Raw genomic sequence first — 71,827 nt, 5'->3', positions numbered from 1 at the left:
TGGAGGAGTGTTAATGGGCCACTTCACCTTGGTATGTGTGAATTACTTATATTGTATAAGTACTTGTATATAGTTACTTGTATTTAGCTGTGATGCTCTGAGTTAGGCCTTGTCTATATTACACAGTTTTGCCAACAAATCTCAGCTTTCGTCGTCAAAACAATGGAGGTGTACACACTGAAAAGCTCCTCCTGCCACTTTAACTCCACTGCTATGCTGACAAAACCACCTCGACGAGCAGCATGTTTCCCAGACCTAAAGAAGGAGCTCTGTGTGACTCGAAAGCTTGTCCCTCTCACCAACAGAAGTTGGTCCAATAAAAGATATAACCTCACCCACTTTTCTGCCTAATATCCTGGGACCGACTTGGCCACAGCACTGTATATGACAATGGAAAAAGTTAACCAAGGGAAAATTTGGTTCAGACTATGGACTTTTCATTGCCATGTATCATGTGCAGTCATTAACAATAGCACAAAATGGATCTAAAATGTTACCAAATCAAAATTGTAGCATTGTGCACCCACACAAAAACCTGGTGGAGTGAGGACAATCAATGGGACGCAATCATTCCGGGGTACAAAATATATCGGAAAGACAGAACAGGCCATGCGGGGAGGGCAGGGGAGTGGCACCAGGGCCGTCCCTAGCTATTTTGGTGCCCTACGCAGCTCCACCATGGGGGCGGGGGTTGTGGGGGCCCCAGGCCTCTGCAGGGGGGGGATGGCCCCAGGCCTCCACAGGGGGGCTGTGTGGGGCCCCACCCCAGCCCTCCGCGTGGGGGGAGCTGGCCCCAGGCCTCTGTGGGGGTTGTGAGGGAAGAGGGGCTGGCCACTTCCTGCGGGAAGTGGAGTGACTTGGTCCCAGCTTGCTCTCCTCCCCTGGCTCCCAGGCTTGAGGGGAGGGGGAACTGCCCCCAGCACTTGCCAGCGGTGCAGCTGGGAGCCAGGGGAGCGGAGCAGGCTGGGGCCTGGTCACTCTACTTACCAGTGACTGCAGGCTTGACTGTTTCTGGAGTCCTCAGGGGAGTGGGGGTGAGGCGGGGGCAGGAAGAGACAGGGCTGAGGCAGGGCAGAGAAGGAGTGGGGGCCCTGGGGAAGAGCTGGAGCAGCAGGGGCTGGAGCAGCACGCAGGTGTGCAGGGCACCAGGAAATTTGGTGCCCCAAATTTCCTGGTGCCCTACGCAGCTGCGTACTTTGCGTATGGGTAAGGACGGCCCAGAGTGTGAAAGAAAATGTAGAATCAAATGAAGTAAAAATCTTAAATGAATCCACATGTTCCATAGAATCTCTATGGATAGAAATTCCATGCTCTAATAAGAATATAACAGTAGGAATCTATTATCGACCACCTGACCAGGACAGTGATAGTGACTATGAAATGCTAAGGGAGATTAGAGAGGCTATCAAAATAAAGAACTCACTAATAGTGGGGGATTTCAATTATCCTCCTATTGGCTGGGTACATGTCACCTCAGGACAAAATGCAGAGACAAAATTTCTCGACACTTTAAATGACTGCTTCTTGGAGCAGCTGCTACAGGGACCCACAAGGGGAGAGGCAATTCTCGATTTAGTCCTGAGTGGAATGCAGGATCTGGTCCAAGCGGTAACTATAACAGGACTGCTTGGAAATAGTGACCATAACATAATAACATTTAACATTCCTGTGGGGGGGAAGAACACCTCAACAGCATTTAACGCTGTGGCATTTAATTTCAGGAAGGGCAACTATGCAAAAATGAGGAGGTCAGTTAAACAGAAATTAAAAAGGTACAGTGACTAGAGTGAAATCCCTGCAAGCTGCATGGACACTTTTCAAAGACACCATAATAGAGGCCCAACTTAAATGTAAACCCCAAATTAAAAAACACAGTAAAAGAACTAAAAAAGAGCCACTGTGGCTTAACATGTAAAAGAAGCAACCATGTAAAAGAAGCAGTGAGAGATAAAAAGGCATCTTTTAAAACGTGGAAGTCAAATCCTGGTGAGGTAAATAGAAAGGAGCATAAACTCTGCCAAATTAAGAGTAAAAATGTAATAAGAAAAGGCAAAAAGGAGTTTGAAGGACAGCTAGCCAAAAACTCAAAAGGTAATAAAATGTTTTTTAAGTACATCAGAAGCAGGAGGCCTGATAAACAACCAGTGGTGCCCCTGGACGATTGAGATAAAAAAGGAGCACTTAAAGATGACAAAGTCATTGCAGAGAAACTAAATGAATTCTTTGCTTCAGTCTTCACGGGTGAGGATGTTAGGAAGATTCCCAAACCTGAGGACAAATCTGTAGGTGACAAATCTGAGGAATTGTCACAGATTGAAGTGTCATTAGAGGAGGTTTTGGAATTAATTGATAAACTTAACAGTAACAAGTCACCGGGACCAGATGGCATTCACCCAAGAGTTCTGATGGAACTCAAATGTGAAACTGCGGAACTATTAACTATGGTTTGTAACCTGTCCTTTAAATCAGTTTCTGTACCCAATGACTGGAAGATAGCTAGTGGAACGCCAATATTTAAAAGGGGCTCTAGAGGTGATCCCAGCAATTACGGACCAGTAAGTCTAACATCAGTACTTAGATTTCCAGGAAGCCTTTGACAAGGTCCCTCACCAAAGGCTCTTACATAAATTAAGTTGTCATGGGATAAGAGGGAAGGTGCTATCATGGACTGGTAACTGGTTAAAAGACAGAGAACAAAGAGTAGGAATAAATGGTAAATTCTCAGAATGGAGAGGGGTAATTAGTGGTGTTCCCCAGGGGTCAGTCCTAGGACCAATCCTATTCAACTTATTCATAAATGATCTGGAGAAAGGGGTAAACAATGAGGTGGCAACGTTTGCAGACGATACTAAACTGCTCAAGATAGTTAAGACCAAAGCAGATTGTGAAGAACTTCATAAAGATCTCACAAAACTACGTGATTGGGCAACAAAATGGCACATGAAATTTAATGTGGATAAATGTAAAGTAATGCACATTGGAAAAAATAACCCTAACTATACATACAATATGACAGGGGCTAATTTAGCTACAACTAATCAGGAAAGAGATCTTGGAGTCATTGTGGATCGTTTTCTGAAGACATCCACGCAGTGTGCAGTGGCAGTCAAAAAAGCAAAGAGGATGTTAGGAATCATGAAAAAAGGGATATTGATGAAGATCAGACCCAGGACTGACTCCAGGACCCCACTAGATACACACTCCCAGTTTAACAACTTCCCTGGCTAACCTAAGATGTCTACATCAGTGCACCCAAACACTGGTATGTCTGAGGGTTGCTGTGAGCTTCTCTTGTTTGTGAAATACCATCATCCCTGCGTGCTTGCCCCCACATTTCCCTATTTGCTTTCCTTCCTAAACTGCCTTCATTCAACCAAATCCTGTCTCCGGATATGCCAGTACAAACCACTGAAGGCAAATGGAATCAATGTTCTCCACTATTGAACATTCACAATTTAAACAGCACAGTTGGAGTATAAAGTGGGAATAAATATGCCTTGGGTGGTCAGATTTTTAACTCAAAACTAGAGCCAATGGGGATAGATCGTGGTATCTGAGGTCTTTCATGTACTCTTACTATCCTGTACATTCTCCACCAGCCTGTGAGCTGGCACAACAAGCCACTCTTGCAGTCCTTGCACAAATAGTTACATGGATGCATTTGTTTCTATTACACTAAGAAACAAGCCACCTGAACACTCACCTGTCAGTTAATAAGTTGCACACTGCATTGGTCAGGCCTGCTGCTGACTGCAGAATCTCTGTTTGGATTCCCTCTCTGTCTGAATATAAATTGATTAATTTAAACCAGATTTACATCACTTTGCACTACAGAAAGGAGATGATCCTTCTCTCGTTTACACCACAAGAACTCTATTGAAGTTACTTTTTTTTTTACATTGGTGTGAAAAAAGTGAGATAAAGTGCTCATCAACTTAAGGATTGACACAACTTGCACTGAAATAACTAAATTGGTTCTAATTCACAATGGGCTATTTCAGCACACTTAAGACACTTATTTTGGAATAATAAAAAGGTTCTATTTCTACTTTGATTACAATGGTAAAGAACAACTTGACCTAAGCACCTTCCATTCACTAATGAATTCATCCTCGCAATATGGCAGGGAGATAGGGAAGTATTTATTACATTTGTTTCCTCTTCCTGTGATAAAGCGTTAGCTTACCCTAAATCACTTAATCTTAGATGGGTTATCTCTACCATGAAGTAAAAGAGCCGCACTACCGCGGCTCACTGTGTCAGCTGACTCTGCCTTGCACGGTTTGGGCTGCAGGGCTATAAAATTACAATGTAGATATTTGAGTTCAGGCTGGAGCATGAGACCCTGCAAGGGAGGGGGGTCAAAGAGCCTAGGCTCCAGCCCAACCCTGAACATCTACCCAGCCATTTTTAGCCCTGCAGCCCACCGAGCATGAGTCAGCTGACCTGAGTTCTGAGGCTCGATGCCATGGGCATTTTAGACATACCTGTAGGGGCAAGGGCAGACAAGAAATCCATGACAGAACCAAGAATAGAACCTAAGGCTGCTGAGTCCCAGTCTAAAAACTTAACCACAAAAATCACCCTTCCTCCTTTCAAAGATGGTACAGTACTTACATTATGAATACTTAAAAGAGAACCCTTATGGTACCTGTACCTGAGAATATCCTCAAATAAGCTCTGTGGGCCAGCACTATATTGCCTCTCCAATTGAGTCTCTCAGCAACAGCTAATGCTTTATCACAGGAGAGGAGAAGACAAATGTACAGACACTCAGGGCATTTTATATTCTCTAGGGGTGGGTTATATTTTCTATTGATCTGAAAATAACCTCCAATTGCAGTAGTTTATATAACAAAGGAGGCTGGATTGCAAGTGACAGAGATGCACAATATTATCCACTGAGAGGTATCCCATGTTGAAAAGTGTTTCTCCTTTCAGTGGCTGCTACTAGGGCGGGAACAAAACATCTTATGCAAGGGTGGTAGCTGTGGGGCCTAGAAAATCCTAAATTCCTTTCTCTTTCCCTCTATAAATCTATGCTTTCTTTTCCGTCTTTTCCCTCTCTTTTTTCCTTGATTTTCTTCTTTATTTCTCTTTTACCAATGTTCTTTCCACTTTTTCATCTCTATTTCTCAATTATCGCTATTTCCGTTGAGGTGGCCCCTAAGAACTACCATCAAGGATCAGAGTTTCATTGTGCTAGGCTCGGTACAGCCAAGAACTAAAGAAGACAGTCCATTCCCCTGAGATCTCACAATGGAGATATGAGGCAGGGTGCAGCTGGTGGAAAAGAGAGAAAAACAGGGGTTGGACGCTGAGATAGCAATAAAATGAACAGAGAGCAGCACAAAAGCAGTAGCCCTCAACTCTCCCTATTTGTTTATTCTCCTCTTTTCCTGTCTTTATTTCTTTTTCATTATTTCCCCTCTTTCCAGTTCCATTATTTTCATACAAACAACATTTTTTAAAATTTTATTCTCGCCCTCTTTTTCCTTTGTTTGTCTGCTCAGTTCTGAGCCCTTAACATGTCTCCTCCTCTGAGCACCTTGCAGCGGCTAGAGTCAGCCATCAGCTGTGAGGGAAGCAGACAGAATTTTAAAGATTTCTTTCAGATCTTAAGAGGAAAGGAGGCAGTGGATCAATACTGCTGTATAGGCACGCAGCACTGATTATTGAGATGTAAGCATATGTATATCTATTTGAGGGCATTCAGCCACATTCCCTTCCCACCCTGCTCTGCTATCATGAATAATGGAAGGAGGAAGACAATTCTTGTGAGCCTAGGTGAGTCCAAATACATGCAGAAAGTACATCTTCTGCATTACAGTCTTGTATTCACTGTATATACCTGGGGAAAAAATAAGGCTAAACCTAGAAGTTTCATAAAATTTTTTGAGGATTATGAGGTGGTCTGGGACTGCATAAATTGCTAGGTCATTTATTAGATTGCTAGATAAATCTCACATACCTCAAAGGAGCTGGGACTAGAACCTGAGTCACTCAGTTCCAAAACCACAGTTCCTTTAACTGTCAGTAAAAATAGCTGCTATAACCTTTCTCTGTGGATCAGCACTGCAGGGCATCTCTCTCTCTCTCTCTTTCACACACATACTGTCTATAATTGAATTTTGAGTTCTGATTTAGCACATATGAATTAAAACATGTTAACTAGCAGGACTGCAAATCCTAGCGCGAGTAGCTAAACACAATTAGGAACAACCTTTTGTGTGGTGGCTACACTAAAATTTGTAATTGTGTTAATTAGCAGGTATTAAAACATAACTAAAAATTCAAGTTTAGAGAGGATGAATTGCAAGTGACTGAGATGCGCAATATTGTCCATTGAGAGGTATCCCATGTTGAAAAGTGTTTCTCTTTTCAGTGGCTGCCACTAGAGGGAAACAAAACATCTTATGTAAGGGTGGTAGCTTACCTTACCGATCACCTCTAATACAATATCAAGCAAGCAAAAAACCCACTTTGCCAAAGCCTTTACTGGCCATTAGTCCAATTTTCCCATATGCATCTATGTGTTCTCTTCTGTGATGCCCACTGTGCATGAGAATAGTTCCATAAAAATGCCATGAAGCCAACACATTACGCTCATTCAAATCCCTCCTTAAAACGCACTTCTGTTGTGATGTCTCAAAACACCTGGCAATGTTTAGGTGGTTGGTATGATGTGACTGTGGGTAACATGACGTGATAATTTCTATCTTAGCTTGTCTGACCTACACCTACCCCTTTTCATTGTATCCATCTTTTGTTGCTCATCATATGCTCAGCTGTAAGCCCTTTTCGACAGAGACTAATTCTTTTTGTTATGTGTGTAGTGCACCTATCACAGTGAGTCCTCAGTCCCTGAAAAGTGTTATGTTACCACAATTTGCCTCATTGTTTCCTTGTGTTTTTCTGTATCCACCTTGTGTGTCTTCTCTGATATTTAGGCCAGGTCTACACTACAAACGTGTATCGGTATAATTACGTTGCTCAGAGGTGTGAAAAATCCACACCCCTGAGCAATGTAGTTATACTGACCTAACCTCCAGTGTTACCTCAATGGGATAGCTTCTCCCACCGACATGACTGCCACATCTCTAGGAGCTAGATTTGCTATGCTGATGGGAGAAACTCTCATGTTGGCATATTAGAGTCTTCACTAAAGTGCTACAGCAATGCAGCTGCGCCACTGTAGTGCTGTACATGAAGGCAAACCCTTAGATTGTAAGCTCTTTGGGGTAGGAAATATCTTTCTATTATGTATTTGTACAGCACCCAGCACAATGGGGTCCTGGTCCAGGACTGAGGCTCCTAGGTGCTACTGCAATAATAATAACTGACACTTGGGAGTTGATTATCTTTCCAACTCGATTGAATCCTGTTCCTGAAAGGGTTCTCCACTGCTGTGCAACTTCTACAGCCATTTACACAGCCACAGAGTGGCTGTAAGAAATTACCAGATCAGAATGGTAGCATCTGACATCCACTTTGCATTCACTTTGAACAAAGGAACCTAGGAACTGCCATACTGGATCAGACCCAAAGTTCAGTATACTTTCTCCAACAGTGGCTTCAGAGGAAGATATGAGAATGCTACAGAAGGTAACTATGGGATAATCTGCCTCTGTACATTAGGTATCATCCTACTCTTTAATAGTTAGAGACTGGTTTAAGTTCTGAAGCTTGTATCAGTGTAAACAACTACCTACAATGCAGGGCAATGGAGAATCAGGCACAATGTGTGACAATTGTCTAAATGAGCATCAAGGATTCTGATACAGAGCTTCTCCAGCTGTGTTCCTTGGCCCCAAGAGATGCATGGATGATTTCTGGATGATCCCTGAAGCACCTGGATTTTCCTGGATACTGGTGTAAATCTTTGTAAAAGGGTCCATTACTTTATTATTAATTTGTTGTGCATAAAAAGCATGTTCAGTGCCGTAGAAGACAAAAATAACTAACTCACTGCCTTGAAGAATTTAATACAGTCAAATCAGTGTGTCCAAGAAGAAAATCAACCTTACTAGCACCTGTTTTCCTTCTTTCTCAGAAAGTGTCCCCACTGTAATACAGTTCCATGCTATAAAGAGACTGCTATGGAGTTGAAAACAGACTCCTTTGCAACAATATAGGATTCTCTAGCATTGCACAAGAGCTCTAAAAGCAGTCTTGGGACTTCCGTTGGACTGCTATGAATATATCTGTAATATGATGAGGCTAGCAAAGAGTTTTAAGTGCTGTATCATCAGCCCCATTGGACTGCTGCCATTTAATCTAAAGTCACACTGAAAAGGAATCCCTCTAACTTCTAGTGGAATGAAATTGTTCTACTCATGCTTAATTTGTTTAGCACCAAGCTCTGATTAGCTTTCCTCTACTGTCTAGAGGCCTAGAACTATACATTGTTTTTGTATATTACTTGTGCTGTAGGAACTGTACAGTGTTACTTTATTGCTGCTAGACACTGGAGATCTTCCCTTAGCTCAGACAGGAAAGTAGTTGGTTTTACATCCATCGTAGAGCTCAATAGATTGCTAAAAGTCATATTCTGATTCCCCAACCCCTGTTGCAGAACACCTTAGGGTCCAATCCTGCAAACACATATGTACATGTTTAACTTTACTACTGTTAGTAGTCCCATGGAGAATAGGGGCATGTGGTACCCAATCCTACAACTCCCAACTCTACAACTCACTTCTTTGAGAACCTCTAGTTTTGTATCCCTCTTACGGCTTCATTAATATAATTACAGCCAAGAGCTATTTAGCATTTGAGTACCTGATTCTTGGCTCATGTACATCAGTCTTCTGCTAATGTAACTTCACTGACTTCAAAGGAGCTACTTTCATCACAGCAAATCAACAGTAAGACTAGAATCAGCCCAAGTTGTTCTCATAGGGGTTGGTTATATGTATTAGAGTCTGGGAGTCCTTCGTAGAATATTGGAGTAATTCCTTTCAGGCGGGTGATGGCACAATTTATATTTAATCTTACCACAATCTTCAACTATGTGTTGATTCAACTTCATCAGTGTTGGTGGAGGTAACTTAATATCAGTGACAATAGAAATCCATATGGCATATGATCTTTGTAGCATCAACAGGCATTCACCCCCACCACCTGTGCAAGAGGTTATATCCTGAATCTTTGTAAATTCAGTGAGGATATTTCTTTATTCTATGTGGTGTTGTTAATGCTGGATTTCATTGTGAGGCACAAGTTGTGCAATTAAAGAAATAGCTACATATCAGTCTATTCGCTCTGATAGCAAGTGAATGTCAGGTCATCAGGAATTTCAGTGGAAATGTTTTTTTGATGGAAAATGCAGTTTCCCATTGAAAATTTCAATTTTGCTGAAATGTTTCAGTTTTCCATTGGGAAAATCTAAATGAAATATTTTATTTCAGGTCAGGTCATCCCAAAACCAAAATATTTTGGTTTCTTAAACTGAAGGGGAACATTTCATTTTGACATTAATCTGTGACTGCCTGAGCTGCTGCAGTGACTAGTTAGTGATGTAGTTTGGTATTGTAATGTCCCCATTCTCTTCTAGGGACTGGTCTCCCCAACTAGACTACATCTTCCATGATGTATACAGTCTCTTCTCTGGTTAAACCACTCTGGTGTATTGTGGAAGTCCCAAGATCACAGTGCATCATGGATGATGTAGTCTGGCCAGGGAGCCTGGCCCATAAAGACCAAAGGGGGCATGAGGCATCCAAATTATAACTCCCATAATTCACCACCGCAACTCCAAAGGACACAGTTTAATGTCAACATGAGCCAAAACAACGTTTCAATTTAATTTGACACAGTAAAACATTTCCAAATTCAATTTTTTCAGAACTTTCTGTTCCTCAAGATATTTTGATATTTACACTTTTCATTTCTATTCAGGATTCAAATAAATGTTGAAATATTGGAATTTCCCTGAGACAAAATTAATTTTTGAACACCTCTCATGAACATTTAGCCATATCCAAGGTCAAGAGAAATATGTACAAAAGGCAAAATGAGGAAAGAATTTTTCTCCTGTAATATATTTAACTAACTTTGTGGGCCAGATTCTTCTCTCCATTACTCCAGAGCAGAGTAAATCTAGAGCAGGGGTCAGCAACCTTTCAAGGTCCCTTCCAGTTCTAGGAGATTGGTATATCTCCAATTATTTTTTTTATTATTATTTTTAGCAACCTTTCAGAATTGGTGTGCCGAGTCTTCATTTATTCACTCTAATTTAAGGTTTCACGTGCCAGTAATACATGTTAATGTTTTTAGAAGGTCTCTTTTTATAACTCTGTGATATATAACTAAACTATTGTTGTATGTAAAGGTTTATAACATGTTTAAGAAGCTTCATTTAAAATTAAATTAAAATGCAGAGCCCCTCGGACCAGTGGCCAGGACCTGGGCAGTGTGAGTGCCACTGAAAATCAGCTCACGTGCCTCCTTCGGCACACGTGCCATAGGTTGCTTACCCCGATCTAGAGTGACTCCATTTAAATTAGCGGAGTTACACTAAAGTACATTCTATCTTATATGGGCTCCGTGGTCACACTTTCTATCTTATGAATTTATACGGCCTCCATCTGAGTGCCTCACAATCTCTTAATGTATCTACCTTCATAACATCCCAGTAAGGCAGGGTATTATTATTATCCCCACCATACTGATGGGGCAGATACTAAGTGACTTTTCTAAGATCACAGAGAAATTCTGAGGCAGGACAGGGAATTGAACCAACCCCCAGATAGCCCTCTAACCGCTGTAATAGCCTTCCTTTCCCTTCCCTGAGCTATCCTCAGATGTGTGGTGTGCAACCTACACCATTCTTTTGAATGAGTTTCTCTACAGGCTGATATGGGGTTGGGTTGGAGGCAGAGCCATGCCTCTGTCCCTCCTATGCACATTAGGGCGCACTGAGGGAGCAGTCCCTGTATTCAGGGACTGGTGGGTCCTTACACCGGTCATCATGCCAGGCAGGAAGGCTCCCTGTGAGTGTCACTTCACCCCCATGCACCTGAATAAAAGCCAGCCACAATCTGGCCCTTCAAGATGAGAACTTGTGTCAACAAGAAAAGGGTGTTGAGCAAAATGCCAGAGTGATACCCTAATCATTTTGAAAAGTGCTATGAGACATTTACCTTCCTTTTGGATGGCTGGCAGCTATGGGGAGAGGAGACCTCAATTTAACAAGTCATCTGAATTTGAATTTATCTTTTTCCCCATTGACAACTTAGAGTTCTACCAAGAGAGCTATGCTGACAAATCCTAATGCAGTCAAAAACATTTCAGAATTTTTAAATAAATGAATCAGTTGAAAACATTTTTGAACTGCACTGTAGATTGGCAACACCAAGAGACTGATCCTGCAATTCTTTGAGGCCTAATCCAAGGCCAATTGACATGAAAGAGGATCAGGGCATGGGCAATTCAAGAATGCAGCATCAGGCCCTTGGTGATTCTGTGGATTTTGATATCATGAACTAGCATAAAAGTGAATTTTAATAGTTAAGATTAGGCTTGGAAGTTGAGATTCATTAAAATGAACTGAGAACTACATTGCTTCAGTCTAGTATCAGAGGGGTAGCCATGTTAGTCTGGATCTGTAAAAGCAGCAAAGAGTCCTGTGGCACCTTATAGACTAACAGACGTATTGGAGCATGAGCTTTCATGGGTGCATCCGACGAAGTGGGTATTTACCCATGAAAGCTCATGCTCCAATACGTCTGTTAGTCTATAAGGTGCCACAGGACTCTTTGCTGGTATTGCTTCAGTCTGGATATTGATAAAACATTATCTTCTATTTTATTACCAAATATTGTAATTCTGTTTACTTGTTGGGGATGATACATTATTTTCACTTTCCATCTCTACTCCTGCCATTTTAAATCTGCTGTCAGTTGAGGGGTTGGAGATCTTTACACCAAAGAAAGCTCCCAAAATTAAAATATAGAAGACCATTTCTGTGGCAAACTCACTTTGTAGAATCAGATGTCATGCTACAAATCATCAGATGTGATGATTTGAAAGATTAAGATCCCAGAAAAACTGAATTAGAACATTAATATACAGCATCCAAGAAAAGAAATGTATTCTTTCTAATAAATTTGCAAAATAAAAAGACTTTTAAAAATACATAAGCATGAACATAAGACATCTCTCTTCATATCCTTAGCAGGAAAAAGTAGATTAAATACATAAAATATATTTAATCATATCTATGTTTTCTAGAAACTTCTAAGTCCAGGTATAAGAGAGCGCATGCAATGAGTCTAGAGACTAAGGACAAGATTATCAAAACTGTGTGGTTAAATTAAGGCTTCTGTTTAGATATTTAAATAATTTTGCCTGATTTTCAAAAGTGCTGAGCACTCAGCAGTTCCCATTGACTTCAATGAGTGCTTGGCATTTTTGAAAATCAGGCTATAAACTTAAGCCTTACATCCTCAGTGGTATTTAAGCACCTAATTCCCATTGAAATCAATTGGAGATAGGCACCTAAATAGTTTTGACAGTCTGGATCGAGGTGCCTAAATATGGATACAGAAGGCTTAATTTAGGCACACTGTGTTTAAAATTTTGGCCCAAGTCCACAGATTATTAATTATTATTAAACATTTATATTGTGGTAGCATCTAAAGGTCACCAAAAGCTTGGGCCCCATTTGTGCTAGCCTCTGTACAAGCTTCAAACACTTTGCAACCCGAAAGACAAGACTAACACATGGCTGGCACAAACAGGCAGGCTGGGGTGGGAAAGGGGAGATGGGCTGACAATTGTAACAAAGAGTGCACATTCTTAGCTGGTCTCTGGCAGGGATCACAGAAGACAAATCTGCATGAATGAAGAGGGACTTCCATAATGTTTTAGCTTGTGACTCTGGACAGGAAGAAGAAAAGAAGCTCAACTTCCACTAAAAAAAAAAAAAAAGCAAGAGGATTCTGTGTATGTGGTCTGATGGTCAGAACAATTAATGTGCATATTACGCCTGGTCTTCACTGGGGTGGGGGGATCGATCTAAGATACACAACTTCAGCTACGAGAATAGCGTAGCTAAAGTCGACGTATCTTAGATCAACTTAGATTGACTTATTTCATGTCCTCGCGGCACGGGATTGACGGCCGCCACTCCCCCGTCGACTCCACTTCTGCCTCTCGCCCTGGTGGAGTTCCGGAATCGACGGGGAGCATGTTTGGGGATCGATGTATTACATCTAGACGAGACACGATACATCGATCCCCGATAGATCGATCACTACCCGCCGATCCAGCGGGTAGTGTAGCCATACCCTCAGTCTGGAATTTATATTCAGGTAGGGGAAATAATGTGTCATTGCTCCCTGTGCTAGGGTCGTCTGTGGCTGGGTGGCCTAGTGGCTAGATAGCTGGTCTTGCAGTCTGTAAGGCCAGAGGGAGTGATAGGGGGACCCGGGCCCTACCTCTGCATTGGGTCCCAGCCCAGGACCTTGTGTAGTTTAACTCCTAAACAGGGGAGATGAGTCTCCCTCCCGGAGATGGGGGGCAGGGATAGTAGTCAAGACCAGTTCCCCTGGGCTAATTCCTACACATTTCTTTAGTTTGGGCCATGGCCCTGCTAATCCAGTTGCCCCCGCAGCTGGGGCTTATTTGCAGGCTCCCTTTGGCAGGGGAAGCTTTACTTGCCTTAAGTGGTTGCGCTGGCTGGCAGGTCGATTCATCCCTACAGGCCGGCAGACAGAGAGCCCCTGCCTCCTCACCAGTCATCCCCGAACTGAGCCAGGCTCACTTCTTTTCTTCCCCCCACACTCCTCCAAGCCTGGCATTGGCTGAAGGTATAGTGGGGCGGGGATAGCTGTACTCAAACATTTTCTTTAACCCCCCATTGTGCTGGACAGCAGTTTCTTCTCCCTCACACTCTCCCTAAAAAAAGTGAGAGAGAAGAATGGTATTTATATTCAAGGTATACAACCAGATTATACAGATTACCGTACATTTTAAGAGCAGGAAAGTCTTCACTTCTGTTCATTCTGAGTGTCAGATAGCCATCTATAATGACATATAGGCAGAGAGAAATTGGCTGTATACTGGCAGCAATAACTGAATGACATAACTGAATGGTAAATAAGAAGATAGCACATAAATATCATGCATTGCACACAAACATCCCTGGCCAGTAGGCAGTCTTTATATTTTGTCTACACATAACTCTTCTATGTAATCACAACACTCTACATTTCTTCTCATTTGGTTCCAAACTGTACAAAACACTGTCCCACCCAGCAGAGTTCTCTGCTGCAAACTAAATTTGAGGCCAAATTAATCCCTGGTGTAATTCCATCAGGTTCAATTTGTTGTAGGGACAGAACATCTACAGATTGATACAACAGCCTCATGAGGGAGCTGTCTCCACCATTCAGCAGCCAGCACCAGTGGATAAAGAAGACAAAGGGCATATGTCCTAAAACTGTTGAAGTTACCAAGCAGTGATAGCAGCAAAGAATCCTGTGGCACCTTATAGACTAACAGACGTTTTGCAGCATGAGCTTTCGTGGGTGAATACCCACTTCTTCGGATGCAAGTAGTGGAAATTTCCAGGGGCAGGTATATATAAGCAAGCAAGAAGCAAGCTAGAGATAACGAGGTTAGATCAGTCAGGGAGGATGAAGCCCTGTTCTAGAAGTTGAGGTGTGAAAACCAAGGGAGGAGAAACTGGTTCTGTAGTTGGCAAGCCATTCACAGTCTTTGTTTAATCCTGAGCTGATGGTGTCAAATTTGCAGATGAACTGGAGCTCAGCAGTTTCTCTTTGAAGTCTGGTCCTAAAGTTTTGCTGCAGGATGGCCACCTTAAGATCTGCTATTGTGTGGCCAGGGAGGTTGAAGTGTTCTCCTACAGGTTTTTGTATATTGCCATTCCTAATGTCTGATTTGTGTCCATTTATCCTTTTCCTTAGAGACTGTCCAGTTTGGCCGATGTACATAGCAGAGGGGCATTGCTGGCATATGATGGCATATATTACATTGGTGGACGTGCAGGTGGATGAACCGGTGATGGTGTGGCTGATCTGGTTAGGTCCTGTGATGGACCCAAGCAGGGATAGAAAGTTATGAGAACATTTTCCTACCTTGTGAGGCCCACATAAGGGCTGACCAGAATTGCAGTCCCTCCTCAGTGGACTGCAGATTCCTCCACTAGTCATACCAGGGTGCTATGGGTTCCCACAACTCAAAGGGAGCCAGGAAGAGTAAAAAGGAGGTGGAGTCATGGCTTTGTGCCCCTTATATGCTGGCTATATGTGGGGAGTAGGCTGCACTTCATGAGGTGGTATAACCTTAAGTGTGTGTAACCTGTTTGTTACAGGTACCCCTGCTGTGCCTGAGCCACAGAAAATATAAGTCTTTTACAGCTCCACCTAGGGAACTTCAACAAACGCTTTCAGTTCTGGAGGTTCCCAGTTCAATCCCTGATGGGTCAGCCAAGATAGCAGCCATCCCACATGCTCCCCCTGTGCACTGAGGAGCCCCAGGAGCCATTCTGCATCTCTGAGACAGAGTCCCCCCTGGGGAATGTGGGCTCCACCCTACCCCCAAAGCAGGGTTGTGCCTGAATGCCACTATCAAGCCCTAAATGATTTAGTAAGTCATTAGTATCCCCCAAGGACTCATATCTGGCTATGGAGGCAGTGCAGACCAGAAGGCTGAGTCCTAGTTAATAACCTTTCTAGCTAATGTGTCTGCTTTTGTAGGCAGCACTTACAGCTGAATTGCATATTTTTTGGCTTCACTTTTTTTACATGGGAAATGTTTGAATAAGATCAGTACACAAGCAAGCTGCCTGGAAACATCTTTCTTGGGTAGGAAACAGAACGAGAGATTCATAAGGCAGTTAGTTGAACCTCCTAACACTACATTGTAAACCTCACTGAAGAAAATTATACTGAATTTCTTTTGGATGTATTACCAGTGTTTTTAGTCTGCTCTTGTTATCCAAGGGGGAGATTGTAAAATTCCTCTTGGTTTTAATTGTTTCCATTACCATAAAATAACTTATTATCCAACTACAGGATAAAGGGGAATTATAACGTTGTTTGGCCATGAGGCTATGGCGTTAAAAAAACCCTTAAAGTTCCGGTTAACTGGTAGTCGCTTTAGAAAATTGCAGCCATTATGTCTCCTTTCTTAGTCCAAGGGTCTTGGGTTTCCTTGCCCTAACCCTACTTGCCAGTTGTAGGTTATTGGCTACTGATCCTGCGGTTATTAGTAGCGAGAGAATCATCTTTTACCCAAAGGGGGGGGAGAAATAAAAAATGCCAATATTGACTGATAATATAGCCACATGCTACCAAACAGTTACAAAACCTGTGTGTGACACTATATCATTTCTCCTTCATTTTGTCCCATAATTGTAATGACGCTCATAGATTTTAAAGGCCAGAAGGGTCCACTGTGGTCATCTCTAAGCAGATCTGGGTAATGCAGGCCATAGAATTTCAGTATTCTTTAGAGATGGAGATTGTGATAATCAGGATCCTGCTGGGTTTATATTGGAATCAGCTGATCATTTTGGTCACATAGGACTCCTCAGCATCCTTCTCTTTGACTGATCACAAACTTCAACTTCCTTTCACACCACTGGCGGTTGGTTTGTTGCCAACTGCTGCGGTCTGAACATTGCAGGAGCAGCTCAGGTAGCTCTAATAGAAATGAGAAAGAACTAAAGAGAGGAACTCTACACTAGGAAGAAGCACCTCCCAGACCTCACCGTGCTGTTGGAATGAGCTTCATTCTCTTATGATACTGCCCCTTAGACTCGTTCCATACATGATAAAGGTAGAGTAGAGATGTGACTGTTAATCACAAGTAGCTGACCACCTATAGCAAAGCACCACAGACACAAATGGCTCATGCAGGACTAATGGGAAGGGGCTCACTACCTGCACAATACTACTCTCAAAAAGTTGTTTCTCCTGCAAACTGGAGGCCCTGTACCAACCCAAGGAAATTTCAACTATTGTTTTAGTGGGACCCAAAAGCAGGCTCTGGAAATTGTCTATTTGTTATATTGTAAGTGTATACTGCAAACATAAATCAATCAATCCATATTTAAATAACTGGAGCACTATCCATATTAACAAGAGGATATGTTGTACTATTCAATAATTAAAAACTGATTGCTTGATTAGACTATTATTAATTTTTATCATTTATTATTTACATAGTTCCATTGGTCTGCATGGTTGTTTGCAGCCAAAGTCCCTGCCCTAGAGAGTTAAAAATCTGAACAGACACTGTTGTATGCAGTGTTGTGGTAGCTATGTTGGTCCCAGGATATTAGAGAGACAAGGTGGGTGAGGTAATACATTTTATTGGACAGGAAGTTGGTCCAGTAAAAGATATTACCTCACCCACCTTGTATCTGAACAGACACAGCTCAGACAAGGAAGGAATGAAGGGATGCAGCATAAAAGCAAAAAGATTGAGCAGCTTGGGTTTGTGACACACCTTGTTTCCTGGCTAAGGAAAATTCTAACCTGTTCTATTCCAAACTCTAAACAAATTCTGAAACAAGACATCGCTCTCTTCATATTGGTGCTGTTAGCTGAAGGAAAGAAGTGAGATACCAGATAGGAGGGTCTTAGGCTCCCTCATGAGGGCACCTTTGAAATGACAACCTAATATGGGCAGCAATGTAGAAGCACCTCCTTAGGAGCCACTACTTCTGTGACCTTCACACATTTAAAGGAGGAAACAAAGCCCAGGGCAATGCATATGAAAAGTGGAAACAAAGGATTCTTGGTCAAGGGGATCCGGCTATGAAACAAACTTCCACAGAGAGCAAGCCAATCTGGTCATCTTCAGGAAATGCTGCCATATCTTCCTCTTTGAAAAGGCCTTTCCAGCATAAGAATGACACTGACTTCATTGACACTCCCTTCCATCTCAACTCCCTACAAACAAACAAACAAAAAGAGGAAATCAATAAAATCTAACAAGCTAAAACAAACACACACACACACACCCACACACATAAACTACACTATGCCAAGCAGAGTTTTGACCCTGAAAAGGGTCAATGGAAAGGGTGCATGAAATCCAGTAGGGACTTTACTGTTGCTAATTATTTTAACATGGAGTGTGCCTCAGATATAACAGTGATGAGCAGCAGACGAAACCTTTAGATTAGATTAGCTATGTAGACAGATATAATCTGAATTTCATTATCAGAAACTGCCTGTCATCCAAGAGCTGTTCTATCTTTTGAAAACTACTGTAGAATTTATTAAAGAAAGCAGTTTAAGGTAATATTATATAGTACTCAAGGGCTCTGCATCCTAAAATGCCCAGTACATTTTTGTCTCAGTGTACAAGCATAACTCCCATTACAATTATTAGAAATCACCTGGCAAGACTAGAATTTTACTTCTAAATGCTACAGAGTTTGTACACCTTCTTTACCTTATGTCTCTGGGTTGAATTTCTCCCACTGATTTCAGTGAGGTCAGGATTTTACCCCCAGTCTCTGTGACTTGCTCACCGGTTCAGAAAGGAAACTTTGCCATGCTGTGGAAGCTGGCACTAGGAAAATTGCTTAATACCCACTATAGCCATATCCCTGCAGGACTGGCAAAAACTGAGCTGTCCATCTGCTCAGTCAGTGACTGAGATGAGAGATCATTCATAAGCTTAATATGATACTGTGCCCTGCATGTACAGAGCCGGTACCTTCTATTTTTGTAATACTTGTATATAAAGATACTTTGGCTTTTGCATCTTATTATAATTTAATATTGTTTTTTGTTGTCTAGAAGCTTCATGCATAAACAGTTTATTCTCTGGCAATTGTATGCTTGTGCATTTTGTAAACACTTTTTATTTTTACCTAAAACAGAAATTATTCCTAGATTATAAGGCCAGAAGGGACCACCATGATTATCTAGTTTGACCTCCTGTTAAACAAAGGCCATAGAACTCCCCTGAATTAATTCCTGCTTGAACTACAGCATATTTCATAGAAAAACCTTCAGTCTTGATTTAAAAATTGTCAGAGGTGGAGAATCCATCAGAACCTTTGTAAGTTGTTCTGGTTATTTAATAGCCTCACTTTTAAAAATGTGTGCCTTATCTCCAGTCTGAGATACCTTCAAGTTCCAGTGATTGGATCTTGTTGCACTTTTGTCTAAAAGAACGAAGAGCCCGATATCAAATAATTGCTCCCTACTCAGACACTGTGATCAAGTCATCCTTTAATCTTCTCTCTGTTAAGCTAAATAGATTGAGTTCTATGAGCCTATCACTACAAGGCATGTTTTCTAATCCTTTAATCATTGCCATGGCTCTCTCTGAACCTTCTCCAATTTACCAGGATCCTTCTTGAATTGTGGTCACTAAGGCAATATCCACACTTGAAGCTAGGGGTGTGATTCCCAGCTCAAGTAGACATACTCACACTAGCTCTGGATTGCTTGGTAAGCTGGGCACCAGCAAACAATATGTGTAATATGGCCAAAATGTAAAGTCATACATCTGGAAAAAAAATGCAGACCATACTTACAGGATGTGGGATGCTATCTTGGGAAGCAGTGACTCTGAAAAAGACTTGGGAGTCCTGGTGGATAATCAGCTGAACATGAGCTCCCAGTGTGATGCTATGGCCCAAAGGGCTAATGTGATCCTTGGATGTATAAACAAGGAGGAGTTAAGTAGGAGTAAGGAGGTTATATTACCTCTGTATTTGACACTGGTGTGATCACTACTGGAATACTGTGTCCAGTTTTAGGCTATGTCTACACTTGGAGGTCGGAGTATGATTCCCAGCTCAAGTAGACCTACACGTTCTAGTTCTTATCGAGCTAAGGTGCTAAAAATAGTAATGAGCTGTAGTAACACAGGCATTGGTGACATGGGTTAGCCCCTGAGTACATACCTGTGTTGTCCAGGAGGATTTCTACTCGGAGCACTTAGTCCATGCCACTGCCCATGCTACTGTGGTTACACTACTATTTTGCGGTAAGATTTTTTGGTTCCTGAGGACAGCGTTATATCGGGGTAGAGGTATAGATGGTTAAACTTGTTCTGTAAGGATGGAATGGCCAGAAAAGGGGCTGAGATGGCAATTTATATAAAAGATGTTAATCATATACAATGCAGAACCTCAAATGCTTATGGATTAAACTTCTAACCAGTCAAACTAAAGGTGAGGTACTGGTGCAAATCTGTTACAGATCACCAAATCTCATGGAGCCCAGGACAAACAGACCTAAAAAATGGAATCTGGTGATCATGGTCTGGTTACATCTACTTTCTGCAACCAGAATGTGGTATCAACCAGCAATTTGCATGTTTGAAACTTTAAAGGGCCACACTGCCAAAATGGGAAGCAATTATTAGAATAAGTGAGCCTAAGCAAGGGGGAGGGATAGTTCAGTGGCTTAAGCATTGGCCTGCTAAATCCAGAGTTGTAAATTCAATCATCAAGGGGACTAGGGTAAAAATCTGTCTGGGAATTGGTCCTGCTTTGAGCAGGAAGTTAGACTAGATGACCTTCTAACCCTGATATTCTTTTTTTTTTTTTTTAATTAACGAAGGAGTATTTCATGAAAACTGGGAATTGTTCAAGGATAGCTCACTCAATAGCCACAAACACAACAAAGTTATGCTAAGCAAGAAGCCATCTTCTTTAGCAGGAGGTGTGCAAGCAGTGATTACGGTGACCAGACGTCCCAATTTTATAGAGACAGACCCAATATTCAGGGCTTTGTCTTATATAGATGCCTATTACCCCCCACCCCATCCTGATTTTTCATACTTACCCTCTGGTCACCCTAGCAGTGATTCAACATAAGTTCCTCCCCATGTGTCCCTCCCCCCACTCCTCTCCTTTATGGTCCAACTGCTGTGAATATCAAGTTTAATGTAGGTGAGAAGAGAAGCTAAGTGCTGTGTATGCTGCAACCAAGAATAAATAAAGTGCTGTGCATTTTAACAAGAGGGTATGCTGCACTATTCAATGATCAAACATTGCTTGCTTGATTGGAGTATTATTTATATAGCACCATTGGTGTATGATGCTTTACAGGCAAATTCCTTGACTTGAAGATGTAAAAATCCGAACAGACACAGCACAGGCAAAGGAGGAAAGAAGGGATGCAGCATAAAGAGATCAAACAGCTTCAGTTTGGCCTAAGGAAAATTCTAACCTGATTTAGTGTGAGCGCTAACAAATTCTAAAACAAAGAGGTGTCCCTCTTCATGCTGATGCTGGTAGGTGAGGGAGAGACACCAGATAAGATAGTCTTAGGCTCCCTCATGAGGATACCTTTGAAAATGACAACCTAATATACTTCAGCAATGCTCTTCACACATGTACAGGAGGAAACAAGCCCTGGAAGCTGCACATGAGAGCTGGGAACAAAACACCCTGGTCGAGGGGATCCAGCTATGGAACAAACTTCCAGAGGAGAGCAGGCCAATCTGACCCTCTTTAGGAATATGCTGCCAAACCTTCCTCTTCCTTTGCATCAAAAGAATGAGAGTGCCAATGTTGTGAATGGTTTCAGAGTAGTAACCATGTTCATCTGTATCCGCAAAAAGAACAGGAGTACTTGTGGCACCTTAGAGACTCACAAGTACTCCTGTTCTTAATGTTGTGAACGTCTTCTATCCCAAACCCTGTCACCAGACACAGAAATAACTTATCCCAAGCAGAGTGTTGATCCCTAAAAGGAAAAAGAGCCAGATACTCTAAGAAGTCTAGCAGGGAGTGTCACAGTTCAGAGCAACTGCACCTGTATTCCCTTTGTGTGGCTCCTCAAGGGCACCCACTCTACGCTTTTGGCTCCTCAGCCATCACCTCTCTTGGACAGAGACCCATGTCTCTCTCCTCCTGACTGGGGTTTTTCTAGGCTGCACAGTTCCCTGTCTATATTGTGATATCCCCAGCAAGCCAGACTGCCTAAACAGCCCCATGTCCACTTTGCTTTATCTAGAGATTATGAACAGCTGTAATTGCCAGTAGTTACAAGTTACCACACCGCTATTTATAAGCAAGCACAGTTATTCTTAAGGTGAAAACACTACAGAGAAAACATATAAAAATAATAAAAGAACCTACATGCATGCTAAAAAGCTTACCAGAGGCCACCCCAGCCTCAAACTCTGGTAGGTGTTAGTCCTTCAGAACCCAATAACTGGGTTTTCCTCATGGTTACAAATTAATAACAGTCTCAGATTCAGAACTAGAACACCTGTGAATAGGTTACTTTTTCTTTACACCGCTCAGGCCTTTGATCTTAAAACCCTGGGAACAGATAATCAGCTAATAATGGTCCTCTCCTCAAGGCATAGCTTCACAGGCTGGATTTTTGCACAACCAAAGGTGGGAATTTGCATTTGTTTCCCCCAAGAGATTCCCCAGGCAGACCACATGACTTTGTTTGTCCCAAAAGTCCACTCCTGACTGCCACATTGTTCAGTAAAGTCATCTGAAGTTTGTAACATATCCTGGGTTCACCTCCTCCCCTACACAGATGTTGCATACAATCCTGGCCCACAATAATACATAAACGTTCATTTAATACAATGGACTCCAAAGATATTGCAGGAAAATGCCATATATGTCACAGGGAGTTCATTCTGCCTATTGATTTCACATGAAAGCTGATCCGATACTATGGTGATGGGCATCAATATAAAACCTTAAGAGAGAGGGAAACAAAGATAAGCAATAATTTAAACTTCATAATCAGGAACTCCATGTCATCCAAGCGCTGTTCTGTCTTTTGAAAACTACTGTGAAATGTATTAGAGTAAGCAGTTTCTTCAGGCAACATTGCGTGCTATTCAAGGGTTCTGCATCCTAAGATTCCCAGAACATTTTCATCTCAATGTACAAGCATAACTCCCATTACAATTATTAGGATTCACATGCCGAGACTAGAATTGTGCTCCTTAATACTACACAACATTTGTGCCTTCTGTGACCTATGCCAATGGGTAGAGCCCTGCAAATCTGCAGATATTCATCCACTATATATCCGTGTATATCCACAAATCGGATGCTGATATCCACAGACCATGTTTGCAGATCGCGGATGGATACAAATCCAAATTTTGTATCTAGAGCCCTGCAAATCTGTAGTTATCTGCTTTATATCCACGGATATCTGCATCCACACGTGGATATCTGTGGACCATGTTTGCAGATCGCAGATTGGATGCAGATACAAATTTTATATCTGTGCAGAGCTGTACCTCTGGGGTGAATTCCTGGCTCAGAGACTCCTAGTCTCTATGGGACTTGCTCATCTGTTCAGAGGAAACTTTGCCAGGCTGTGAAAGCTGGCACTAGGTAAAATAATTGCTTAATACCCACTATGTCCCTATCCCTGCAGGACTGGCAATGCTGAGCTTCCCATTTATCTAGATAGGGAATAAGAGATTATCTACAAAATTGGCCTGATTCTGTGGTCTGCCTGGCCAGAGCTGGTAGCCTTCTATTCTTGTAACACTTGTATATAAGGCAAAGACAAAGACTAAGTCTACACTTACAGCTGCAGGTGTGATTCCCAGCTCAGGTAGATATACCCGTGCTAGCTCTCATCAAGCTAACACTAAAATGTGTAGACCTGGTAGCAGTCAGTGGAGGCACAGGCTAGCTGTTCCAAGTACATACCCAGGGGGTCCTGCTGGGTTTGTACTCGGTGTTACTAGCCCATGTTGCTACTCAGCTACATAACTATTTCTGGCATGCTAGCTTGATGAGAGCTAGAGTGAGTATGTCTACTCGGGCTGGGAATCACACACCCTGTGCTAGGTGTAGACATAGCCAGAGTGCTGCAGAAGCAGGTCGTGGGATAGATTTTACCCTTCACAGTTTACATAGCAGCCATAATCCCTGAATATAGGGATTTTATAATGGAAATCTTGAAAGATAAGGTCCCAATAAGCTCTTTTATAACATGATTATATTAAAAATGGACTCACATTGTTATTGACTTGAATTTTACAGTGTCTTTTGCTCTTTAGCTACTCCAGAGTGCTTTTCAAAATAATGAGTTTGATCCTGATAGCACCGTGACTGTGTCACGGAAGTAGTCAGGAGTCATCGTGAACTCAGTAATATCTCAGACTGTGTGAGCTGACAGATTCTGCTTTTTTTACAAACCCTTTGAAAATATAGGCCACTGTCTCTATAGCAATTAGAGTAGGCTTAAAATTGGTGGGCAAAATGTCTAAACCTCCACTCCCCTCCCCCCCAAAAAAAAACTTTTTTGAAAGGGAAATATTTTTAAAATCCTGATTTAAAATAAACTAAGTTAACTGCAGCCTTTGTGAGCTGTTTTCAGTTTCTATACTTTTTTCCTGCAAATTGTAATGTCATGTTGTTCTTAGTACATTCAAAGGTAAGACAGACCTAATTCACAAAATGGAAAGCAGACAGAGTAAGGAGGGTGTTAATGGACATTCAGATCTTGCAAATACTAGGAGCAGAGCTGGGGGAATTTTTTTGCATGAATAGTTTATTTGCCAAAAAAAATTAAATTTCAGTCTACCTGGAACTATTTACATATTTGACCAAGATGCCATTCACAACACAGGAGAAGGTAATGGTACCCTCTTTATAATTTTTAGGCTAGGGCACTCATCTGGAAGAGAGAGATTTTATTCTCCCTTCTGGGGGAAAAGATTTGGACATAGGTCTCCAACTTCATAAGACAATGCCCCAAACCGCTGAGCAATGAAATCTCCCACAACAGGACATTTTCATTCTATCCTGTTGAAGCTGTTTCACTTTGTATAAGTGATGAAATACTCATTGGCCCAGGAATTCATTGGCACTCACCTGCTAAGTGAGTGGTCTAACCACTACACTATACAGTCATTCTCACTTGTCTGGCCACAGACTAGTCAAGTATTTATACAAAGTAGAACAGCTTCAGCAGGAGAGATTCAGGGAGCCCCTCACACACCACCACACCAGAATATCCTATAGACCACCAGTTAAAGCACACACCTCTGATATGAGACTTTGATTTCATCTGACTCAAAACAGGCATTGTTGATTCACTGAAAATTCTTCAAAATTTTCTGATTCTGTTTGACTCAAACTAATTGTTTTCCTGATGTTTTGGAATTGCCAGCTCTAACTAGGAAATATACTTGGAGGAAAGTAACTCAAGGCTAGTTAGTGGTCTTCAAACCACCTCTATTTGGAGTTTACTAATTATCTCATTGTCTCTAACAGCCTCATCAGTATCACTCAGGAACTGGCAAAAATCACCTCTGAAGGAACACAGAAAATAGTATAATTAACTATTAAAGTGACTCACTAGGTGAATTGAATTATAGGTGTATGATTGGGGAAGCAGCTGCAAATGATTTGCATGAGTATAAAAATGGAGTCTTGGGTTTTCTTTCTATTGTGAATCCAAAGCCTTGAAAACACAGTTTGGGGTTTAACCCTACAGGCTGGCTCAGGATTCTCAAACTTTTAGTCTGCTTGTCATCACAGGAGAAAAGAGGCTACAGCTGGTAGCTGCTCTAAAGGGCAATGGTGCCAAACCTTGTGTTGAGGTGAGTGTTTCTGTTGATTATGATTCTCCCTGTGGAGTGCAGGCTGTGGTAGTCTCATGACTGTCTCCTAAATTCTTAAAAGTAAAGGAGAATGAGCCTGTATGCCCCTAAGGAGGAGACTTACAGACCTTGGAAGTCTGTGTAATCACACCTCTAAAAGCTTTAATTAGAATTAAGCAATGCTGAAATGGAACTTCTTCCAACTAAAGAAACTGCTACCAAGACAATTGTGTATCTGCACATACTTCTTTCTCTTGCAGGTTGTTCCTAATAGGTGTATTAGCCTCTGAAATATGGACCCAAGACAGGCCAGGTAAACAATTTTATGAACTGTCTTGAAATGCAGACAAATAGGTTTCATCCCCCTCTGTAGCTTTTCAGTAAGTGGTGGTCTGCTTCAATGCTCCAGTGTGGTGCTAGAGAAGGCATGTGGCTGCTGTAAGTATTGACCAGGTGTGTGGTGGTTCTACTTGAGTCTCCTGCCTCAGTAGACAACTTGCTCTAACCTGTGAACTTACTCTTTGCAATTTAGAGTACTTAATACTGTCACATTCACTTGTACACTCTAGAGAAGTGCACAGCCCAAATAACTGTTCTAAGGATATGGCTACAGCTAGAGGTCTGTGAGGCCCAGCTCAAGACCTACTTGCACTAGCTCTGATCAAACTACAGCATTAAACAATGTAGCTGCAGCAATGTGAGAAGTTAGATGCTGTAAGTACCTAGCCTCTCTGACCCAGTGTCTTATCAAGCTGGGGATTGCACCTCTAGCATGATGCTCAAAATACCCTTCCCACTTATCTTTTGCTGTGAGGTCAAAGCAGTAATCCTGCTCTGAGCATTCCTAATGGATCAGACTCCCCTTCACCTTAGAAATGGTGCCTCCCTCATTGGAGTCTTGAACCTGGCAATTGAGCCTGGGGTCTGCTCCCTTCTTACCCACCCCAATGCAGGGTGGGCAGGGAGAGGACTCAAACAAGGTCTCCACCTCTTAAGTACCCTAACAATTGGGTTATAAGATTCTAATGTGGGGCTTCCTCAATTTCTCCAAGTGAAGCTGTTTCACTTTAGATCAAGTGAAACAGCTTCACTTGGAGAAATTAAGACTCTTATAACCCAAGTGCCTGCATCACTAGGGTATAGTCATTCTCTCTCTCTAGCATCACAATTCCCTGTGTCTTGTCTTGTCAGAAAGATCCTTCTAATGCCTCTGCCTTGCAAACACTTATTCCTGTAGCTCTGCATATGAATAGTCCCTGACTTTTGTGGAATTAACTTCTTGTCAAATGTCTGTAATAGGCCGCTCTCATGCCACTTCAAAAGTTACTTTTCTGTTAATTGATTTATCTCTTTAGTCTGACTTCACACTTGGTAAAACAACCCCCATCCTTTCATGTATTTATATCTGCTTCTGGATCTTGTTTTGTGGTTGGTTTTTCTCCCCCCCCCCCCCACTTCATGCATCTGAAATGGGCTTTAGCCCACAAAAGCTTATGAACAAATAAATTTGTTAGCCTAAGGTGCCACAAGGACTCATCACTTTTGCTGATACAGACAGGGCCGCCCAGAGGGGGGGGCAAAGGGGGCAATTTGCCCTGGGCTCCGCAGGGGCCCCCAAGAGAACCCCTCTTCTGGAGCCTTAGCACATCAAGCGGCGTCTCTCAGCCGGGGCCCCTGAGCCCCGTCCCGCGCCGCGTGGGGAGCGGGCGGGGCTGGGAGCTCCGGGCCCAGCGGAGGGAGCAGAGCTCAGGCCGGAGCTCCCAGCCCTGCCCGCTCCCCACGCGGCTCTGAGCGGGACGTAGCTCAGGCCCTGCCGGAGACACGCTGCGGCTGTTCAGCCGAGGCGCTGAGGCTGCGCGTGAGGAGGGAGCCGGGGGTAAGAGGCTGGGGCTGGGGGGGGGGGTTGGTTAAGGGGCAGGGAGCCCTGGGGACAGTCAGGGGGCAGGGAATGGGGGGGTTGGATTGTGAGTGTTTGGGGGGGTGGATAGGGTCAGGGCCGCCCAGAGGGGGCAGGGCAAGAGGGCCCGGGAGCTTCTTCACTCCCAGTCTTCGCCAGCGGGGGGTCCTTCTGCTCCGGGGCGGAAGGACCCCCCACTGGCGAATTACCGCCGAAGTGGGACCCGCTGCCGATGTGCAGCCCGGTCTTCGGCGGTAATTCGGTGGCGAGGGGCCCTTCCGTTCCGGGACCCGCCGCCGAAGTGCCCCGAAGACCCGCGGCGGGGCATCCCCCGCCGCCGAATTACCGCCGAAGACCAGGCTGCACATCGGCGGCGGGTCCCGTTTCGGCGGTAATTCGGCGGCGGGGGGGCTCCCGCCACGGGTCTTTGGGGCACTTCGGCGGCAGGTCCCGGAAGGGCCCCCCGCCGCCGAACACCCCGGGCCCCTGGAATCCTCTGGGCGGCCCTGGATACAGACTAACATAGCAACCACTCTGAAACCTGTGTATGTAAAGAGATTCCCATGAAAGAGTTTGTGGGACTGAGTCCCTAACTTAAAACTGGGTTTGCTTCTAAAACTCTTCCTGGAGAGCAATGACTCTCTAAATTAGATATTCAGCTCAAGGCAGCAACTTAGAGCCTGCTGTTCTCAAACTTAGTTTTTTTTTTTCCCTCAAGCTAGGATTGTTACTAACTTGCAGGCTGATAATAGATCACCCCAGCCCCAAGTCACTTCAAAGTGTCCCCTGTGGTATTGAGCCCCTCATTACTGAATACCCCCTCTCCCAGAAATCCCAGATCCCCTATTCACAAAAGCAGTTTACCAGTCTTACTCTATCACTGCTCCTGTACTATGCACAGCACTCGAGCTCAGCTATTTTTAAAAAAAAAGATGGTATGACTTTGGTTTTTATATGAAACCATGCATTCTTGCACCAAACTTAACTGACAAGTTCTCACACAGGTTTCAGAGTAGCAGCCATGTTAGTCTGTATCCACAAAAAACTTGTGGCACCTTAGACTAACAAATTTATTTCAGCAGAAACTTTCGTGGGCTACAGCTCACTTCTTTGTTAGTCTCTAAGGTGCCACAAGTATTCAAGTTCTCCTACAATTAGTCTAGTGTAGGTGACAGGGCTGGTTCCAGCTTTTTTTGCCACCTCAGACAGGGCTGGCTTTATGAACTGTGGGGGCCCAATTCAAATACCTGGCAGTGGTCTGGGGCTCTGGTAGCACTTTGGGGTGGGGGCTTCCCACTTTGGGTATTCAGCAGCATTTTGGCAGTGAGGGGTCCTTCAGTGTTGCAGAAGACCTGGATATCCTCCCTCCCTCCCCCCCCCCCCCACAGGTACTAGGTAAGTGTTTTTTAAAAAATAAAAAAGTGCCTAGGGTGCAGGACCCTCTTAGGTGTGGGGCCCAGTTCCTGGGAATTGGCCTGAAGCTGGCCCTGGTCCCAAGTGGCCTGCCCTCCCTCCCTCCCCCCCCAAATAAAAAGCCACGATCAGCAGCACTTTGGCAGCAGCTGTACTGCACCACTTCATTCTTTGGCAGCAATTCAGCAGCTGGTCCTCCCCTCCAAGAGGGACTGAGGGACCCACTGCCAAAGACCCGGACATGCCACCCCTTTCCGTTGGCTGCCCCAAGCACCAGCTTCTGGGGCTGGTGCCTGGAGCTGATCCTGGTTGCTGACTAAGCCTGGCTGAGATCTTTCATGAAGCAAATCCTTGTTTGTTCCTAGGTGAAGGAGGCCAGAGATTCTTTCTGCAAACTCAAATATGCTAGAACAGACATTTAATATTAACCTCAAATAGGGTTCCCTTCCCCTGCTGTTCGTGTTAAACTCTGGCAAAGACTTATCATTAGGAGTGTATACTTGGATTAGAATATCTCCATGGTGGACCATTGTATATCCCATTGCTATCTAGAGAAGTTTCACTCAAGACATGCTACTTTTGAGTGACCTGCTTCTAACTGCAGACTTGAACATAATTTTTAGTGTTTGTACACATCTTGCAGTGATTAGTGACCAGTGTGACACTTTCAGTAAAGATATTACATGACCCTTTCTGGTGAACCCATGGGATCCATCTGCCAGTTGGTCTCAGAGACCCTTGATAAACCCATGTGTGTGTTTTCTCTAACCTGGTGAAACTACAGGTGGCTATGGTCTTAACCATGTATTGATAGAGCTGCTGTTTGACCCCAGAAGTGGCAGCATTTCAGTAGTAGTCTAGCATCCAAGTGACTCCTATGGTGATAGTTACTAATTATTTGTCTTAACATCTCTACAGGCTCCCTGAGCTCGGAGTGCCTGGGGAGCCTCTTGCGGGTTGCACTGAATGCAGAGTACTTTGAGGACAAGTATCTGATCTTCGCTGTTGTTGGTAAGCAGAGCATGGGCCTTAAGGAAAGACTGGGGAAAGTGGGAGGAATAAGAGGCAGCTTTGAAAATGCCTATTACTCTTAATAAATGCCTAAACTCTAGGCTACTATGCACTGGGGCATCAAGTCTGTAATACTCCTATACAACACTCCTGGTATCTTTACAATGGGAGACCCAGTGTAGACCACAACAGTATTTAAAGTAACTTCTAATGAGAAGCAAAAGAAAAAACACTTTGTTAATAGTCTAGCTAATCTGATCAATGACTTTTGTGGGAAATCCTCATTTGTACCTTTATCCACATATCCTGGTAACTGTACCTACTAAATCTCCAAATGTGGGTTTATTAAGATCACAACTTTAGATCAACTATAGTATGAAATAGGCTATTGATGTTCTTGGTGTTTACCTAGAACTAAACTCTGCCTTGGTTAGCCTGGTGGTCAAGTGATCAAATAGATCCTTGGTTTTCTGGTAATGCATGAATTGAACTACAGGAAAATGGAAGCCACAAAGTACCTAACTCAGGCCTATGGTAGCCAACAAGTTGCTGACAGCTGACCTTGGGTCACAGCCAGTATAACAGCTGACTTGGGGGGGTGGGGCAAGAAGAAATTGAGGCACTAAGCTTATAGCTGTGATTCAGTGCTACAGATACTAAAGGGGAATGTGGGTCTGATGACCATTAACCATAGCTGATTTCCATCATAATCAAAGTGTGACATCAAAGCAATAGTCACTGTAAAGTCTACAAAAGGGATTATTGTACAGTATAACCTTGGAATGGCTCTCTGGGATGAACTGGTAACTCTGCATGCTAATGTCCAAAGAAAAGCTCACTGACCTTGTGTAAGGTCTTCTGACAGCTCTACTCCAAAAACTTTTCACAGACCAGTTTGGCACAGCCCAGGAGATTGATGAGACCCTGGCAGCACAGTGTGGCTATACAATAGAGTATAATTATTGGGGTAACATTGAATTCCGTGCTTCCATTATAAGCTGCTACACTCATATTGAGGTAAGCCTACTGTATCTAACATGCCCTACTCTTGTATTTTTAGTTATAAAATCTGTCCTTTAACATAGAAGTTATGACTTCCAATGAGTTGTACAAAGACTGTGCATGTCTACTAACTAGTGCCACTTAGAGAACACTGCCTAGCATCCCCAGAGCTCTTTTCCAGGCATTTGGGTATATTGTGGTAGAAACATCAATGTCTACTACAAAACACATTCTAATGTGCTAACATAAGAATGAAGACCATCTAATAGCCATCTGTTCATATATTGGAAGGGTAATGTTTCTTCTGTGGCAATCTGCCCTGCTAGCAGCAGGTAATCTTTTTCTGCAACCTGATATCTGACTAGTTATGTAATTCATCATCTAACTTGGACCTCTCCCTCTGCAATTTCAGGCACTTGCTTTTATAACAGGGTGACTATTGGAAAGGGGCAAGGACTTTGAATCCTCTCTGAAATACTTGTATTGGGGAGACATGCAAAATAACTTTCAAGTGCTGCACTCATCTAGTCTACTTGGATACAGATGACTTGGTTGTAATGCGTAAACACTTCATTATGGGGCAGTATTTGCATCACTAGTTAGGGATGAGCAAATAAGAGGTGGTGGAAGAGGGGACCTGTTTGGGCATATTAATCAGTATCTTGTCAGAGCTGTTGTTGCCATGTCTCTGCAGAGTGATGTGTACACAGTAACTGTACAAATCCAAGCAGCTACTAATCCTGATATGAAAAATGCTCTAACTCACTTGAAGACTGTGAGTTGTCCTTACAGTCCATGGCATCCAAGAGAGTTAGTATGTGAAACTAACTACATGGAGGTAAGATCCCAAACACTGATCTTCCATGGGGAAGGGGGAACTTGTAAAGGAGCCCTCTGGATAGGGCCTTGGATGGATCCCAAACACTTGGCAAACAAAGATTTATAAGCAGAATACACTACATGTGTAATAGGATCCAAACAGTCCAGGGACCACCTGAAAATTGGATTTTTTTAATCCAATAAATTAATGGGTATTGCCTAAATAAGTAATGCAAGTGATCAAATGTTGCACTTGTCAACATTTTAATATCAAATAGGTTAAAGCCAAATAGTGGATCAAACAGTATCCCGGAAAAGAACTCCAAAGTATGGGAGTCAATCCCTAAAATGGAAGTGGTTATTGCTCTACTCTTTGACAGAGGCTGTCTGGCTTCTCTGCATTCCACCATTTGATTGTACCCTTTTCATTTTAGTCTATCCAGTGCACCTACTTCTCAGGTTTCACATTTCCAGTTAAGAAGTTGTTCGATTGTCAATCAGCCTTTTTATTAAAGGCTGTTTGGTAGTTCAAGCAACAAACTTCTGACCCTTTTTAAAAAAAAAATTACTCCCAGCCAGGGGAATGTGATCACTAACTCAAATGTTCCTAACATAGTGGGGATCAGGAGACTAGAACTTGGTGTCACTAATGATGTTCCTTTACAAGGTGTCTGTCAGGAGGAATGTTCCACAGATAACAGCAGACTTGCTCCAAGATGAACCTGAGGATTGGGCTCTAGCCTTTCCAGAGGTAAGCTTAGATGCTAGCATTGTTACTCCTGGCTCAATGTGTCTTTCTGTTTACAACTACTCCAGCAGTATATTGAAAGCATGCACTGAGGAGTCAGCCTCCAAAAAACTATAGGAAGAGAACAGAACTCCTGGACTGAAGGATACAGATAGGGAGACATCTCCCAGCTTCCTAGTAACAGATGTAGAGCAACAAGGGAAGGAAAGAGAGGAATAGCCTCCCAAATGAGATGGCTGGTATCACTACCTCAGCAGTATCTTGAGGTCAGTGCACTATCAAACTGGCTACTATATAAAGACCACCTATAATCCATGGCTAGATTATATAACTGGTGGATAGGGAGCACAAGGAAACCATGAGCTGGTCAGTTTGAAAAAACAAGTTAGTGAACCACAGAAGAAACAGCTGCTTAACTGAGGTTTTTATAGAGACCGGATGGGTGAGGTAATCTTTATTGGATCAATTTCTAAAGTTTGGTCCAATAAGACGTTCTCACTCCTTCTCTCCTAATCCTAGGACTGACACAGCTACAACACTAGGTTTATAGGTACCCTAGCAGAGGGTGTACTGTCTTTCCAGGACCGCAAGATCAGCTTTTTGATGCTGAGGAGGGGAATACAAAGGCACTGAGATGAAATCTCAATTTGTCTCCAAGTGAAGTGTAAATGAGAATGGAAATGTGGTATAGTCTGATAAAAACACATAGCAAAACTTTTGAGCTGTTTGTCTCCCTCAGGCAACAGCTGGGGCAGTGTCTATTTGGCAAGTAGTATTTCACCTACCCACTGGAAGGAAGGCTCTGTTAGCAAGTGATGCTCAGAATGCTGGCTATGGACTCAATACAACAGACACTAGGATTTTGCTGAGAGCTCCGTACAATGCTACAGAAGCACAGCTAGTCAAGGTTGGTGCACTCCTTTACCATCTGTGTGCTCTGTCACTGCACAGCTCTAAGAGCATCTACTCTTGCAGGTTCGAGGAGTGACATTCTCTGCAGTGAGAGCAAGTACATTCTACAAGCAACGATGGATGATCTTGATGGTAGATACTGCTGTGGCCTGCCCTATAGGTGAGACTTTAAATCTAATGCTAAACACTCAGTATCTTGAAGATGTGCTGAGATGCCTAGCTGCTAATTCCCTAAGTACTGCTCTTGATAATAATGGATATGCTTAATATTCTTTCTAAATTAAGATGGGATGGATTATACAGATGACACAATTATATGGACCATTCCAAAAAACCTCCAAACCCTCTCTGCTGGGGCAACTAGCTTCAATGATCTCCTTGTTGAAATTGGTGTGGATCTTCACAAACTTTCTGCCAGAGAAATTGCTTCCAGGAAATATGTGCTATCAAACAATACAGACGAAATTACCATCCAGATGCCCATAGGTGCAGAAGGTGGTTATTACAAGGTTAGTGGATGTCTGTCGGTCTGAGCTACAAGCAGAAGGCTAATGACTGGTAGGGAGGATTCCCCATTCAGCTACATAAATCCAATGTGAGTGGCAAAAGGGACTTTAGAGGAGGGGGTGTTATACCCCTCACTTTTCAATTCTCCACATAAGAACACTGACCAGGGAGCTCTCAGTACTGCACCTGATGAGACTAGCTCTGCCAATTGGCCATGGCTGTCTCATATCAATGAGGGTTGAACCCATGAGGCTCTTCATTTGCCATTTAATGACCTTTGAGAGACACTCCCCTCTCCATTTGTGGAGAAAGTCTCTGATCTGAGGGGACTAAACTTGGAAGAGCATAAAGCTGGTGGTGGTTGGGGGGGCAGGAGAGGAGGACAGGAATATGGATTAAGCAGTTTGAAGCTGAGAAGCACCTGCCCTGTTATGTTTTCTGCTCCTGTACAGAACTTCCCAGAATAGCAGGATAATGCAACTGCAACCTAGTATGCAACTGTTAGCACAAGTAATTGGTTTTTTGTCAGTTCACCTTAGTGCTCCAGAAACTACATATTGCATGCAACTTTCAACTATCTCAGTATTTAACATAATATACTGAACCTACAACTTGATCTTTCAGACCCATGTGAGTGAGGGACAGCATGGGACAAAATACTACATTAATTTGTTTCTGGAACATCAGTGGGAAGACAACAGGTGGGGAGTGACCAAGCATACCATCATCAAGAAAATAGAAACTCCATTTAAACTTGTACCACCCACCATAACAAACAGTAAGTAACTGAATGAACCCTAAGCTCCCACTTCACTTCTTTAGCAAAGACCTAACACCACACCACTTCTTCCTAGATACCAACTCCAGTATTAGGCTGGTCATTGTGACCGTGGGAACATTCCTCCCAGATGTGGAATTGGTGAACTTGACCATAGATGATACAACTGTAACTGTGCCTGAAGCCCTTCAGCATGGATACAAAGTCTATGAGACTAGATACCCTAATGGAAGCAAAGGCTATATAATAGAAACACCATTTGATGTGCCTAGCATTAAGAAAGAGGTATCTGTTTAGTACCTAATGCACAGGTTCTTAAACTCTATTGCTTGGAGTTTCTAAATGTGACTTGATGCTGTCTCTCTCTCTCTCCCTCCCCTCCCAGTACTTAACAGAGGACACTAGACTCTATACTCTGAATGTTACACTTGGCTTCATAGTACAGCCAACACATGACACCTTCACTGTTCCAGTCATAACCATCTCTCCTGTCAAGGATGCAGGTAACAAGGGGAGGCTGTGACCATTTGTCTTATGGTGCAACTCAGATTAAGTCAATTGAGTTCCCTTGTGCATGGAATATTATGATCACCTCTCCATCTGTTGCAGTGTTGCCTAGTGCAAGAGGATTCTGTGATGATGAAAACCTTTATCTAACAGTCATTCATGGCAATGTGGATCAAAACTGGCTGCCCTTCATTTCAAACCTGAGCCTATCACCAGATGCTGCTCAGAAGCACAACTATGGACTGGATGACAACGGCACCCACTTAACAATTCGTGTTCCTCTCTATGCACCTCATGTACTATATGAGGTAAAGATAACCAAATGTGCCTGGTGTCCAGCCCACTATAACTGGTGGGAGGGGAGCTAGAATTTCAGAATCCTTCAGTAGGAGCAAACCCTTCCAGCAAGCAATGTAGGGTTAGTCTCCTCAAAGGACTTAGGCTCAGCATTCCAATGTTGGGCTGAAGTCTCTTTGCGCAGGGGTATGCAAGTCTTCCAGAGGTTCATGCATTCCTCTAGATGCCTAGTTTTACAACAGGCTACATAAAACCCTCATGAAGTCAGTACAAAACCATTTCCTAGACCATGACTTGTTTATACTTAGTACATTTTTATATACTGTACCCTGAAATATCTAATCCAACTGACTTACAACGTGGTTAAAAATGACTGAATAATTGCTTAATTTACTAAGTGTGCTACAGCACATGCGTCTTTTTTTCTCCCACTTATTCCATCCAGTGGGCTTTTACCACAAGGTGGCACTACACCTTCCTTCCAGCTGCCTGCAGGGGCCAATCAGCTACTCCTGCTTCTAAGTAGGCCTACTGGATTGGTCCCTGCAGATAAGATAGGAAAGGGAAACATAGTTCAGTTAGTTCATGCCAAAGTTCCATCATAAGTGCCAAGTAGCTTAGCATTAGGATTTAAGCAGCTTGCTGCTAGTACATGGACAGAAATTTAGATGCCTACAGAGTTAGGCACCAATTGAGCAGGAGGCTTTGAAGGTCTAAATTTTGGACTTATATCAGTGTTGGAAGGGACCTCCAGGAGGTCTAGTCCAGCTCCCTGGTCAGAGCAAGACCAATCCCGCAACTAAATAATCCGTGCCAGGGCTTTGTTAAGCCTGACCTTAAACTCCTAAGGAAGGAGAGTCTACCACCTCACTAGGTAACCCATTCCAGTGCTTCACTACTTTCCTAGTGAAATAGTGTTTTTTTTTTTTTTTCCTAACCTAAAGCTAATAGCCTACTCCTTGCTCTGTTATCTGCTACCACTGAACAGTCTAGATCCATCCTCTATGGGTAGTCCATTCATCCAGCCCATGCTTTAACTAACTTGCTGGCAAATACTATGGGAGACTGTGTATTAAAAGCTCATAGTCAAGGAATAACACATCCACTGCTTTCTCCTCATCCAAAGCCAGTTACCACCTCCATAGAAAGCAATTAAGTTAGTCAGGCACAACTTGCCCTTGGTGAATCCATGCTGACTGTTCCTGATAACTCTGCTCTCCTCAATTAATTCTTTGAGGGCCTGCTCCATGATTCTTCCTTCTTGCCCCTCCCCCAACCCCTGTGACTGAAATGAGGCTGAGTGGTCTGTAGTTCCCCAGATTCTCTTTTTTTAAAAAAAAAAAAAAGATGGGCACTACATAAGCCTTTTCCCAGCCATCCAGGACTTCCTGATTTGCCATGTGATTGCAGAGCCACTAGCTTTGAAAACTCATCAGCCAACCCCTTTTTAGCACCCTCAGACTTGAGTGCCTAATTCTCTGCATCTAGCTCTCCCAATATGTTGGGCTTTAAACTTGCCATTATTGTGAAATGCCAACTAATATGGCTGCTGAATCAGAAATGGAACAAATCTTGAGTTACTGTAGGTAACTTACCACAGCTGGTAGAACATCTCATGCCAGAATAAATGCCTGTGGGACACTTGTGCTACACCTTGCACTCCTAACCAAAAATTAGATTAACCCTGCTAGAGTGAAGTGGGTGGGGGGGCAGGAATTGGCATAGTTTAGTGGAGTACTGCTGATATAAACTTGGTGCAACGTGAACCCTTACAAAGAGCTCAAATGTGGCACTAGAATGCCACTTCTGAAGCTAAAGCTGACAGTCAAACACTACTTGAGAAACTTCAAAACTCAACAGAATGACTAGGTAGCTTCTCCGTTAATGGCTTGTCTGACCTGACCAAGCCTCTCCTACAAACCTTCCTATATTAAAATCTAGTGTCCCAAGCACTGGGCTTGACCAGGTGGGTTAAGCTGGTCCATGGCCTCCAATGCACTGCAAAGCTATGAAATGTGGAGGCAAGGGGCAAATGCTTCATCTGGAGAAGTCACATGATTCATGCTAAAGGATAAAACACTGGCCTCACTGAGGACATCAGTGACAACTGGGCCAAGATTTCACCTTTTTGGCTTTTTAAACTGACCTGGTATGGCAATTAAAAGCTCAGTATAACTCCTACTGATCAGCAATTAACTTGTGATCTCTCCTAGGAGATTCATCCCTCTGGAATAACAGCTTCACTCCATTTAACAATGAAGGATAACACTCATGCTGACATGATAGACTTCTCAATCTCTTGCAGATTTTCACCTAAAGAACTAATAGGTAAACTTTTTTTTTTTGTTGCCACCCTACTTGGAATGATCAAAATGATCTAGACTGGTAATGCTGGCTCGGGGGGGGGGGGGGGGGTAGGAGAGTATGCTGAATGGAGACACACAATGGATGTCTGCTTGTCTTCAGACTGCCTGCCAAATGGAACAATGGTTATCACTGCACTAAAGCTAGCAGGAATCACCGATCTGGATACCAGCTTATTTGTCTTGAGAGACCAACAATGCAGGCCTGTCTCAGTGACTGAGAAGAGTGCAACATTCATATTCAACGTGAACACCTGTGGAACAAGTAGAAAGGTAAAGAAACCACACTGACATGCCATCTGAGCAACCAGGTTCAGATGGAAAGAGCCATAGAGCTAGTTTTGCAGAACATACCTATGAGATGTTGATAGGTGACTTTCCAAAACCAGTAGTACCCTCCTCTTTAGGTGGTCCTAACTATGATCTTGACCTGTCCCACCTACTACATTCTCTGGCTCATCAGGTGCCTCCTCAACACTTGGAAGGATTCTGGCTCAAACTGAAGGCTACATTCTGCCTAGTTATGCTATCAAAACTTTTGTGAGTTTAGGATGGCTGCACCATCTGACCAACAAAATGTGTCAGTCAGTCATAGAGAATGAAGACAAGTTTTTGTAAACTCCACCTCTGTTTCAGAGGCAGGTGTTGCTACCACTTCAATTGTAGTGGTGATTCAATGGCTGAAGCAGGATTAGGACAAGGGATCCAGTGAAAAAACACAGGCTACTTCCTGCACCAAAAATGACCCATCTATAAATTACATAAGAGAAGGCTTGGATGGATTACTGGGTAATGTAGCTCAATTACTTGAGTAACATCAGGCAACTTTTAATGCAACATGCTTACTACAGAATATGGTAGTTCAGTTACTACTGTCATTGGGCACATGACACTCTTTCACTGTACAGCATGACACCCTGGACTTACTGGCTTTAGTGTTGCCAGTAGTCACAAACAGCATAAATGTGCACACTGACCAATATCTCTCTGGAGGTTGAAGAAAAGGACACTGTTCTAATACTAGGTTTTGGCTGAGTGCAGGTGATTAGCTATGGAGGCAAAGGTGAATAATGAGCTAACTACAGTAGCTGTTGCAGCACTTGGGTACCTCTAGCAACCCAAACCTTGACTGACTTTTGGTGTTAAGTCTCCAGCTAAATGCCTGGTTCTTTCAGTTTGAGGACACCGTTATGACCTATGAAAATGAGGTCTCCTACTTCAGACCTGGCAGCACTACACCAATATACCAGTAAGTACTGCTGTACAGATAGAAGGGGAAGGGTTGGTTGTCTTTAAACAAAGATTATAACAGTCTCTAAACTCTACTTCCCATTCCCAGACTGAAGTGTGCATGTCAATATATAATAAATGAGACCATCGTTGTCCAGTACAGCTCTAGAAACAACCCAGCACCCAGTGTTGAGCCAGGGTTTGGCTCTCTTGCTCTAATCTTGAGGCTGTTCAAAGGTAAGGATGGCCATGCTGAGCAGCCAAAGAGCTGGCTTTTCTAGGGGGTGGTTATGGGAGTAGCAGGAAGTGACTGATCTTAGGATGCAACATGCACCACTATTGTCACTGATTGTAGTGGTGGCACAATTCCACCTATCACACACACTCAATTTCTAGTAAGTGCATAGGCACCCTCCCTCTGTCTAATTTAGAAATGTAGACACTTCTGGAAGCATGTCTTTGTACCTTAACATCCTACATTGTTGGGACTCAGTACTAAGGGATGGTATTGACAAACGTGAAGTCACAACCCACCCCAAATAAGTTAATCATCCTTTTGTAAGGATGGAAACAAGTGGGCAAGGGAAGATAAGCATGAACTATAACTCCAGCCATGCCACTCTTATCAAGGATGGCTTATAGTCCTTGCTCCAAAGTGTTTCTGTAAACAAGCCAGTTGACACCCCACCCCCCCCCCAGCCCATATTAAGGCAGCACTTCTTTTTTGTGTGTGTGTGGATCCAGGGGAGGGGTCTAATCTGCAAAGCCCCCTCCTTTGTCCTGATCACCTCATTTCCCATTCTCCAAAGATATCCCTTCACACCCATGTGCTCATCCTTAAACTGCTGCTATAACAAGGAGATTGGGTGAGGACTTGGGCAGGGGGACAAACCATGGCTCTGGAAGAACGGCTCCTCTAATACATCAAGACTTTTTTATTCTTAATCTCACTTCTAGATCAGTCTTATTCAGACTCCTATGTGGAAATAGAGTATCCTGTGGTAAAATACTTAAAAGAGGCACTGTATTTTGAAGTGGAACTGCTCCATTCTGAAGATCCACAGCTAGAACTGTATCTAGAAGACTGTTGGGCTACCACTTCCCAGGACCGAGACAGCAGCCCACAGTGGTCTATCATTACAGACAGGTAACAAAATAATCCCCTTCCTCCCCTGAGTCTCTCATACTACTCTCCTCCCTCCTCTTCTCCCTGCTACTGTCTACAGCTGTACCACTCTAGCCTCTCCTTCTCCTTCCCACCCCCAGTGCTGCCACTGGCTACACTACTTAGACTAGGAGCCTGCCTTCTGTTCTGCTACTCAGTCTGAGTTGGAGTGAGGGGACAGGGAGCATCTCACTCAGGAGTGGGAGCTGTGGTGGCTGCTGTACTGAATAAGCATTCAAGCTTCTGAGTACTCACTTGGTCTCCAAGTACTGACACTGCCCAGCATACTTGTGGTGGTACTTCTCCCCTTTCTCCTGTCAATGTGCAATACACCTACAGTCTGTAACTTTAGTCTTTCAAAGTTGACTAAGGATTACAGCTTTTTTGGGGGGGGGGGAGAGACTGGCCTGAATGTCAACTTTATTTCTCTCATGCTTAAACTTAATTCTTTGAGGTAGTGAGTTCTAAAATACCTAACCTGTCCTGGTTGGCATAATTGACTGTTTTTTATGAAAAAACAAGTGTTAAGTGGTACCATCAAATAACATTCTAGAATGTAAATTTGTACTCACCTTAGTGTCTATTAAACCCTCAACTTTACACACTGCAGACGAAGCTTGCTTATTTTCAAATTGTATTTTTAGTTATAGCTGAACTTAATGTACAAAACATGCAATTCCAGTCTAATACTGCCAGTAATGATGGAGTCAAATGTTAGTGAGTCATGTCCATGACTCACTAACACACATACCAAAATTCCCCTTAAGAGCATGCATGATCTCATGTCAAAACAAAATTTGTGCACTCTAATGACATAAAAACAATGGCAGTAACAGTGTCGGTCTGAAACAGTAAGCCAACCTAGTTTCTACACTACCTTTAGTGTAGAAATATCAAACTTCTGTTTTCTGATACCTGTTAAGGCTCTAAAACTGACACCTCAAGGCTTGGGACTGGAAAGAATACATCAAATATCTCAATCTAAACTCCGTGTATAGAAGTTTAGAATATGGCTCTAATGTTCCTATATCTTAATACAGGAATTTAAATTAATAGTGCTCCTAAGTTATCTGCACAGAAACTGATTCCAAGGGGCTATGTAGGCACCTGAAAACTCTAAAGTTGCCCCCTACCAAAATCTGAAATGGCTGCCCTGATTCCCTCCGAGTATTAACCTAAACTAGAGGGAAATCCTACTTTTTTGGCTCTGAACTAAAACCGTTACTATGCCCTTGAAAGCCATCAGAAGGGACAATGGGATTCCTACATTGAGGCATCACTTGCAGCAGAAATGACCTACAATACAAACACTATGCGTTTCTAAGACTGATTAGGCACTCTCCAAATGAGAACAAGGACAGACCTGGATTTTTTGTAGCACAAATCCTTTACCAGTGAGCTACATCCACTATCAGGGATTTTACTTATCTGCTTGATATTGCTATATTGACACATGTATCTTGTTAATCTAAGGCCTCTAACACTAGTCTTGCTTCTCCAAGCTGTGAAAATGCGGAGGACTCCCATCAAACAATCTTCCACAAAGTGGATAGTGACTCAAGAGTGAAGTTTCCCACTCATCTGAAGAGATTTGAGGTGAAAATGTTCACATTCATGCAAGATGGAAATGCACTACTAGAACAGGTGAGTGGCACTTAAAGGCTAGAGGTGCTAGTCAAGGAATGAGCCTGAAATGCTTGTGTAAAAGAAGTATTATTACAAAGGTTTAACCTGTCTCTACCTCTAACCTTCTTTGGAGGTTGCCAGAGTGACTTTGTAGGGGGAAGTCATGCTCATTGTTTTCATCTTGCCTTTCCAAATCAATGAAAAAGCTTATAGCAACTGCCCTTCCAACAAGACTTCATTATCTTGTAGATATACTTCCACTGCAGTGTGGTGATATGTGATGCTAGGCGGCCAGCTTCAGATCTTCTTTGTGCGAGGAGATGCATTCCTAGAAAACAGAGGCTTGGTAAGTAAATCAAGAAGTCTAACTTGTGTGCTAGTGATGCACAGGTCTTGCACTCAAATGGAATCTTGATGCAACAAGCTGACATTGACACAATGTCAAACTAAGTATTAACTGCAGATCTAGTATAACTTAGACCTCTGAGGAATGATGCTCATACCTGAAGTCTAACAACTTTGCTGTGGGCTGGTCAGACTCCTAAGACTTATTTCTCTTTTTTTCAGGTCGCAGTGTTGAGGCATATCATATGCATGGGCATGTGTCTTCTGGAGCAGTTCTTATGAAAAGTAAATGAACTGGATGCTATCCATCCCACAAGGTAATGCATAAGGACCCTAACCTAACATACTAGGGTGCTGCTACAGCAACTTGTTTAGTTACATTGCTAAACTACTTTTTTTATTTCACAGCTAAATGAAGACTGACACTCTGAACCTAATCAATCTATATGCAAAAATTTATTAAATGAGAATTAAAGCGGTCTGGTCTAGTCTCATCCCTTAACTCTAAATTTAGTTGCAAATGCTGAGCCATAACGCCTTTTTAATTATCCAAAATCTCTAGTTACTGAACCTCTTTCCCTTCCCCAGTGTCAACTACTTAATATTGAAGTATAAGTGACGGTTCATAAAAAAAGACATGTCTAGGTCTAACTAGGAGAAGCTTGGTCACCTTTTGGGTAACTGCATAGGAAGGTACAAAGAAGAAAATCTAACGTTAATCTAGTCCACTGACTAGTCTTGGAAATCATTTTAGTATCTGACCGGGTAAACTGGATACCTAACTATGCATAGGGCTCATGGTGGGTCACATCATAAATTAACAAACAAAATACTTGTTCATGCTGCTGCTACTACTAGAAACACCTGTCTGACTCAGATTTTCATCCCTCACCCCAGGGCTAAGCCTCCCCCAAGGCCTTGTTTGATACAGCTGTAGCAAATAAAATGCTTTAAAGAATTTTCCCATAACAGAATATCCAACAAGCCTGCTCCCTCAATGTCACCGTTCCTAGCGCCTTTAATCATCTCTCCACCTAAAACAGTGCTGCTCTGAAGCTAGTCTTAATCACTAGAGCAATCCACAGTGACTAAGAATTCCTAACATGAGGCTAGGCATGTAGAATAAACATCTAGTCTGTCCCATCTAAAACTGTCTATTTAGAGATTCTCTGAATTTTTTCCATAGCTCTTATGGATCCTTTTAGGATCAGTCACGTTGTGCAAAGCTGTAACTGGATCAAAAACTGCCATAGCTCTACCAAAAAAAGGAAGAAAACTGTTTCAGGAGACCATTTGTGGCAATCCTTCACCTTCCTTCCTCTCTTCCATTGTGCAAACTGCATAGGTTAACCTAAAGGCTCTGCATTTACTTGTACAAGAACAGACTGCCTTTCAAGAGTGCTGTTAAGATCTAGTGGGATACAAGTTCTTAAATTGTGGTTTAAGAAACTTTTTTGTTAACATCTATGATAGGGGAAGAACCATCTGTCACTTGACCTGCAAGTTGTGCTTGCTGTAGTAGGCACTTAAAATTAACCACCTAGCCTCCTGCTAATAAGTTCCATTAAACAATTTAGCTCTCCATAACATAGGACAATGCAGCACTTGCTATAAATCCTCTTGAGCTAAAATTGCATGTTAAACTGTAGAAGGCTGGCTCTGAATCCAGCCTTCTAGGTGCAGCTTTCTGGAACTGATCTTAGCTATGCAGTCTTGTACATCCTGGTTTGTCAGACTCTAGTAGGTACTTTGACAGGATTAAACCTAGCTTGGACAACAGGTTGTTGGCAGAAGGTGGCAAACTAAACTAGTCCTCCCTGCCCTACTAACGCTTCTTCTCTCCTCCTCCTTTTCTCCCCTCCCCGAGCTTATTTTACTTGTGCAACTTCTTATAGGTCCTCCTTTTAATCTGAACTACTAGGCTGTTCTAGGTTATGTGAGGCTTTGTGCAGTGTATGGGACAAACTTCTGTTATCTTCCACTGATTAGTCTGACCTAAATCATCTTTGCTATCATGTAAAGAAACTACTCTATTGTATCCTAGTGTGGAAATGGCTCTTCGAGCAGCTACCTCCTAGCTGGTTGCTGGTGGACAAATTCACAATGCTGAGTGAGTTGGTGCAGAGGCAAAACAGATCATCTGTAAACCATAGTTCATGTGCCTTAAACACTCTGGTACTGCAGCAACACTTTCTGGCAGAAAATCTGCCAACATTGCTCTGGTGGCCTGATTCATGTCTTCTGACACTTGCAGCCAGCTCTACTTCTAGTTCAAGAAGCATTTCAGAGGTGCTACCACACTAACTTGACTCCTTTGGAGATACTGCAGACTTCATAGGTGCAGAGGTCCTCAAGAGACTTTTTTTTTTTTTTTTTACTGGTCAAAGGAAAAACTAAAATAACTGAGTCCTGAATGAAATGATGTACTAAACACCAAGCCTGGAGAGCTATACTGGCATACAAAATAGTATGAGGTAATGCTGGTATTGTCAATCTTGTGCTAAGAGCAGATCTCTTAATGCCCTTAGTGGAGATTGAGCTTCTGGTCTCTTTTTTTCAAAGGCTGTCTGCATAGTCTTGGCTGGCAGGCACAGCAATGATTATCTAAAATCCTTGGGCTGGGCTTCAGCCCAGTCTGTTAAAGCCTGAACACCAACCTTACTGAAATGTCTCAAAGGAAACCTGCACTCAGGTGTGTGTGTGTGGGGGGGGGTGTATGGTAAACTAAAGTTGCATAGGCCAGGCCACTGACTCATCCTCTTCCACACCCACTCTTCCAAGAGGAGTCTTCTCCTCCTTCCCCCCCCCCCCCAAGTCAGTCTTCAGTCATTCTGGCTGAGATTAAGCTCTCAGAAGTCATAGATGTGGGGTGTCTTATTTCTGTTCTCTCCACACCTTTCCCTCCCAAGAATGAATAACTGAAGGAGATTTTCTCCATGTGTATATGGGAGATGTGTTTTTACTAAAGTGTTTAAAACCTCAAACCTACCTGGCTAGGGGTGTGTTTTTTTTCTTTTTTTGAATGGTACTATATTTCAGATAAACTCTAAAGCTAATCCAATGTCAGACCAACAGTCTGTTACTTCCCCAATGCCTTAGTAACTATGAACTTACAGATTTGTATTGCTCTACTAAAATTGATATTCTCAAGTTTAAACTTGATGCTTTTTTCTGGAGCCTCTGGCTCTCATAAGAGGGATAACAATCCTCAATTCAAAACAAAGTAACTTTATTTTTAGATAATGAAAGTAACTCTATCAGAAAGACAACATAAACCTATCCCTTTTTTTTTTTTTTTTGGCTGCAAGGAACAGCTCTAAATAGTGTAATTTGTCTCTAATACTTTCAGAATTAGCTTTGTCATCTTATGTTAGAAAGTCCTGTCAGTGGAGACAGTTGTTGACTGACTAGAGCTACAGTGTAAAACAAGGCATAATCCTGCCTCCTGCTTCTAAATGCTTTGCTTGCAAGTCAAAGCTAACATTGTATCTGGGGCATAACTATGCCCAGATACTAGCTCAAAGCAAGTTTCATATGAATGATTATGGTGTTAGTTGAAACAGGTAAAAATGACAAAGATGTGCTCGTGACTCTCTGGAATACCTTGCAGTTATTTATTCAGGACTGCATAAGCTGGCAGAACAGGCTGCATGACTCTAGGCAACCCTATGAAGCATCCACTGCACTTCTCCCTTTCTGCCCTGTCCCCAAAGATCTTAATTGTGCACACAATTGTTAGTCTTTAAGGAAAGCTTTATAGTTTAATCACTCTGCAAACTTGTTACTCAAGTTTGAGGCCTGTTCCTATTTATGTGCTAAAGGTAGTGACTTGATCCTATGCTTATTTATAGGAATCTAAGCTTTGTAGACTACTAAATCATCTAGTCCAGTGGCCTGTGATAGACATTTCACCCACATACCCCTATGTTGAGCCCAATAACTCTTGCCAAAAGTTTGTTTTTGTGTTTTATTGGGCTCAACATAAGACCATCTGGGTGAAATGGACTTGTCTAACTTCCAATAAGGTTTTTTCAAACAAATTACTATTCCCTATCAAGTGATAGGCTCTTAGTCTGTTCTGGTAGTTGGTGTGTTTGTGGTGTGCTTTTTTTTTTTTTTTAAAAGAACTGTCTGGCTTTGGCTTCTAGCATTGCTGCTTGTTATACCTTCCTCCTAAATGAAAGCCCTTCAGTAGCTGGTGTATTGCCTCATCCCTGTGAAGGTATTAGACACCATAATCAGGCACTCTTCTTCTTTCTTTCTCCATCCCCACAACTTTACTTAAACACCATATAGGAGGTGCTAAAGGTGACTCCTCCCTCCCTGCCCCCTAAAGCTAGCATGAGTATATAAATGGAGGTAGCGGAGCCATAGGGAGTACTTATCTACAGGTTTTCAGGCAGGTATGTACTCAACATAGCTCAGCTGTTCCTCTGCTGCCACTGCCAGTGCTAACACAGCTCCATTACTTATACTTGGTTCTCACTGAGCTCAATGAGAACTAAGTATGTACACAAACAAGGGAATAGCACCCTTAGAATTAGACTGTCAATCTACACTCAAGCCTTAAAACCACTTCTATGGCACTCTGTACCCCTCCAGTTTTTCAAGATTTTTTTTTTAAATGTAGACACTAAAACTCTAACATTGTGGTATTGGTCTAGCTCATGCCCTGTATAGAGGTAAAATTGCCATCCTACTGATGGACTCCTGTCCTATTAAATCAATGGGTCACATTAATCCATGGGGGTGGGGGAAGAGAAAGAGGAAGCTATCTTGGAATCACTGCTTTCCAAAATAGTCTCTGTTCTCTAAGCATAGGCTAATTCCTTGTTGCAAATGTACAACCTTACATTGACCACTAAAATGTCTGGTTGTGAAAGGGCCCAGATTAACAAATATTCAGACCAGTGTGAATGCTCTGGCACTATAACTTTGCCAACTCTGTTGCCACTATTTACTTATCACTGAAAATGAGTAGCACAGGACCTAGTACATAGCCCTGTACAACTCTACTAGAAACACACCTATTGACTATATAGCCAGCTCTTGGTCTACTTAATGTATGGTTGGTTGGTGTCGTGCAAACTTTTAACAAGGACAGAATACTAAACCAACTGACTCCAGTCTATACTGTCACCTTTGCAACATGTAATTTCAAAGAAGGAAATGTATATGTTGAACAAGACACTTCCTCTGAAAGTGTTTACTGGCACTATTTATATTTCTATCAGGTGAATCACCTCAGCTCATCCAGTTTTCCTTGGATTGCTGTTACTATAACAGGCCTATAGTTGCCTGCATTAGTCTACTTGCTGCCTTAAATATAGGCATAGCATAACACTCTTCTGGAATTTCCCTAGCATTCAGATTCACTTAAAGAATTTCTGGGCCAGAGGAAAAATCGCTTAGTTGCCCTTAGACTCCTGCATGCAAGTTTTCTGGGCCTAGTGACTCAAATTTATTCACGGTATGTGTCTAACATCCTTTCCTACTCTGATCTTGCTGCTTTCCAAATGCAGAACAGAAATGGGGGTGTTTCATTTTGGGGTTTGCTTTTTTTTGTTTGGTGTTTCCCTTTTAGTCAATAACTTCACTATCGCTATCTGGCACTAGACCTATCCCAGTGTTAGGACTTCTTTTGATACTCTAATAGCCCATCTAGCACAGGGGCCAGTATGAGACAATTCAGAGTGACTAGAACAGGGCAATTTAGTGAGGTTATCAATCCTCTGTCCAGTTAGAGGTTTAGGGATACCCAGAGCATGGGGTTGCATCCCTGATCAGGTTAGCTAATTGGGGAAGAATAGCCATTCATGGACCTAACTTATGTAACTTTTTTAAACTGTTACACTCTTGGCCTTCACAACATGGCCCAGCAATGAGTTCCACAAGTTCACTGTACATTATGTGAAGTACTTTTTGTGTCTCTTTAAACTTGTTACCTATTTCAGCAGCTGCCTCCTGCTTCTTGTGGTTATATGGAGGGGTAAATAACACTTGATTTTTATATAGCTCTTATCTCCCCTTAGTTGTCCCTTTTCTAAGCAGAGTAATGCCAGTCTCTATTTCCTCAGATGGAAGCAGTTCCACACTCCCAATTATGTTCTCGGAATGTTTTCCACTTCTAATATATCTTAGACAGGGTATGCCTGCATCTTGAATACTATGGATTTTTATACTGGCTTTAATAGACCTAATCTAATAACCATTTTCTTTCCCTGATGTCTTGCTTCCACTATCCATTTTTGCAGTCATATATTAGTTTTGAAAGGTATTTCTCATCTCTTTGGAGGGTGTGGGAGTAAGTGAGTTAACTCTCTCCCCTCTTGCCAGAATATTCTAAGTCTATGTCCTAGACCAATGTTGAAAGTGTATAAAATGAACAAAATAGTTTGAGCTCTCAAGTTCTTCATTACAGCCATCCAGTCCTACTGTTCACCCACACCTCCATGGGTACTAGTTCTAAGAGCATCACTACTGTTGATGCTTCAGTGTCATATTACTCCTTTTCATGACTATTGCCAGTTACAATAATGAATTGTGATCAGTATGAACTCAACTACCAGCTGTTAAAGACTCCTATTGTCTCTTCTGATAACAATGGGAAAAGTAGAGTTATCAGGGCTGTCTATCCTCTCACCGGCTTGCTTGATTTGTTCTGTTACACCAGCCTCTTCCAAAATGAATGCACTTTTAGTCTTGATTCCAGATCTTAATAGAGGAATGAAGTGAGTTTAATACACTTTCATCAGGAAACTTGTTCCTAAGCAACCATCCATCTGACTTGCAGTTGAACACTGCATGCTATACATATGATTCTATTGATATGAATGGAACATTAAAGTAGAAACTTTGGAGGTTTTTTTTGGTAACTAGAGCAATAAAGCAGAGGTATGTCTACTGCCAAAGTGTGATTATCTTTATTTTCATTGGGAAGGAACATTTATAATCACTACTCTGTAAACAAGCATCACACCCTTAAAGCAGGCTACCCTAATAGCTCATAACTCATCTTAAAGCTATACTGTAATTTCTACAATTTCTTGCTAATTCACTTGTTACCAAACACTATGGCCATAGTGAAAGCTGCATCTGTGTTCATTCTTTTAAGGGATTTGGTCTATTCTTTTTTTTGTACTCCATGGTTTTCATAAACATTTTCAATAAAATTCATAGCTAAGCATAGGCTCCAGTGCTCTTGCTGTGTTGGCTTTTCTTTTTTAAAAGGTGCTCCTACTTGCCTTAGAGTCATAATCACATGGAAGAGCTGTAACCTATTGATCAGCTTTAGTAAAATGCATATCTACCTCTACCCTTTCTCATGGCAATGACACAGTTTAGGTCAATCATCATTCATGTCTCTGAGCTGCTACCCTTCTGCTGCCAGTATGAACATGTGTGAAGTCAGAGATCATGGGAGGTCTTCAACTAACCAAGGGATTTTTAGAGTACTGCCCTCTGAATTATTCAGTAGGGTTTAGGCTGCTGATTTCTCTTTTCACTCTTCAAAATTTGTCCATGTGGTAAATAATCCTCAGCAGGTACAAACAGATGCAGCTCCTATGTAATTTGTAGTAATCACTCACCCCTCACTGAGTGCTCATGCTCTTGTTCAAATAAAATGAGTCTCTCTTATCTGACTCATCACTATTTGTACAACAATTGTGTTCTGGATCCCTATTCAGCATCTGCAACAAGTCCCTATCTCAAATAGTTCATGATGTAAGCAAATTTTCTTTAGATCACAGAGAACCTATACACCCATTTCCCTCACCTATCCTTCCACAGCGCTAGTTCAGCCTCTTGCTGTTTTTTAAGGTCCATTGAAACTTCTCTGCTGCTTAACTTCATTATTCCCTTTATTGCTTCGAAGTAGAAAAGTCCTTTTCATCAGTAGAGATGCCCCGTGTTCCCTTTCATGAAGGTAACAGCCACTGTTGAGCTAGCACCATGATTTGAAAAGCGGAGAGGCAGCAGCCAATGGTCTCAATCAACTAGTGTGTGTGCGTATTCAATAGTGCTGGTTTTGTCCTTTAATAAATTAAACATTACAAATTGTCTAAAGGAAATACATGTTAAAAATGTAGGTTTGAGGGTAAAATTGGACAAGTTTGTCTTCATGTGAATTAAAATAAAACCTACCTCCAGCCCTGTTCAGTAGTGGTTTTGTAATAAAACTCCCATTAAACTAACTGCGTTAAGATTCACCCTTAGTTGTAGACAGCTGGAAAACCTTGTGCATACAGAACAAAAGTTTATTTTAAGAAACAAATCTTTTTATAAGGAAAATTGTATTAAACAACCTCTCCACCACAGAGGTGACTGTTTAAATTAAAATTCAGGAACTGCCTGCCTAGTTTTAAATTTTAAAAACAACAAGAAACCTCACAAGTGTTGAATCAACACCTACCTGCCTTTTAAGTGGCCATTTTATGACCACATACTTTTCCCACTGGTTGTTGGGATGTTATTTTTATACCCCTGTTAACACAAGTTTGAAAGGAGATCAGTCTTCATTGTTTATGCTTAATGTCTACTGCACATTTCAACAGGTGAATGATAAAAGACCAAGTGAAAAGAGAAATCTAGTGACTATTTTGATAAGAAAATAGAGACATTAGCAGAAATGTATCACAGTTATTACCCCTTGAAATCAACTCCAGTAAGTTTAAGTTTTGTAATTTCAGCTCATGGCTGGACCTATTGTCTCACTATTTCTCATGTTTAGTTTAATGTCCATTAACACTGAATTTAGATTAGGGTAAACCTTTCAAAATGAGCCATATCTTGGGGTTTTTTAAAAAGAAAGGTTTATAGTATTAGGGATTTTTGGTATTTAGCACTGAACTGCAACCAAATATTGCAAAATTAAAAGGGGGGGGGGGAAGCAGCTAAATGTCCTCTCCTTTCCCCCTTTGCTTCCCCTCGGTCTATACATGGGGACAGTAGGGTACTAGCTTAGGCTTTAGAAGACCTGGCATAAATTCCCTGCTCCACTACAGAATTACAGTGTGACCTTGGGTAAGGTCTGTTTCCAGCTCTAATGAAAATACTAGAATTACCTATCCCACAAAAGTGATGTTAAATACAGAGGTGCTCAGATACTATTGGCATGGGGGCAATATAAGTACCTTAGATGGTAAACCAGCTTTGGCTGGGCTACAGTGTTGGAGGAAAGGGCCCTCTGACTGGGACTCCTACCCAAGGTCCATGGAGTAGTGGTGGCTGTTGCTCTAATGAAATAGCACACACGCCCGCAGCCAGGGAATATGCTGCAGCCCCATGGCTTTGTCTAGGTTGGGGATTATCCTCTTTAAAAGCACAGTTACATGTAGCCCAGCTGTATAACCAGAGCAGTTTGTTACATGCTCACACACAGCCTTTCAGCTTAGAATTGCAAAATACGTTACACATGCTAACTCCATCAGTCTCTCCACACAGCTGTGAGTGTAATAGTATTATAACTGTTTTATACATAGGGAAACTGAAGTAAAGAAATTGAGTTGCCAAAACACGTTGTCAAGGGGAGAGCTGGCACCAGAAAGTAAAAGTTCTGCCTTTAGCTACTTTGCTCTAACCACTGAAGGTCAGTCCCTCATACATATAAAGAAAAGATCACAATTAAAGTAGTAGCATATTTTCCCTGCTGGCTGGGGATAGGGAATGGGTCCCGCTTCCTGCAACGTAGTAATGAATTGAGAAACCACTCTCCACTGATCACTGAAATGGACTGACCAGCCTCCTCATGTACATGAGCGGTGTGCTGCCCAACCTGCCCACTGCAGTCTAATTATAACATTATTAATAAACTATACAGAGTAAAAAAATAATTAGCTGAAAGTAGGAAAAGTCCACTCATGATTCTGGTTTGTGAGACACAGGGAAAAGAACTTGGTCAGTCCAGAAATTTGTGCAAGTGCTTCAAGAAGCAAGACTGAGGGACCCCCACATAAAAATATCCCCGAGCTCAGTGGTTAGTGTGCAATCCTAAAAAAGTCAGGGAACCCCCATTCAAATCCTTTCCTCCTCCTCTGGCAGAGAGGGGAGGACTTGAACCTTGCTCTCCCCTATCCCAGGTGAATTCTCCAACCACTGGGCTTAAAATCATACAATGGGCAGCTCCTTCTCCTTCTTCTTCCTTCCCCTCCTCCTCAAAGGGGCTTAGCTGCCTAACTGCAGGTGTCAGGTTTCTGTTTGTGGTGTGCTCAAGTGACATAGGCATCTCCCTGCAACCTGGTTGTAGGTACCTATCTCCGAGAGAGGGTTGTGTGCTAAGCATCTCCCCATAGGTGCTGACTCCATGGGTGCTCCAGGACTGAAGCACCCACAGAAATATTTTTGTGGATGGTTAGCACCCACCGGCAGCCTAGTTCCTCCCCTCCCTCCCAGCACCTCCTGTTCACTGGCAGCCCTGTTAGGCACCAAGATGCTCAGCATTACTGTTCCTAAGGGCTAGTCTACACTTACCTGCTGGGTCGACGCGGTGAGTTCGACTTCTCGGAGTTCGAACTATCGCGTCTAATCTGGACGCGATAGTTCGAACTCCCCGCGCGCTCCGGTACTCCACCACTGCAAACGGCGGTGGCAGAGTCGACCTTGGAGCCACGGACTTCGATCCCGCGGCGTCTGGACGGGTAAGTAGTTCGAACTAGGGTACTTCGAGTTCAGCTACGCTATTCACGTAGCTGAACTTGCGTACCCTAGTTCGATCCCCGCCCTTAGTGTAGACCTGCCCTTAGAGCTGTGAGTCCCAGCTGGCAGAGGCATACAGGGGCTAGTGCTCAGCAAACTACCTCACTAAAAATAGTCATCCAGGAAGTAGTGAGTGGCAGCATGGACTAGCCACCCAAGTATGTAACCATGGGGGCCAGACATTTTTGCACTTGGGGCAGCTAAACTGTACTGCTGCCCAAGCTACCACAGTGACACTTCTATTTTTGACATGCTAGCTCAGGGGTGGGCAAACTTTTTGGCCTGAGGGCCGCATCAGGTTTTGTAAATTGTATGGTGGGCCGGTTAGGGGAGGGGGTTGTGGCCTGGCCCCCACCTCCTATCTGTTCCCTTGGACTCCTGCCCCATCCAAACCCCCCTGTTCCCTGATGGCCCCTCTGGGACCCCTTCCCCATCCACACACATCCACTCCCTGTCCCCTGACTGCCCCCAGAATCCCTGCCCCTGACTGCCCCCTGCCAGTCCATCCAACCCCCCTCCTTCCTGACTGCCCCCCAAGGACACCTGCCCCCGTTCAACCTCCTGTTTCACCCCGACCACCATCCAAACACACCCGCTCTTTGTCCCCTGACTGCCTCCCTGGACCCCTGCCCCCATTCAACCCCCTAGTTCCCCCACCCCATCCATGCCCCTGCCCTCGACCACCACCCCAAACTCCCCTGCCCTCTATCCAACATCCCCTGCTCCCTGCCCCCTTACCATGCTGCTGCTGCCGCCAGCACAGAGCACCGGGTCAGGCTGGGCTCTGCAGCTGCGCTGCCCCAGGAGCTCACACCCTGCTGCCCAGAGCATTGCGTCGGTGGTAGAGCAAGCGAGCTGAGGCTGCGGATGAGGGGGAGAGACGGCGGGGGGGCAAGCCTCCTGGGCCAGGAGCTTGGGGGCCGGGCAGGATGGTCCCATGGACTGGATATGGCCACGGGCCATAGTTTGCCCACCCCTGTGCTAGCTCAATGAAAGTTCGCACAAGTATGTCTCTGCAAGCTGGGAAGCACCCCTCACCCCCAAGTGTACACATAGCCTAAGTGACTTACCCTGGGTCCCACAGGAAGTCTATGGCTGAGCCAGGAACTGCAGCCAGATAGACTGAGTTCCAGTGCAGTGCCTTAGACCTGCTCTTTCTCACTGAGAAGGAACATGCTCAGCCTGACACCTTGGCTCATATGTAGGGTCTGGTAAAAAACTGGTCCTTGTGCAACGCTTAATGCTGCCACTGGCACTAGTCACCCCAGATTGGGCTTGAAGGATAGGCAGCAAGTGGGCCCATGGTTCTGCTCCCATTTCATCCCAGCAGAGGTGGACCTGTGGGGTGTAGGGACATTAGGCTGCAGCATTTTCTGGAGCTGTGGGAGACACCTGCAGGCGTTCCTCCTGGGGCAGCCCCCACTGATATGGTGCTATGTAACCATATAGCTTAAAGGGCCCCTGTGAAACAGCTAAGTAGTAGTATCTGCATTTAACATAGAGGGAAACTGAGGCCCAGAGGCTAAATGACCTGACCAAGGTCACACACCGAGTCTGGCAGAGGTAGCAATAAGAGCCAATGCTCTTGCCTGCTATTCTGCAGCTCTAATCACAATCCTTATCTCCAGTAACACTGGTTTTACTGATTATTTTAGTTTGTGGGGGAATAAAGAACTAGGCGTGAATCAAAAATCATAGTAAAGACTGTATCTAGTCTGACTTTTAGGGTTTGTCAGGAAATGGCAATCTCTGTACCTGCTACATCCTGGACACTGTACAGCAGTTGTACAAATTTATATGCAGGAATTTTATATGGTTAGTGAAGTATATGGTTTCTGTGTGATATGTGCCTATGTTCTGCCTTGATAATCTAATAGGTCTTCTTTATTTGTGCTGTGATTACTCCTCTCTCAGGATGCAACTGAGATCACTCAGCTTGTTTCACTGAACACACAAGTTGGATTGGAAATCTAGGCTGAGTTAAAACAGACTTGGAGCCTATGGAATACTTTTAAATGTGGCTTGTTATTGAAGTCAGAGACGTACTCTATTTCCTGCAGTATTGAACTCAGATATATATGTCAGCCACTATATGAATGACATACTGAACCTATAGATATGCACGTACCATGCTAAAATAACATTGTGTCAGATCAAGCCTAGCTTTGGAAAAACATATTCCAGGGACAGATTTATCCCTCTACCTCCCCTGCCCCCAAACAACCAAATGTCTCAGAACAGGTAAAGAGAAAAGTAATAATCCTTTAGTGCTCAAATTTATCATGTACCCTCAAGAACACAAAACATGCATCCAACATAGTGACACTCATCTATTCACCCTCCCCATGCACACAGTATGCTGTACATCCCTATATTCAATATAGAATAATGGTGCAGTCCTGGTTAAGTCTTATATCTCAGGGCAGAGAAAGGGTTAACCCACTCTGTTCTGCTCCACCAAGCTCAGACCTGCATTGCAGCAGTGCACCAGTTCTTCTCCTCTTTGAGTCCTCGTTGCATATTGCTGGCCTCAGAGTGCGGAGCAAGGTCTTTCTAAATGAATTTGGAGGAAAATATATAATGCAAACTTTTCTTTTCACTGTATAATATGATGTAGCCTGTGTTGCATCTATCACTGAAAGTCAAAGTAACTTGAGATTTGAACTGTTTCCTGGTTATAGAGGAAGGAGAACTAACTGTTCTTGACTGCGGGAAACTGCTGATCTTTTGACATGGAGACCTTACAGTTACCCGAGGTTTCAAAAGAACCTAAAGTGTGAACCTTGCACAATTCTGTAACTTGAAGTGATTCACTGAGATTAAACGTTTAAATTCTGGGCAGTTGAGTTGTGGGAAGAGGGAGGGAGAGAAAGAGGAGGGTGTGATCTGATCTAGCCCTCTGATAAAAGGCCCACAGAATGTAATACAAATTTAACCATTCAGGTTCTATGTACAGTAAATATATTTCTATAGAAATTATTAAAACAAATAGAATTTAAGAGAGAATATCTTCATAGCATTTTAAAATTCTATAGAATTTAATATCTCTGCTGTGAAAACTTGTAGGCTAAGGTTGACAATTCTATAAAAGGTTATTTTCTATTAGATTCTGTATGGATCTAAGAATCAGTCATTATTGGAATATGCTTTTCTGTCAGAGATACAAGATATTCAGTATGAAGCAGTGATATTTTTATTTGTTTTCAAAGACATTCTTAAAATTACTCAAGTTTCTTCATTTTAGATACATAATTCTAAAAATGTGGATAAATAGCCTGATTTATCAGCAATACCTGAACTAAATATACATGCGCTTCCAAATCCTAATATTAAAGTGCCTACAGGCCATTATGCTTAGTATTTTTGTATTATTTTTTACATCTTTTAAGAATTTACTTTAAACCCATTGATTTTTTTTTTATTTTTATCTTTTTTTAAAGTGAGTAGATTTGGCCAAATAATCAGTCCTTATTAAACAGAAGATTGGTCAGAACTGTGGTGAGTAAATCCTAGCAGAATCTATTTGCCTTGCTCACTATTGAATCAGACTGATTTTAATATATTTTTGAAGCTCATTAAAAAAACCCAACCCAACAACCCATAACTCAAGTAATGTACAAGTATAAACATCCCCTTCAACTTAGAGCATTCTGAGATATGTACAGCAGCGACTCATCCATCCCTATTCCTTTTGTTCTGTCTTCGTTTGCTCAAGACACTCTGGGTTTTTTTAAGGAAGAACTAGCTCAAAGTTCCAGTTGATATTTTTAAAGATTCTTTAGGAGGGATCTCAAAGTTCCAGTGGCAGGTTTCTCAGGCGGTGGGGGGAGGGTGTCTAGGCCCGTTTGACATTGTTCAGCAGGTCTGTGAGTTCACTGATGTACTTGATGGTGTATTTCAGTGTCTGTATTTTGGTGAGAGGCTGGCCTCTTTGGCTGTAGACAGGAGGTAGGTAATTGCGCAAGGTGTGTAAAGCATCAGCCAGGGTCCTCATCCTGAGCTTCTCTCTCTCACTGGCTTTCCTTCTGCGCTGGGCTGACATCCTGGCCTTGGTACCTTTCTGAGCCTTGGCCTGTCCAGCATTCGGTAAGTAGGCGGAAGGAAAATCCATCAAGCTGTATCCGATCAGGCTGCCACTGCTGCTGCTGTTGTAGGGCATCTCAATCACAGCTGGGCAAGGGGAAGAAGAATATGATTCAAAGGAAGGAGATGGAGATAAGCTGTGAGGGGATGAGATCTGGTTCAGCTCATAGGCTCCTGCATTACCCTTCCAGTCCCAGGAAGACAGAAAGACAGAATTCTCAGTGCCCAAACCATCTTCCATATTCGGCAAAGTCTCATGCAATTTATCCATCAAGGAAGAGCAGTTGTGAGAAGCAATTCCCTTCAGCTAAGGCTGAAGTCTTTATGCAGGGAGACCCTTTTATGACAGGGGGGTGGGGGGGAGAAGTGACAAAGTGGGAAATAGGGTTTTGTGAGGGGAGTTCAAAGGAGGTCCCAAGTGCTAAGATGGAAAATGAACTCCTGAAGTGTTATTTTCTTCTCACCGATAATTATCTACCTTCAGCTAAAATACCTTTAAACTAACAGGCAACAGTGAGAAGGAAAAAAGATTATCTTCTTGTAACTAACCAATTAAGACTCCACATCTACATTTAACATTGCAGTGGGGAATAATTATTAAAAGAGGCAAAGGAAAAAACAAAACACAGCAACAGCTTTATTTGATTTTATTAACATGAAATCTAAACAAAGATTAGGGGCTAATTTAGCTACACCTAATCAGGAAAGAGATCTTGGAGTCGTCGTGGTTAGTTCTCTGAAGATGTCCACGCAGTGTGCAGCGGCATTCAAAAAAAAAGGATAGCGAATAAGAAGGAGAATATCTTATTGCCCTTATATAAATCCATGGTATGCCCACATCCTGAATACTGCATACAGATGTGGTCGCTCCATCTCAAAAAAGAGATACTGGCATTAGAAAAGGTTCAAAGAAGGGCAACTAAAATGATTAGGGGTTTGGAATGGGTCCCATATGAGGAGAGATTAAAGAGGGTAGGACTTTTCTGCTTGGAAAAGGGGAGACTAAGGAGAGAGGATAGAGGGATATAAAATCATGAGTTGTGTGGAGACAGTGAATAAGGAAAAGTTATTTACTTGTTCCCATAATATAAGAACAAGGGGCCACCAAATGAAATTAATGGGCAGCAGGTTAAAACAAATAAAAGTAAGTTCTTCACACAGCGCACAGTCAAGTGGTGGAACTCCTTGCCTGAGGAGGTTGTGAAGTCTAGAACTATAACAGGGTTTAAAAGAGAATTAGATGTATTCATGGAGGTTAAGTCCATTCATTAATGGCTATTAGCCAGGATGGGTAAGGAAAGGTGTCCCTAGCATCTGTTTGTCAGAGGGTAGAGCTGGATGGCAGGAGAAAGATCACTTGATCGTTACCTGTTAGGTTCACTCCCTCTGGGGCACCTGGTATTGGCCACTGTCGGTAGACAGGATACTGGTCTAGATGGACCTTTGGTCTGACCCAGTACGGCCGTTCTTATGGTCTTATGCTGTGAAGTGATCACTTGGCTAGAAAAAATTATCTAAAACCACATGGCATTATTCTCTGTGTAGTTATTTGAAGTCAATATATTATAACTCTCTGGTGGAGCGATATTCACTCATAATCTGTGTTGTAGACATAAGTCAGAAAAGTGGTTTGCTTGGTTTTCTGTTTACACCTGAAGCTTTACAGATTTCCCTTGACATTTCCAGATTTCCCTTGACTTCTCTTTGAAGCTCTTTGTTTTTATTAGTAGAACAAGAAGCATAAAGCTTATTCCCTGCAGCCTGCACATTCATTTACCATTATAAATTGCCCAACTCAAACCAAAAAGAATCTGTAACTGTAAACAAAGTTGAAGTAAGTATTATAAGTGAAAAATTACAAATACAGGTGTGTTTTTTAAAAATAGTGTATGAGCTCTATGCCCAGACAGTAAACCTTTACATAGTAAACCTTACATAGAGGTTTTTAACTGAAAGTCATAAGTACGGTGGACATACACAAAACAAAACTAAAAGCTATTTATGTAAGATGCTGTACTTCTAGAAATCCATCCCTTGTATTAAGAGGGAGGCAACTTTCATATATTCACAGAAAGACTCTGCTGGCATCCACTGCAGTCATGATAAAACACTCAGTGAATTCAGTAGTGCATTAGAGCCATATCCTTTAAATGGGCGACAGGGGATGGATCATTTGATGATTACCTGTTCTGTTCATTCCCTCTGAAGCACCTGGCACTGGCCACTATCAGAAGACAGGATACTGGGCTAGGTGGACCTTTGGTCTGACCTAGTATAGCTGTTTTTATGTTCTTAAATTAATAATACTCAGTTCACATATAGCACTTTTCATCTGTAAATCTCAAAGCACTTTAAAAAGAGGGTAATCATCATTTACCCTTTTACAGAGGGGGACACAGAGGAGGTGCCTTGCCCAAGATCATCTAGTAGGTCAGTGGCAGAGGTTGGAATATAACCTAGGGCTTTTGAGTCCACTGCCCACTGACTCATGCAGCCTCCAGTCACAACATTAGTTGGTAACGAAGGTGTCACAGAAAGAGCGAGAAACATAGAAGAGAGGAAATTTGGAGTCAGGAGGGAGGAAAAGCAAGAGGCTCCCTTTGAGGACCAAATTGTGCCTTTGCAGGTCCAAATGCAACACTTATTGAAGTCAGTAGAAATCCTCAATCTATATGTGAAGGCAAAACTTCGCCCTTAATTTGTAATCTGGAAAATGATGCTAAATTCCATTAAATTCTGCAAGTTTTTCCTGAATCCTGTAAATGAGGCTTTTGTGGGGCAACATCTATTCTGAAAAAGAGGGAGGAGAGATGCCCAAGAATTTTATGCAGCCAGTGAATATTAAAAATTGATGGGAAGATTCCATTTCTCTGTGGTTATGACACTTGCACTGGGTTAATTAAGAAAACTTAGTTGTGTTCAGTTAGCATCTGAGCCAATGTTCACTGAAATCACTAGACTCCCATTAACTTCAGTGGACTTTGGATCAATAAGTTGTGTACTGGCCTTTATACCATCAGTTCATGGGAGACCTGATATTGATATTAGAGTGTTCTTGTGCATGAGGTAAATGAGTGAGAACCACAAAGCAAAGGTGACCAGTTCTGGCACTTTGAGTGGAGGCTTGTTTAACAATATTGAGCAACAGAGTATGTAATGTGCTAGGAATTCCACTACCACTCCACACAGGATTTTTTCCAGATTTTACGCAGAGTGAGCCCATTGCTATGCTGTATGCTGGTTTATTTCCTCATTAAGGAAAGTCAGTTGACTTAACATATTATGCAACTGCCTGTGGACATTAAAAACCAAATGATACCAACTGAGGGACATTTTCTGTGATTTCACCTAGTTGCATGCGTGCAACTGATAACATGAAAAAGACCATGAAAGAAAGTGTTAAGCTACCATACATAGATGACCATTTTTGTCCTCATTAAAACCTCTCTCACACCTCTTCCCCCCCACCCTACACACAGTTTCTCTCTTCTTATGTTCCCTGGTGACCATCTCTCTTTCAGATTTTACCTTCTTCCATTTTATTTGTCATTTTTCTATCAGAGTACTTTTTCCATAGTCTCTCTTAACACAAAAACTAAAGTGGGTCAAAAACAGAGGAATGTTTTTGAGGGGAAAAAATTGGGAGTGGAGAGTGCTGGGTCAAGGAAGTTTCCAAAAAACTTAAATTGCTCTTACCACTAATATTTGATTTGGGGTCAAATTTTTGAATCCTGAAAGTGAAATCAAAATTAGACTCAATGATTTCACCCATCCTTACTGTTTCCTTATTTTAAAGTAGTTGAAACCATGAACAACAAATGCATGAACAGTGAGCACAAGTATGTATGCATGCTCACAGTTCATTTTTACAGAGCAATATCATGTAAAAACAGCAGATACAAACACAGGCAGGTTCCATAGATATAAATTTTGGCTGCATATGAACAGTTTTATCTAGTATACTATGTACATAAAATTGGAAGGGATTCAGACAAGATATTTAGGGGGCGGGGGATGGTAGGAAAACGCAGATTATCCCATATCTGCCTGCTATGGGGTTTCTTATACATTCCTCTGAAGCATTTGGTGCTGGCCATGGTCAGACAGGATACTGGACTAAGTGAACCACTGGTCTAATCCATTATGGTGACTCCTATGTTCAGACAAATCTACAAAAGAGGAGGAGGAAGGTAACGGGCCAGATTTTGCGATGTGCCCTCTTACTGTGCTCACAATTTTGTGGCACAAAATGGGAAGTCAAGATGAGCCCCAAGGACCTGATCCAAAGCCTCTTAAACAAAATGGAAAGATTTACATGGTGTACAGTGGATTTTAGGTTAGGGCCTAAGTCTCAACGTGCAAGCACTGGAATCACAAATAGATGGTCGCTATCAAACTAATTTGTATTACAATCCATAACAGGAATAATTTGTTGATACCTGCTGAACACTTCACGATGTTGTTTTGACACTAGTAAAAATGAGATTATTTAAAATGTGCTACTGGCAGGAAAGCTTTTACAAATAGCCTTCATTCTCCAACTAGGTACTGGATTTATTTTTTTGTACAAGATAAAATATCTGATACTCTTTCCCCTGCAAGTCTCAGTAGAAAATCAGAAAACAGAGAAATTCAGTTATTATGGGCAGTACATTCCCATGGCTTTCCTTTAAGATATGCAAAATTCATACATTTCCACAATGTAATAATATTGAATGTTATTGAGTTATGAGTCTAATATCATAGAAACACTCACTGACACTTAAATGATAAGGCATTTTCTGCTTGACTGATCATTTTGTTTTTTGTTTCAGTAATTTATTCAGCAGTATAAAAGCTAACATTGCAATCTTCATCTCCTTTAAAATGAGAGGTTTCTTGGTCAGATTTCTGACCTATAAGAGAAGGGGCGGGGGAAGAAAAGTAGGAAATTATTATTAAGCTTGTTTCTGTATGAATCATTGCAGACAAGAGTCTTTTCCTTAAATAACCAGAGAAGGCACTAGAATAGAATATAAGATTTATCTTATAATATCCATCCAAATTGTGTAAAGAAGCCCTCACACCCATGAATATGGAAAAAAATTATTAATGCAAATTTATCTTTTGGGAAAATTTACTATGAGAAATAAATATATCCAGTAGTGTATTTCTGGCAAGTTTGGGGAATGTGTAGGCAGAATAAACATAGAATAGTAAGAAATACAAAAGGAGAGAAAAAGTGTTGCAATTCAGGAAAAATATAGCAGCATCAGATTTTAAATGAATTAATATAAGCAAATGTGTTTCAGTAGCAAAAAGAGAAAGAAGCATTTTAATCTTTTAATATCTAATTTTATTTACAATCGGGACAAAATTCCAGTGAGACCTCCTTTGTTTATTTCAGAAAGATGGAGGATACATTATTATCAATTACAATGGGATCTTGGTCTCCAGGAGCTGAGAACTATATAACAAAGAAACAGTCCCTGCCCCATGCTGTTTACATAACCATTCTTCCTTTTGTCTTTCAGATAACAATTCCCCAGAGATTTTACAAATGTTAACTGATTAATACCTCTTATTCAGCAATTGTGAGTTTTTTATTTCCTGTTTTACAGAGGTTAAACATAGGCACAGACCAGTTAATTACCTGAATTTCAAAAATGCTGAGTGAGCATTCACAGTTCCCATTGACCTCAGTAGGAGTTCCGCACTTCTGAAAATTAGAACCATAGATTTCTTGTCCTAGGTCACACTCAAAGTACCCCAGATTCCCAATTTTCAGTTTCACTCTAACTAATACACTATGCTTCCTCCCATGCTTGTCAGTTATTTGGCTACCGGGTTTTTCAAACAGCAAGGACTTTTGCAGTATTCTTGCTCATGATGTAAGCCATGATCTCATTTCATATAAATAAGAATTTTCTTAAGAGGATAATGTTTTAAATAACATTGATGAATAGCAAATTACAATTCACTCAAAAAGAAAACTAAAAGTCTTTAAGATAAGACGACAAAAAGGTGGGTGGGAATGACAGTGGACCCAACTCTATGAAATGCCGAGAGTCCTCAGCTCCTCCTGAAGTCAATGAGAGTTGTGTGCATACATGTGAGGTTCGAACTGGGACAATAACTATTACTTTCATCATTAGCAGGACATTTATGAAGAGTTGGGGATGGGATTTTCAAAAACACCCCAAGAGCTGGCCTAAATCTGCTTTAATTAAAGTCAACTGGAGTTTTACTATTCTAAGCACCGTTGAAAATGTGATCCTTAAACTTCAGACACTTCAGTGTTCTTAAGACATTTAAAAAAAAAAAAACTAACTAAGACCCCGATCCTACAAGAGAATCATGCAGGCAGATACCATTGACTTCTGTTGGACTCCGTATGGTCACAAGAGTCACCCACACAGTTCTCGTTGCAGGATCAGGGCCTATAGCTTGACTTTAAAACTTCAGATGTGAGTATTTGATCCTCCAAAAAGTGGCAATCCCAACTGACTGAAAAGTGACAGCAGCTCCCCAATTCATTAAAACAACTGATCTCTAAGCAACTGGCTTCCTAGATTAAAAGACTTACGTGTGGAATTTACACCTACCCACCTTTTAAGTACGGATTTTATTACTTAGTGTTTTTCAGCTGATATTTGGGAATGTCTTTTTAATACCCCTGTTAACAGAAGTTGAAAGGAGAATGGTCTATGTGGTTGGTCTTTAATGTCTGCTGGCCATTCCAATCAGAGGGAAAGGGCAAAGGGGGAAAAAATAGCCTAAGCTGGCTTATTTTGCTCAGAAAATGGAAGACAACTGATGTTATCAAAATAATAGAGACCTATTCAATCGGGAGAATTTCAGGGTCTAGTTCTATGGCCCCATTATTTCAGCTGTTTTTCAGAGTGGTAGCCGTGTTAGTCTGTATCAGCAAAAACAATGAGGAGTCCTTGTGGCACGTTAGAGACTAATAAATTTATTTGGGCATAAGCTTTCGTGGCTAAAACCCACTTCATCAGATGCATGGAGTAGAACATTCAATTTGGCATATTTCAAAGTTAATTTTGATATTTTAAAAAATTTGAAGACCAACAACAGTACCCATATTCCATTAAAAGCCTAGCCAAGTTATTTCCAAGGGATTCTCATATATTCTTCATGAAAAGCTTGATTCTTTTTTGTTAATAACTTTTGTTATTGGGTTCAGATAGCACATATTACTATGGCTATGATTTTGTCATGGAAATTTTTGGCATATTTCATGGCAGAGGTACAGGACAAACAATAAGCCACTTGAAGGTCACAAAATATTGTAGTCTTCTCTACATTAACATACACAAGAGTATAGTGGGGGGTGCTGAAAGGTGAGGTCTGGGCAAAGGGGTTGGAGAGTCAGCCTACACTGCAGCAAATGGCTCCTGTCCTGCAGGGCTAGGCCCAGCTCCCCACTCCAGGCATTGTGACCAGGTACACGAGATCACAGCACCACTCAGGTAACCTCATGTCTGGCTTGTCTGCCCCCTTCTCTTCCCCCCCTCCCCATAGATGGAGACAGGGGGCAGACAGGCCAAACCTGAGTGGCGCTGCAACATCATGTACCACGTTGCAACACCATTCGGTTTGGGGGCCTAATCAAATGCGTTTTCACAACCATTTCTAAGATTTCATGGACTTTATTCAAATTCATGATTTCTGTGACCTCTGTGACAAAATCGTAGCCCTACTTATTACTTATTTAAATTGTGGTAGTGTCTACAGACCCCTACCAGGGACCACAGCCCAGTTGTGATAAAGCATTGTACTTAACAAGTAAATCATGTTTTTCTTCCATTAAAACAGCACACAGTGCCTTGCATTCTGAATGGACAGTTTTCCAGAGTGATGACAATTGTCATCAGGATGTTCAGAACCTCTTTGCAGAGCTCACAAAACCAGGTCCAGCAGCTGAAGAAAATCAAATTAAAAACAAGGATCTATGCTTATTTCAAGTCAATTAGTATATTCTTCACATGCTACTTAGTAGTGACCTGAGTGGGTATGAACAGGGGTGCTAACCAGTTATTCAGGCCAAATTTCAGCACATGCTGTTCCATTTTGCCTGCTTAAATTCCCTCTTCAGTTTCAACTGGAAAATACCATCTATACTTCCTATTCTAAAACTGTTGTGTAGCATTGGTGTGTGCTGCTAGACAGTTGCCATATTTCATCCCAGAAGTGGCTCCATTTTAGTGCTGGATGAAATGATCCTCGGGGACATAGCTGGCATATCAATTTAATTGTTATAAAACTATTGATATCCTATGAAAAAGGGCAACATACAGATTTGAGATCATAAACACTAACAATAATTAGCTTTAATATAGTTTGCATGTTCAAAGAACTTTGCAAATATCAGGGCCCAAATTCACTGTAGTACTTAAGCACAGACTAAAGTCCAATTTTTTAAGCAAAGCACTTAAGCACATGCTTTAAGTCACATTAACTTTAACTGCAACTGTTTCTTAGCTCTTTTTATCTGCTATGGAAATTAAGCATATGGCTAAAGTGAAGCACATGTCCTTAAGTACCATGCTGAACTGAGGCCTAACAAATTAAACATGGCACACCATTGTGAAACAGACAGGTGTGCAAGTATTATCCCCCTCTTACAGGTAGGTAAACTGAGACAAAGTCAAGTGAGTTGCTCAAGGCTACACAGTAAGTTGATAGCTGAGCTGGAACTAAAGCCCACATCTCCTGATTTCTGGTCCAAAGTTCTAACTAGAGAATGCTGCCTTTGCACATCGTATCATTGGGCTCTTCCATTTTCCATCTATGTTAAAATCAGTACAAAGTCCAGGAAATGTTATGTTGTGAAGAACAGTGCCAAATAATCACTAGGAAGGAATGCCTTGCCTAATGAGGCCACTATACAAGTTGGATACTTGTGCTCAAATTGTTTTCAGTATCTTACTCCTCGGGTTGTCACTTATGTTTTTCATCCTGACAATTTGTATTTTTGAAGGTTATGTTCAGCATGGCAAAATTCATCAGATTTTTTTCTTCAACCAAGCAAAGATGTGCATCAACTTTTTAATAATCATATGCTAGTCAGTTTTTGATTCTTTTAAGCTTTTAACCTTCTTCAGGTCTCATACCCATGAGCTGTACAATTTCAATATTTTTTTTCAGGTTTCCCACCATAGCTCCGGTGATTCAGGACTTCGGTATTTTTCCTGCCACCTCCTAATGCCTGAATTGGTTCTTGTTTCAGTGATAGGAGGCACAGTTCCGGGGGGGACTGGATTTTCTCTGGCTGAAATCCTGGTCCCATTCAAGTCAATGACAAAACTCCCTCTTTACTATCTTATCCTTACCTTCATCTTGTCTCCTCTGCCTCCTGCCCCATCACATCCTCTTTCCCTGATTATCCCTCTCCTCTTGTACTCATCATCTCATCTCTCCTTCCCATCCTCTCATCTCCTATAGGTTTCTCCATTAAATTTATCTTCTCTTTTCTTCATCCTTCTGGATGTTCCAAGTAGAACATGCTTTTTAACCCTCACAAATCACACATACATACCACATGCCAGTTCACCTGCACCATTGACTGAATAGCTCTCTCATCTCCACAGAAAGATACAGTCACTTACTGTGGAGAGGAAGCATTTGATCACCACTTGGGACAGGATTTGTTTTGTTTTTCCCCTTATCTGCAACACATGGGAAATCCCCAAAGTATAGGTTGGAGAATTAGTAGGTCTATAGATTTAGGGTTGGGGTTCAGCTGAGGTTCTCCACTCCGTTATTGACCCTGCATAAGCTAGTGTTGCTTGGAGAAGACTCTGCTAGAACATGTTAAACTATTTTCACTTCCATTTTTTAAACAAATGAGAGAATAGAAAGGCCAACCTACCAGAAAAAATGCTGAACAGAACAGTGAGTGAAGCACATCAATCAAAGAAAGTGACAATAAAATGGAGACTTGCAATGAAGAAAGGCCTGTAATCAAATTCAGTCCTGCCAGTCACTTCTGTGAGCCCATTATAGTGTGGGCCACTAATTACACCCTCAGTAATGGGCACACACCCTTACCAGGAAACACAGACTCTATTCCTATCTCTGTCACTGACCTGCTGCAGGATGGTGGGCAAGTCACTTCACTTCTTTGTGCTTCCATTTCCCCTCCCTCCCTCTTATCTGTTTTGTCTATTTGCATTGTAACCTCTTCAGGGCAAGGACTCTCTCTTTCTAGGTATTTCTCTGGAGCTCAGCACAATGGGTCCTTGATCACATTTGGGGCCTGTAGGTGCTACTGTAATACAAATAATAACTTGATAAATATAGACACCAACTGCAAGGAGTTAAATCTAATCCTCGAGGACGCTATGACAATATTCCTTTAAAACTACCCAAGTCCTCTACAGAAACAATTTACAAAAGTACATATTGGCAAGTGGGACAGAAACAAACAGGACCATAGGGAATCTTGAATTTCCCTAACACTGACCTGCTCTGTCAGGCTCTAATGCACATTCATCAATGTAAGACTCTTGACTGAGATCTGATGCTCACTGAAGGGCTGAAATTGAAACAACACAGACACATACCTACCTTTTGGAGATCAAAGTGTACCAGTAACTGAATTTTCTAGGAAGTGCTACTAGAACGTAATTCTCCTAAAAGCTTCCAGGACCATTTAATGGAGAAAACAGAAGAGTGGCCTATACAATACATATTAAATATATATGTTAAAATATAAATATATTATCGAAAAGTAATTTAGCACTTGTATAAACCCTTTCTATCTTAAAAGAACTTGTCAAACAATAACTAATAATCTTAACACCCCTTTAAAGTTTGTAAATATTATGGGCAGGGGCGGCTCCAGGCCCCAGCACGCCAAGTGCGTGCTTGGGGCGGCATGCTGCGGAGGGCGCTCTGCCGGTCGCCGGGAGGGCGTCAGGCGGCTCGGGTGGACCTCCCGCAGGCGTGCCTGCAGCGGGTCTGCTGGTCCCGCAGCTTTGGTGGACGTGCCTGCGGCGGGTCCGCTGGTCCCGTGGCTCCGGTCTGCGAGAGGTCCACCGGAGCCACCTGTCACCCTCCCGGCGACTGGCAGAGCGCCCCCCGCGGCATGCCGCCGTGCTTGGGGCGGCGAAATGTCTAGAGCCGCCCCTGATTATGGGAGGCAGTGTGAGCCCTCTGATAGGGCAAGTGACTGGAAGTCAGGAGACCTGTGGTCTGTTCCTAGCTCTGGCACTGACCAGTTAGCTAGATACAGAGAGGGGAAGTATTTTGCCCTATCCGTAGAATGATGCTTACCTTCCTTTGAGATGAAAAACACCATAAAGAAAGTATTAATTACCCCCTTTGAACAGATAGCGAAACTGAGGCAGGGACATTGAGTGACTTAACCAAGGCTACAAAGGGAATCAATGTTAAGCCCAGGATTAGATGAGTTCCTTGAATTCAGTTCTCTGATCGGCCATTTGATAAAAAGGTGAGGACATCTTCTATTGCATTAAATAAGAGAGAAAATATTTGTAGTTCAACTAATTAGCTGCAATCTAGACAAGTTCCCAGTCTATGTTTTGGGTTTATAGTTCAAAAGAACTGTTAGGAATTTTAATTTAAAAAAATCACTTACAAGCTCTAGGTGACAAGCTTCATTTTACCTGTTTGCAGTCCTGGGGTGGATAAGCTCCCTGTTTTCATTTGTCTTTTTCAAGGCTTTGCCTTTCAGCCCAGAATACTAAACCAGTGACCACACACACCTACTCCCAAAAATGGATTGTATTGTAAGATATAAAAACAATACAATTCAAACTACAGATAAATGAGTCTGATCTTGACTTCTGGGGACATTGGCTCAAGCCTTGTATTTCCCTTAAACCCTTCCAGGAGGATTTTTTCCACCTAGATAAATATCTAACATCATATATTCAAAATATTTTTGGCCTGTGTTATACAAAAGGTCAGACTACATGATCTAACTATGCTTCCTGACCATACAATTCTACAAATATATGAATATTCACTTTTGCTGATGTATGTTTTCCAGGATGTTTTTGAAACTAGTTTATCACTTCAAGATTTTCCACCTGGTACAACGTAGTTGGGGAGAGGGGAGGGGGAAAAAAGATCAAAAGGTCTATAAATGTGTCAAACTTTAAAATGCAAATCACCTGCCATAATGTTGCTGAGAACAAATCTTTCATTATCACCTTTCTGTGAAAGGTTCAAATTACCCTGAATTAGTTGAAAAGAACAAGCAAAAGACAACAAATTTATCTTCTTGTGGGTTTTGTTACCTTTTAGATTTATTTGGCTAATTACACAATACTCTATTACTCAGAATTATTCCACAATGAATTCTTCAGGCAATCTATAAATAAATAGTGATCACATAATGGTGTCATTACAGTTAACTGACAGGTTTGGCAATGTTGCTTGGAGTGTTGGTAACTATAAAAATGGTTTATTTGTAATGCCTTATAAGCAGGACACTCTTTTTAATTATTACGCTGTAGGCTGAAATAACTCTACCATTCTAAATCAATATATGACATTGGAAAATACAGACATTTTATATGAACCGAACATGTCAGTGATCCGTTAAAAGTTATAATGAGCAAAGTTTAAGGGCTAAGAATTTTTCTAGATGTTAGTCTTACAAACGTCTATCGTCTGTGACAAATAACATTTCTTTAGTATTTAGAGGTATATTCATTTAGAAAGGTCTTCTGCAAAATTCTATCCTCCCTCATCCCCAGCATCTACATCACTTCCATGTCCTTCCATCTTACATTTTAGGGCCCAGTTCTGCAATGCGCTACACACAGCACCTCAGCTCATGTGGCACATATCACGGGATGGGGATCTTTATTTCCCCACTCAGTTTAAAATGTTTGAACTTTAAAGTTTAAAATGCAGAAACACTGTAAATACATTACAACAACAGAAGGAAATTACATATATTTCAGAATTTGATGGAAGCAACCATTACTGTAATTTGCATTGTTTAATAAAATTGCCAATCCTTTCTGAGACTAGCAAATTAAAAGCTGTTGTGCTAGCAATGCATGAGCTATGGCAGTGTTTCTCAAACTGAGGTCGCCACTTGTGTAGGGAAAGCCCCTGGTGGGCCTGGCCAGTTTGTTTACCTGCCCCGTCCGCAGGTCCGGCCGATCGCGGCTCCTACTGGCCACGGTTCGCTGCTTCGGGTCAATGGGAGCTGCTGTATATAATTTAACCTGAGTTTAAAAGTGCATGTGTAAACATTTGAATCACTACAAAGCAAGAGCAAAGAAGCGGATATATTGTGCCCAACATTTATCAAAAGAGGGGTTGGCTAGCAGGGTGTTTTTTATGAGGGATGGGAACACTGGAAATTATTCCCCAGCACTCCTTCATTTGTTGGAACCTGGATTTGTTAACCCTCTGGGGAGGCTGCAAACTCCATTTTTTCCTAGGGCTTTTGAGGAAAGGGTAGGCTGACTTCTTGAGCATGGGTGTTGTAGATATTTATGGTGGTAGCAGTTATTCACATTGTGTGTTTTAAGGCACCCACAGTGCAATGTATTTTGTATATCATGGAAGAAAAAAAATAAACAATATTCACAAAGTATACAGATAGCAGTTAATATGAGAGACCTCAGGACTTTTTAAAAAATAAGAAATATTCTATATCAAATAGAATAGTGCAAGGATTTTTTAAAAAGGAAAATAACTGTATGTTCTGCTATGTTATCAGCCCTAAGCATTGGAAACATGAGATCAGCATGTCCACTTAATATAGATTTCTCCTTCAGCCTGTCCACATGGAAAGGAGGAATGCCCCTGTTGTATTTTAGATGAACTATATGGGCTAAAAATATTAACATAACCCTGTCACTGTCCAAAATTAAACAGTTGTAAACAAGGTTCAGGGTGTGGTATAGAACCTGCTTAGTACCATGGCAAACACACCCTTAAAATTATTTTAACTTTTTATTAAAAGGTACAGAGAAGAAAGAAAAACAGAGCATTTGAAATGTAAAGTATTAAATATGGCTTTCATTTTAACTTTCCTTGTTCCCGTTTTTCCTTACCCAGGGAAGAGTTTTTAGAAGGAAACACCTCTTGTTTGACACTTTCTTAGATGGTATCAAGGATAGTAATTGTCCTTTTGGGGAAAAGAGGACGGGTTGGAGCTGTCATTGCTGCTATTGTTAAAATCCAATCCCATTTCATCCCAGGTGGTACTTCAGATTTAGCTGGGGCTGGTGGAGGTGACAATGTTGTCTGGGTCTCTCTCTCTGGCCTGGACATCCCTCAGGATCAGGAGGAATACAGTCCCAGGAGATGGTGGGGGCAGCAGCCATGATGGTGAAGCTCACTCCAGTAGCCAATATTTCTCCTTAAAGGACCTACAAAGGGGACAGTGGGCAGAATGGTCCATCCCCTTATTATTTTGTTTACCAATTAGGCCTAATTTCTGACACACCAATTTTGGTTCACTGATTTCTGGTTCCTCATTTTTCTTATTTATCAAGAATGATCTTAAAGTAGTCCTTGAGTTACCAGTAAGCCTTTTAGTTTGGACTAATTCAGTCTCTCTTTATCTTTTGCCATTATTTATCATCATAGGTTACTGTGACATCTTATGAACTTGTACATACTTTTTAGTTGAGCCCACAATTAGGGTAAATTTGTAGGCCCCAACATTACAACCTTCCCCTTTCCCCCGATCCTAGGACTCTACTGGTGCCCTTCTGCTAGGGCTCCACAGAGTTTTGGATGTTAGGCTAGGCATGTGATTAGGCAGAATTGGGAATGAGCTGCCTTCTGGCACCAACTGTGGCACCAACTGTGCAGACCTGCTGGACCACTGCATGCAAATCAGTCAGGAGTTTCTATTGTTTGGCACTCCGTGTTTCTTTTG

The 71,827-nt window shown here is 42.1% G+C and overlaps 2 protein-coding genes across 2 annotated transcripts; one reads left to right on the top strand and one right to left on the bottom strand.

Annotated features, from left to right (window-relative positions):
• The first annotated feature begins 25,389 nt into the window (after window positions 1–25,389).
• LOC120400199 lies at window positions 25,390–42,652 on the top strand. Its single transcript, XM_039528608.1, has 22 exons — window positions 25,390–25,551; window positions 25,812–25,864; window positions 29,780–29,872; window positions 30,762–30,889; window positions 31,569–31,712; window positions 32,361–32,444; window positions 33,181–33,348; window positions 33,417–33,513; window positions 33,639–33,862; window positions 34,485–34,638; window positions 34,715–34,923; window positions 35,024–35,141; window positions 35,248–35,453; window positions 37,656–37,770; window positions 37,909–38,078; window positions 38,981–39,054; window positions 39,145–39,272; window positions 39,993–40,182; window positions 41,703–41,844; window positions 42,076–42,172; window positions 42,394–42,488; window positions 42,580–42,652. The coding sequence occupies exons 1-21, from the start codon at window positions 25,529–25,531 to the stop codon at window positions 42,462–42,464; spliced, it is 2,688 nt and encodes an 895-aa protein (XP_039384542.1). The 5' UTR covers window positions 25,390–25,528; the 3' UTR covers window positions 42,465–42,488; window positions 42,580–42,652.
• Window positions 42,653–56,701: 14,049 nt separating this feature from the next.
• MSGN1 (mesogenin 1) lies at window positions 56,702–57,220 on the bottom strand. Its single transcript, XM_039528448.1, has one exon. The coding sequence runs from the start codon at window positions 57,218–57,220 to the stop codon at window positions 56,702–56,704; it is 519 nt and encodes a 172-aa protein (XP_039384382.1).
• Between the last annotated feature and the right edge of the window lie 14,607 nt (window positions 57,221–71,827).

This window comes from Mauremys reevesii, linkage group 3 (genome assembly GCF_016161935.1).
Source record: "Mauremys reevesii isolate NIE-2019 linkage group 3, ASM1616193v1, whole genome shotgun sequence".
Taxonomy (NCBI): domain Eukaryota; kingdom Metazoa; phylum Chordata; order Testudines; family Geoemydidae; genus Mauremys; species Mauremys reevesii.
Note: the sequence above shows the minus strand (reverse complement) of the source record. Positions and strands in the feature narration are given on the sequence as shown.

Excerpts from the sequence above, each read along its gene's own strand:
- LOC120400199 (XM_039528608.1), top strand. The coding sequence starts at position 25,529 with ATGGTGCCAAACCTTGTGTTGAG. Across the intron at positions 34,924-35,023 it reads TGCCTAGCATTAAGAAAGAG|TACTTAACAGAGGACACTAG; the intron begins GTATCTGTTTAG and ends CTCCCCTCCCAG. Across the intron at positions 40,183-41,702 it reads TGGTCTATCATTACAGACAG|CTGTGAAAATGCGGAGGACT; the intron begins GTAACAAAATAA and ends TGCTTCTCCAAG.
- MSGN1 (XM_039528448.1), bottom strand. The coding sequence starts at position 57,220 with ATGGATAAATTGCATGAGACTTTGCCGAATATGGAAGATGGTTTGGGC.